The 72,089-nt window shown below is 39.8% G+C and overlaps 1 protein-coding gene, 1 non-coding gene and 1 pseudogene across 2 annotated transcripts; all 3 read left to right on the top strand.

The window, feature by feature from the left end:
- The first annotated feature begins 34,304 nt into the window (after nt 1-34,304).
- LOC110896236 lies at nt 34,305-38,728 on the top strand. The gene is made up of 3 exons (XM_022143700.2): nt 34,305-34,440; nt 37,590-38,053; nt 38,582-38,728. Exons 2-3 carry the CDS (start codon nt 37,616-37,618, stop codon nt 38,726-38,728), a joined length of 585 nt encoding a protein of 194 aa, XP_021999392.1. The 5' UTR covers nt 34,305-34,440; nt 37,590-37,615.
- On the top strand, nt 38,582-41,778 carry LOC110893811 (annotated as a pseudogene).
- Nucleotides 41,779-60,004: 18,226 nt separating this feature from the next.
- LOC118480765 lies at nt 60,005-60,111 on the top strand. Its single transcript, XR_004863742.1, has one exon. It is a non-coding gene; the product is annotated as a small nucleolar RNA R71 (small nucleolar RNA).
- The last annotated feature ends 11,978 nt before the right edge of the window (nt 60,112-72,089 follow it).

Genomic DNA, 72,089 nt, shown 5'->3' with positions numbered 1-72,089 from the left:
CTTGTTTGATAAATGAGCTCAAGCCCTGACTTAATTTATTGAGCTGAGGCTGACTCACGAGCCTAAACGAGCCTTTATTTATATTTGGCCGGCTGGGAGGAGGGGCAGGGTGGGCGACCGTCTAGGGCCCACCCTCCCGGGTGGCCGGATTTTTTAGAAGAAAATTATACATACATACATACATACATACATACATATATGTATTTTAAACTCTTTTTTATATATTTTAAGCTTTACTAAAATAACTTATATTTTATGGGCGCAATTGTCTACTAACTCCGGGCCCAAGAATTTTCAGGGATTCTTAAGGAGAACTGTGTATTTATAGTTTTTATTTAATATATTAAATATATATATATATATAAACTTGTGAAAAACATGGATCCTGAGTTATGAGTCAAGTTCGAGCTTTAGAAACAAAAGCTTGAGCTCTCGTAACTTAAACAAGTCGAGTCTGAATGAACCTGGATTTCTTCAATAGCAGAGCGAAATTCATAACTATCCTTAACAGCTTTAAGATGATTAACAGCTCCCCAAACAACACTCAACCGATCCTTAATCTTCTCCAGTGGCTCCACCAGTTTCGGCCAACTCGGCTCCACACTCTTCTCAAGTTTTACCAGATCACCATCCTGTCATGTTTCACCCAGAGTCAACAATCAAACACACAAATATACACTCAACCAGACACTTACAAGCTTCTTCAGCAACGCACGCATCCCCGGCCGCACGTGGCTGGCTTCTGTTGGGATTCAGTGGTGTCATTTTTCTTATTTTTATCAAAACAGGTTTGATATATTTTATTAACTAAATATATAATTAATAAATACGCAGCCGAATAAATATATTAATCAACACCAAAAGTGAATCGAACAGGATCATGGTTACAAACATGCAAATACAATATATAAAATTAATCTACCGATGAGATTAAATATACCTTGTGGTTAATAATTAACCGTGTGAGACACCAAGATACAACGAACGAATGCTAGAACACAAACACGGTAACCGGATGTACCTCGCAAAACAAGAATCACAAAAGAGAAAAGAGGCAGCACACTTATATTGAAGTGGCGGCTGCTGTCTCTTTGTTTTTCTAATCGTATCACCAAAGAACAAAAACAAAAAGGGAATCACACCCTTTTAAAAGATGACGGCAACCTTTGCTGTTGTTGTTTTTTTCTTTTCAAGATATTAGTGTATATATATTATAAATAGGTGATTAGGTTTTATCTCATAAACCCTAATAACCATCACTAATTATCTTTTGGCCCTACAAAGCCCAATACGACTAGTACAAGTCCAAACGTGATACAAAGCCCGTAAAGACAAAGTTTAATTACATAAGTAATTAAACGTTAAATTATTTATAACGTGTATAAATAATAAATCCCGTTTCTCGTGGATATATAATTATTCTAGATAATTATATATTTCGTCCCGTTAATTGTTCGTGATCACCAGTTAATCGAGTTAAGTGGATTTAATGTTCGTTGCCCAAGGTGTAACTCTTACGGGTCATAGCTCGGTCAGCAACAACAACCATTTTCTTGCCTTTGCTGTTATGAGCCCTTTTCTTGTTGTTGGGCTTCTTAACACCACCAGACTTGACCATCAGAACTTGGTTGGTTTTATGTGGAATGTTCATCTCGGCTGTTTTGAGCATACCATGTAGCTCAAGCACAGTCTTCACCCAAGCATTCATATTATAGTTCATAATGAACTGGTCATATGAGCTAGGGAGAGAGTTCAAGATGAAGTCCGCTGCCATTTCATCTTGCAGGGGATAACCAAGTTTGTTCATCTGGTCAATGTACCCTTTCATCTTAAGCACATGAGTACTGACACACGATCCTTCTTGCATTTTACAGCTTATGAGCTGCTTCATGGTGTCATATCGCTCCTGTCGGGCTTGTTTCTGAAACATGCCTTTCAGTTGCTGGATCATGTCATAAGCATCTTTATCTTCCATGTTCTTCTGAAGTTCAGGAGACATGGTGGCTTGCATAAGGCAGGCTACCTCAACGGCATCCTCGTTATGCTTTTCCAGTGCCTTACGAGCGGCAGTAGTGTTACTTTCAGGCTCGGTAGGGACTGGCCCATCTAAGATATATAGCTTTTTCGCCATCTTGAGAACTATTCTCAGATTGCGGTGCCATTCGAGAAAGTTGGTGTTATTAAGTTTTTCCTTCTCAAGTATAGACTTGAGAACGAAGGAGTTGTTTTCATTAGACATCTGTTACATAAGCAAAGAGATTTTACTTAGTATTTTTGATGTATATTTCCTTATTTAATTAATGACCCATTACAGTAATTAGAACAAGGAATGAGAATCTGGCTATGTCAGCAGTAAAGACAGCTGTGGCATGCACTTTAGTAAGTGACTAGGCAGACTGACAACGAGTGTCAATTGTGAGAATTGCACAACTCTCGAGTATGAGGCCGCTAAGACAACTCTTGTCTATGCATTGATACGTTTAGCCTCATCTATGCCGACTTTCTACTTTCGAGACAGCTGGAGCATGTGGTGAGAAAAGAAAAAGTAATAGTTGTCCTAAAAGAGGTACTTGTGGAAGGGCCGGATGTTTCAACGAAACCCTTGCACCTTGGAAGGATATGCTAGACATCAAGTGTGGTGCTGTGGCTCCAAACACTGATGGTTCGCTTTTACGTTCCAAGTGTAGCTTGTGATAGGATGGCATAGACTATTGATTTTAATTATGGGTTAATTTAATATTTACCAAATAGGGTCGTAAGAGCCAATATTAGTACATATTTAGTCGAGACACTCTTGATGAACCCTTTCATCTCTTAGGACACTTAATTTTAAATAACCTATTAAAACTAAGTTTGTCGCGACTTGTATAACCATTTAAAAGTTAATAGTTTTAAAACTATTAAGTTATGAGTTTTAGAAAGTTAAAAACTTGTTAAATTTCAAAAACTCTAATGGTTATTATTTATTTTAAAATAAACTATTTGTTTTATAACAAATATTTACAAGTTGTAAAAATCAATTTAGAACTTGTTATAATTGATTGTGAACATTTTAAAACACCTTTTAAAAGTTTGGTATTAGGTTGGTTGTAATATAACAATTTATATGATAAAAGCAACCATAATAGCAAAAATAAATATGTAAATCTTTAGGCCATTTTATTTGATCTTGCTAGAGCCAAATAGCAAGACCAAACTGGGTCACGGGGTAACAAACAACCACAAGGATGGACCTAGTGCATCTAGTTGTCTTCAGCAGCTCCTTGATTCCTGTAATGTCTTCTGTTTTGTCTTCGGGTCTTCAACTTTATATTATAATATAAAATATAACAAAATTGAAACCCTAATCTATTACAACTTTGAGCCACAAAGTGGGCCAAAACCATAAAACAAAACAATAACAAAAATACAAGTACAAGGTCGGCCAGATTTACATATTCAACACAATCATATTAAAGTGGGCAATCTTTTGGTCAAATAAAAATAAATAAAACTTTTGACCAAATAACTTTTTGCCCAAGAAATATTTAGATCTGAAACTTTAAACAAGTTAAAGTTTGAGATCTATAACCGGTTAAAAGGACCGGTTCCGATTTGCATGTTGTAAGCGTGGCTCTGATACCACTGTTGGGATTCAGTGGTGTCATTTTTTTATTTTTATCAAAACAGGTTTGATATATTTTATTAACTAAATATATAATTAATAAATACGCAGCGGAATAAATATATTAATCAACACCAAAAGTGAATCGAACAGGATCATGGTTACAAACATGCAAATACAATATATAAAATTAATCTACCGATGAGATTAAATATACCTTGTGGTTAATAATTAACCGTGTGAGACACCAAGATACAACGAACGAATGCTAGAACACAAACACGGTAACCGGATGTACCTCGCAAAACAAGAATCACAAAAGAGAAAAGAGGCAGCACACTTATATTGAAGTGGCGGCTGCTGTCTCTTTGTTTTTTTAATCGTATCACCAAAGAACAAAAACAAAAAGGGAATCACACCCTTTTAAAAGATGACAGCAACCTTTGCTGTTGTTGTTTTTTTTCTTTTCAAGATATTAGTGTATATATATTATAAATAGGTGATTAGGTTTTATCTCATAAACCCTAATAACCATCACTAATTATCTTTTGGCCCTACAAAGCCCAATACGACTAGTACAAGTCCAAACGTGATACAAAGCCCGTAAAGACAAAGTTTAATTACATAAGTAATTAAACGTTAAATTATTTATAACGTGTATAAATAATAAATCCCGTTTCTCGTGGATATATAATTATTCTAGATAATTATATATTTCGTCCCGTTAATTGTTCGTGATCACCAGTTAATCGAGTTAAGTGGATTTAATGTTCGTTGCCCAAGGTGTAACTCTTACGGGTCATAGCTCGGTCAGCAGCGTTGACTTATCGAACCCGTACATATAAATCCAACAATCTCCCACTTGGACGGCCTTCGATAAAATCCTCAACGCAGACTGTCAGCGGCGCTCTAGCTGCACATGGTTGCCCCCAACAAGGTATAACACTTTAAAGTCATTAACCAAAACACCTTGCTATTAGTAACAACTTACTATTGCAAGACAATGGACTTATGGTAATTGTTGTCATTCATCCTTTCTGTAAAAGACATAAATTGAATCAATGAGACATGGATTAAGTTCATTCTTATATGGTGTTCAATTATTATTGTTCTCGATCAAGAGTCAAAGTGGTCCGAACAAACACACAGTAAGTTTGGGTAAGGCCTTACACTTCACCAGTTTGAATCAACGAGGGCGCCACAATGTCTAACTGTTACATATCATGTAAGAGTACAGAATCCCTTATCGACTACATACAACTCCCACTGAACTTCAGAACTATTCCCAATTAAAGCCTTTATGACTGGCAGTTACGCGACAGCGGTTGACAGTAATCAAAGAATAATCCTTGGTAAACGGAAGTTCTAATATGTATCTCAGGTCAAAGGATACTAAATGAGTATACCAATATCAAAGCATCTTATGACTAAGATCCATGAAGATGATTTGATGCGAGTTACATCCAACGTCATTCTCAATGAGGTATGTGAATTTGGAAGTCCACTCCTTGAGTCCAAAGTCAGAATAGTCTTAATTCAGAATCGTTCCCACGAGTCTGACCGACTACGGATAGTTTAGAATGCAAGATTCACGGATTAAACGTATTAAAATCGAACACAGTTATAAGATTCAAAATTGCATTTAACCAGTAAATCAAAATTGAATTCAAAAGTACAACTGTTAAAAGTTCGTACATCCAAATACTAAATCAAAACATACTGCTAGCCAATCTAAGCCCGATAGCACCCATGTGCTGATCATGCTTGTCCTGAGTCATGGGCTTAGTAAACGGGTCTGCTAGGTTTTGATCTGTGTCCACTTTGCTTATCACGATGTCTCCACGTTCCACAATTTCCCGTATGTAGTGGAACTTTATTAGAATGTGCTTGGCCTTGTGATGAGACCTGGGCTCTTTGGCTTGAGCAATAGCACCTGTGTTATCACAGAATATCTCATTGGGTTTCTTAATGCTTGGAACCACATCGAGATCGGTTATGAATTTCTTCATCCAAGCAGCCTCCTTTGCAGCATCTGATGCGGCTATATATTCAGATTCGGTGGTTGAATCTGCCACCACACTCTGCTTGGAACTCTTCCATGAGATAGCTCCTCCATTTAGAGTGAATACGAAACCTGATTGTGAGCGAGAATTATCTCGGTCAGTTTGAAAACTGGCATCAGTGTAACATCTTACAGTGAGCTCTTCTTCTACTCCTCCAAACACTAAGAACATATCTTTAGTTCTTCTCAGATACTTCAGAATGTTCTTGACAGCAGTCCAATGGGCAATGCCAGGAGTTTGCTGATAACGACTAGTCATGCTTAAAGCATGTGAGACGTCAGGTATAGTACATAACATAGCATACATGATAGAACCAATCGCTGAAGCATATGGAACTGCTTCCATTCGCTTAATTTCAATGTCCGTTGAAGGAGATTGCGATTTGTTCAACACAGTCCCTTTAGTCATAGGAACACCTCCTTTCTTGGAGTTTTCCATCTTAAAGCGTGTCATCATTTTGTCTATGTATGTACTTTGACTTAGCCCTAGAAGCCGCTTAGATCTATCCCTATAGATCTTGATTCCTAGAATATAAGCTGCTTCTCCAAGATCTTTCATTGCGAAACAAGTTCCCAAATAGTGTTTAACTTCATTAAGCATAGGGACGCTATTTCCAATGATCAGTATATCATCCACATACAGGATGAGAAATGATATAGTGCTCCCACTAGCCTTTCTGTAAACACAAGGCTCATCTTCATTTTTGACAAAACCAAACTCTTTGATCTTTTGGTCAAAACGAAGATTCCAGCTACGAGACGCCTGCTTGAGTCCATAAATGGACTTATTCAGCTTGCACACCCTATTAGGATATTTTGGATCAACAAAACCGTCTGGCTGAACCATATAGACATCTTCAGAGAGATGGCCATTAAGAAAAGCGGCTTTGACATCCATTTGCCATATCTCGTAGTCATAGTGCGCGGCTATGGCAAGCAATATCCTGATCGATTTGATCATAGCAACGGGCGAGAAGGTTTCATCATAGTCAATACCCTGAGTTTGAGTGAAACCCTGAGTTTGAGTGAAACCCTTCGCAACTAGCCGTGCTTTAAAGGTGTGTACATTTCCATGCATATCGGTTTTTCTCTTGAAAACCCATTTGCTCCCTACTGCCCGAGATTCGGGGGGTAGCTCAACCAAGTCCCAGACTTGATTATCACGCATAGATTGCATCTCAGCGTTCATGGCTTCCAGCCATTTCGCAGATTCAGGATCTGAGATAGCAGATTTGTAGTTAGTAGGTTCGTCATTAGACTCATCTACTACCAAGACTTCAACACCTTCGAGATGCCAAAGGTATCTGTCAGGTTCTTTACGAGTCCTGCTACTTCTAGGGGTGTTCAAAATCATCCGAATCCGAAACCGAATCCGAAATATCCGATTATCCGAATCCGAAATATCCGAAAATTCGGATATCCGAATTTTCGGATATCCGAAATTCGGATAATCCGAATTTTCGGATTCGGATTCGGATAGTGATTCCGAAAATTTTCGGATATTTCGGATATCCGATATCCGAAACATTTTATTTTTATTTATTTATTTTTTAATATAGGTCTATATATATAATAATTTATATCTAATAAAACCCTAATCTTTACACACAGCCGCTCCCCCCAGACCCTTCACGTCCCACCTCTCTCTTACATATCAAAATCACCTCAAGAATTCAACAATCAAGATTGAAGATCTGAGCATCAAAGAATCAAACTTCTATATGAATATCGAAGTTCTTAAGATCTGAACATGGAAGCTTTGTTTCAGTTGAGTCCTCTCTCTTACATCTCAAAATCGCCTAAAGAATTCAACAATCAAGATTGAAGATCTGAGCATCGAAGAATCAAACTTATATATGAATATAGAAGATCTCAAGATCTGAACATGGAAGCTTTGTTTCAGTTGAGTTAATAGAAGATTTGTAAAGATTTGTAAACCCGCAACCTCAACATCGATTCATTCAAATCGGATCTAGTTCTATTCTGATTCGATTCATTCATATAAATTTGTTTCGATGTTTTAGTTTGTATGTGATATGTTCACTGTTTTAGTTTAAATTTCCAATGAGTTTTCTTATATAAACCATAAAGGTTTTTTCCCTTTTTATGTAAACCATAGAGTTTATATGTGCTATGTTCGATGAATTAGTTTTATGTTTCATATTTTGACTTTCTGATGTTGAAAATGGTTGGCTTTGAACCATAGAGTTTATATTTGATATTCTGATGTTGGAAATGGTTTGTTGCTATTTGGTATAAATTTGAAACTTTCATTTTGAAATTTGTTTTTTTAGATTCTGGATATCCGTTTCATTATCCGAATCCGTATCCGAAATTTCGGATATCCGAACTTCGGATATCCGAAATTTCGGATACGGATTCGGATAGTGAAATCTACTATCCGAAATGTTCGGATATCCGAATTTCGGATATCCGAAATTCCGGATATCCGGTTTTGAACACCCCTAGCTACTTCTGCGAACGCCTGTGTTCATGTCTGATTCATCAGCAACAATTTCTTGTTGTTCAGACGTTCCAACTTCATCAGCGGTTGTTGTTGGTTCTCGAATTTCTTCAAGATCAACCACATTATTTCCAGTTCCTCGATTAAGAAGTTCTTCCTCGAGAAGGTGCCCCTTCCTTTTGATGGAAATAACATTTGCATCAGGATGGTAGAAATAATATCCGCTTCTTTTATAGTATCCGACGAAAACAACCTTTTCGCCTCGAGGATCGAGCTTATCATCAGCTTCACTTGTGATGTATGCATCACATCCCCATACTTTTAGGTATTCCAAATTGGGTTTACGCCCATGCCATATCTCATATGGGGTTTTGTTTACCTTTTTAGTCGGAGCCAGATTGACAATGCGGGCGGCAATCATAAGAGCATGACCCCAAAAGGAGTGAGGCAAGTTAGTTCTACACATCATCGATCGAACCATATTAAGTAGGGTTCGATTTCTCCTCTCGCTCACGCCATTAAGTTGGGGTGTGCCAGGTGGAGTGGGTTCTGAAATTATTCCACACTCTATGAGATGATTGAGGAACTCTAAGCTGAGGTATTCGCCACCTCGATCTGATCGAAGTATTTTTTATCTTTCTAGTAAGTTGGTTTTCTACTTCATTTTGAAACTCTTTGAACTTTTCAAAAGTTTCATGCTTATGCTTCATAAGATAGACATAAGCATATCGACTATAATCGTCGATGAAAGTAACGAAGTATCTTTCATGGTTTCTTGTCATGGTTCTGAAAGGGCCACATACATTAGTGTGAATGAGTCCTAGTAGACCATTGGCCCGTTCACCAACACCAGTGAAGGGACGCTTTGTGAGTTTGCCAGCTAAGCAAGATTCGCAATCATTAAAGGAGTCTTGTCCAGTGGATTCAAGAATCCCCTCGGATTGGAGCCATTTTATGCGTGCCTTACTTATGTGGCCAAGTCTACAATGCCATAGAAAGGTTTCATTAATACCAAATTTGTTACGCTTAGTAAGATGATATATGTTATTACATGTTTGAACATCAATCTCATAAATACCATTTCGAGGTTTAGCCTCAAAATAAAAACATCATTCAAGTAGGTAGAAATAGAAATACCATTAAAAACGTACTTGAAACCTTGTTCAAACAAAAGGGAAACTGAAATAATGTTTCTGGTTATACCAGGTGCAAACAAGCAATTGTTTAAATTAACTACAAGGCCAGAAAGACATGAAAAATGAAATGTGCCGGTTGCAAGAACGGGCACTCTTTTCCCATCACCAACGATGAGTTCCATGTCGCCTTGTTTCAGCTTCCTCCACTTTTCAGGCTCCTGAAAAACATTAGTGATGTGGTAACCACACCCGGTATCAAATACCCATGTGTTGCTGGAGACAGTAAAAAGTTCAATAACATAAATGAGAATACTTGAAGAAGTGCCAATGTTATTGGCCTTGTTCGCCTTCAGCTTGGCTAGATGCTATGGGCTGTTCCTTTTCCAGTGCCCCATTTGGTTGCATTCAAAGCACTGACGCTCCTGAGGAGGGGGTGGTTTAGCAACCTGCTTGTTGTTGGTGGCAGATTTGGCAGCAACAACAACCATTTTCTTGCCTTTGCTGTTATGAGCCCTTTTCTTGTTGTTGGGCTTCTTAACACCACCAGACTTGACCATCAGAACTTGGTTGGTTTTATGTGGAATGTTCATCTCGGCCGTTTTGAGCATACCATGTAGCTCAGGCACAGTCTTCACCCAAGCATTCATATTATAGTTCATAATGAACTGGTCATATGAGCTAGGGAGAGAGTTCAAGATGAAGTCCGCTGCCATTTCATCTTGCAGGGGATAACCAAGTTTGTTCATCTGGTCAATGTACCCTTTCATCTTAAGCACATGAGTACTGACACACGATCCTTCTTGCATTTTACAGCTTATGAGCTGCTTCATGGTGTCATATCGCTCCTGTCGGGTTTGTTTCTGAAACATGCCTTTCAGTTGCTGGATCATGTCATAAGCATCTTTATCTTCCATGTTCTTCTGAAGTTCAGGAGACATGGTGGCTTGCATAAGGCAGGCTACCTCAACGGCATCCTCGTTATGCTTTTCCAGTGTCTACCGATGAGATTAAATATACCTTGTGGTTAATAATTAACCGTGTGAGACACCAAGATACAACGAACGAATGCTAGAACACAAACACGGTAACCGGATGTACCTCGCAAAACAAGAATCACAAAAGAGAAAAGAGGCAGCACACTTATATTGAAGTGGCGGCTGCTGTCTCTTTGTTTTTCTAATCGTATCACCAAAGAACAAAAACAAAAAGGGAATCACACCCTTTTAAAAGATGACGGCAACCTTTGCTGTTGTTGTTTTTTTTCTTTTCAAGATATTAGTGTATATATATTATAAATAGGTGATTAGGTTTTATCTCATAAACCCTAATAACCATCACTAATTATCTTTTGGCCCTACAAAGCCCAATACGACTAGTACAAGTCCAAACGTGATACAAAGCCCGTAAAGACAAAGTTTAATTACATAAGTAATTAAACGTTAAATTATTTATAACGTGTATAAATAATAAATCCCGTTTCTCGTGGATATATAATTATTCTAGATAATTATATATTTCGTCCCGTTAATTGTTCGTGATCACCAGTTAATCGAGTTAAGTGGATTTAATGTTCGTTGCCCAAGGTGTAACTCTTACGGGTCATAGCTCGGTCAGCAACAACAACCATTTTCTTTCCTTTGCTGTTATGAGCCCTTTTCTTGATGTTGGGCTTCTTAACACCACCAGACTTGACCATCAGAACTTGGTTGGTTTTATGTGGAATGTTCATCTCGGCCGTTTTGAGCATACCATGTAGCTCAGGCACAGTCTTCACCCAAGCATTCATATTATAGTTCATAATGAACTGGTCATATGAGCTAGGGAGAGAGTTCAAGATGAAGTCCGCTGCCATTTCATCTTGCAGGGGATAACCAAGTTTGTTCATCTGGTCAATGTACCCTTTCATCTTAAGCACATGAGTACTGACACACGATCCTTCTTGCATTTTACAGCTTATGAGCTGCTTCATGGTGTCATATCGCTCCTGTCGGGCTTGTTTCTGAGACATGCCTTTCAGTTGCTGGATCGTGTCATAAGCATCTTTATCTTCCATGTTCTTCTGAAGTTCAGGAGACATGGTGGCTTGCATAAGGCAGGCTACCTCAACGGCATCCTCGTTATGCTTTTCCAGTGCCTTACGAGCGGCAGTAGTGTTACTTTCAGGCTCGGTAGGGACTGGCCCATCTAAGATATATAGCTTTTTCGCCATCTTGAGAACTATTCTCAGATTGCGGTGCCATTCGAGAAAGTTGGTGTTATTAAGTTTTTCCTTCTCAAGTATAGACTTGAGAACGAAGGAGTTGTTTTCATTAGACATCTGTTACATAAGCAAAGAGATTTTACTTAGTATTTTTGATGTATATTTCCTTATTTAATTAATGACCCATTACAGTAATTAGAACAAGGAATGAGAATCTGGCTATGTCAGCAGTAAAGACAGCTGTGGCATGCACTTTAGTAAGTGACTAGGCAGACTGACAACGAGTGTCAATTGTGAGAATTGCACAACTCTCGAGTATGAGGCCGCTAAGACAACTCTTGTCTATGCATTGATACGTTTAGCCTCATCTATGCCGACTTTCTACTTTCGAGACAGCTGGAGCATGTGGTGAGAAAAGAAAAAGTAATAGTTGTCCTAAAAGAGGTACTTGTGGAAGGGCCGGATGTTTCAACGAAACCCTTGCACCTTGGAAGGATATGCTAGACATCAAGTGTGGTGCTGTGGCTCCAAACACTGATGGTTCGCTTTTACGTTCCAAGTGTAGCTTGTGATAGGATGGCATAGACTATTGATTTTAATTATGGGTTAATTTAATATTTACCAAATAGGGTCGTAAGAGCCAATATTAGTACATATTTAGTCGTGACACTCTTGATGAACCCTTTCATCTCTTAGGACACTTAATTTTAAATAACCTATTAAAACTAAGTTTGTCGCGACTTGTATAACCATTTAAAAGTTAATAGTTTTAAAACTATTAAGTTATGAGTTTTAGAAAGTTAAAAACTTGTTAAATTTCAAAAACTCTAATGGTTATTATTTATTTTAAAATAAACTATTTGTTTTATAACAAATATTTACAAGTTGTAAAAATCAATTTAGAACTTGTTATAATTGATTGTGAACATTTTAAAACACCTTTTAAAAGTTTGGTATTAGGTTGGTTGTAATATAACAATTTATATGATAAAAGCAACCATAATAGCAAAAATAAATATGTAAATCTTTAGGCCATTTTATTTGATCTTGCTAGAGCTAAATAGCAAGACCAAACTGGGTCACGGGGTAACAAACAACCACAAGGATGGACCTAGTGCATCTAGTTGTCTTCAGCAGCTCCTTGATTCCTGTAATGTCTTCTGTTTTGTCTTCGGGTCTTCAACTTTATATTATAATATAAAATATAACAAAATTGAAACCCTAATCTATTACAACTTTGAGCCACAAAGTGGGCCAAAACCATAAAACAAAACAATAACAAAAATACAAGTACAAGGTCGGCCAGATTTACATATTCAACACAATCATATTAAAGTGGGCAATCTTTTGGTCAAATAAAAATAAATAAAACTTTTGACCAAATAACTTTTTGCCCAAGAAATATTTAGATCTGAAACTTTAAACAAGTTAAAGTTTGAGATCTATAACCGGTTAAAAGGACCGGTTCCGATTTGCATGTTGTAAGCGTGGCTCTGATACCACTGTTGGGATTCAGTGGTGTCATTTTTTTTATTTTTATCAAAACAGGTTTGATATATTTTATTAACTAAATATATAATTAATAAATACGCAGCGGAATAAATATATTAATCAACACCAAAAGTGAATCGAACAGGATCATGGTTACAAACATGCAAATACAATATATAAAATTAATCTACCGATGAGATTAAATATACCTTGTGGTTAATAATTAACCGTGTGAGACACCAAGATACAACGAACGAATGCTAGAACACAAACACGGTAACCGGATGTACCTCGCAAAACAAGAATCACAAAAGAGAAAAGAGGCAGCACATTTATATTGAAGTGGCGGTTGCTGTCTCTTTGTTTTTCTAATCGTATCACCAAAGAACAAAAACAAAAATGGAATCACACCCTTTTAAAAGATGACGGCAACCTTTGCTGTTGTTGTTTTTTTTCTTTTCAAGATATTAGTGTATATATATTATAAATAGGTGATTAGGTTTTATCTCATAAACCCTAATAACCATCACTAATTATCTTTTGGCCCTACAAAGCCCAATACGACTAGTACAAGTCCAAACGTGATACAAAGCCCGTAAAGACAAAGTTTAATTACATAAGTAATTAAACGTTAAATTATTTATCACGTGTATAAATAATAAATCCCGTTTCTCGTGGATATATAATTATTCTAGATAATTATATATTTCGTCCCGTTAATTGTTCGTGATCACCAGTTAATCGAGTTAAGTGGATTTAATGTTCGTTGCCCAAGGTGTAACTCTTACGGGTCATAGCTCGGTCAGCAGCGTTGACTTATCGAACCCGTACATATAAATCCAACAATCTCCCACTTGGACAGCCTTCGATAAAATCCTCAACGCAGACTGTCAGCGGCGCTCTAGCTGCACATGGCTGCCCCCAACAAGGTATAACACTTTAAAGTCATTAACCAAAACACCTTACTATTAGTAACAACTTACTATTGCAAGACAATGGACTTATGGTAATTGTTGTCATTCATCCTTTCTGTAAAAGACATAAATTGAATCAATGAGACATGGATTAAGTTCATTCTCATATGGTGTTCAATTATTATTGTTCTCAATCAAGAGTCAAAGTGGTCCGAACAAACACACAGTAAGTTTGGGTAAGGCCTTACACTTCACCAGTTTGAATCAACGAGGGCGCCACAATGTCTAACTGTTACATATCATGTAAGAGTACAGAATCCCTTATCGACTACATACAACTCCCACTGAACTTCAGAACTATTCCCAATTAAAGCCTTTATGACTGGCAGTTACGCGACAGCGGTTGACAGTAATCAAAGAATAATCCTTGGTAAACGGAAGTTCTAATATGTATCTAAGGTCAAAGGATACTAAATGAGTATACCAATATCAAAGCATCTTATGACTAAGATCCATGAAGATGATTTGATGCGAGTTACATCCAACGTCATTCTCAATGAGGTATGTGAATTTGGAAGTCCACTCCTTGAGTCCAAAGTCAGAATAGTCTTAATTCAGAATCGTTCCCACGAGTCTGACCGACTACGGATAGTTTAGAATGCAAGATTCACGGATTAAACGTATTAAAATCGAACACAGTTATAAGATTCAAAATTGCATTTAACTAGTAAATCAAAATTGAATTCAAAAGTACAACTGTTAAAAGTTCGTACATCCAAATACTAAATCAAAACATACTGCTAGCCAATCTAAGCCCGATAGCACCCATGTGCTGATCATGCTTGTCCTGAGTCATGGGCTTAGTAAACGGGTCTGCTAGGTTTTGATCTGTGTCCACTTTGCTTATCACGATGTCTCCACGTTCCACAATTTCCCGTATGTAGTGGAACTTTCTTAGAATGTGCTTGGCCTTGTGATGAGACCTGGGCTCTTTGGCTTGAGCAATAGCACCTGTGTTATCACAGAATATCTCATTGGGTTTCTTAATGCTTGGAACCACATCGAGATCGGTTATGAATTTCTTCATCCAAGCAGCCTCCTTTGCAGCATCTGATACGGCTATATATTCAGATTCGGTGGTTGAATCTGCCACCACACTCTGCTTGGAACTCTTCCATGAGATAGCTCCTCCATTTAGAGTGAATACGAAACCTGATTGTGAGCGAGAATTATCTCGGTCAGTTTGAAAACTGGCATCAGTGTAACATCTTACAGTGAGCTCTTCTTCTACTCCTCCAAACACTAAGAACATATCTTTAGTTCTTCTCAGATACTTCAGAATGTTCTTGACAGCAGTCCAATGGGCAATGCCAGGAGTTTGCTGATAACGACTAGTCATGCTTAAAGCATGTGAGACGTCAGGTATAGTACATAACATAGCATACATGATAGAACCAATCGCTGAAGCATATGGAACTGCTTCCATTCGCTTAATTTCAATGTCCGTTGAAGGAGATTGCGATTTGTTCAACACAGTCCCTTTAGTCATAGGAACACCTCCTTTCTTGGAGTTTTCCATCTTAAAGCATGTCATCATTTTGTCAATGTATGTACTTTGACTTAGCCCTAGAAGCCGCTTAGATCTATCCCTATAGATCTTGATTCCTAGAATATAAGCTGCTTCTCCAAGATCTTTCATTGCGAAACAAGTTCCCAAATAGTGTTTAACTTCATTAAGCATAGGGACGCTATTTCCAATGATCAGTATATCATCCACATACAGGATGAGAAATGATATAGTGCTCCCACTAGCCTTTCTGTAAACACAAGGCTCATCTTCATTTTTGACAAAACCAAACTCTTTGATCTTTTGGTCAAAACGAAGATTCCAGCTACGAGACGCCTGCTTGAGTCCATAAATGGACTTATTCAGCTTGCACACCCTATTAGGATATTTTGGATCAACAAAACCATCTGGCTGAACCATATAGACATCTTCAGAGAGATGGCCATTAAGAAAAGCGGCTTTGACATCCATTTGCCATATCTCGTAGTCATAGTGCGCGGCTATGGCAAGCAATATCCTGATCGATTTGATCATAGCAACGGGCGAGAAGGTTTCATCATAGTCAATACCCTGAGTTTGAGTGAAACCCTTTGCAACTAGCCGTGCTTTAAAGGTGTGTACATTTCCATGCATATCGGTTTTTCTCTTGAAAACCCATTTGCTCCCTACTGCCCGAGATTCGGGGGGTAGCTCAACCAAGTCCCAGACTTGATTATCACGCATAGATTGCATCTCAGCGTTCATGGCTTCCAGCCATTTCTCAGATTCAGGATCTGAGATAGCAGATTTGTAGTTAGTAGGTTCGTCATTAGACTCATCTACTACCAAGACTTCAACACCTTCGAGATGCCAAAGGTATCTGTCAGGTTCTTTACGAGTCCTGCTACTTCTGCGAACGCCTGTGTTCATGTCTGATTCATCAGCAACAATTTCTTGTTGTTCAGACGTTCCAACTTCATCAGCGGTTGTTGTTGGTTCTCGAATTTCTTCAAGATCAACCACATTATTTCCAGTTCCTCGATTAAGAAGTTCTTCCTCGAGAAGGTGCCCCTTCCTTTTGATGGAAATAACATTTGCATCAGGATGGTAGAAATAATATCCGCTTCTTTTATAGTGTCCGACGAAAACAACCTTTTCGCCTCGAGGATCGAGCTTATCATCAGCTTCACTTGTGATGTATGCATCACATCCCCATACTTTTAGGTATTCCAAATTGGGTTTACGCCCATGCCATATCTCATATGGGGTTTTGTTTACCTTTTTAGTCGGAGCCAGATTGACAATGCGGGCGGCAGTCATAAGAGCATGACCCCAAAAGGAGTGAGGCAAGTTAGTTCTATACATCATCGATCGAACCATATTAAGTAGGGTTCGATTTCTCCTCTCGCTCACGCCATTAAGTTGGGGTGTGCCAGGTGGAGTGGGTTCTGAAATTATTCCACACTCTATGAGATGATTGAGGAACTCTAAGCTGAGGTATTCGCCACCTCGATCTGATCGAAGTATTTTTTATCTTTCTAGTAAGTTGGTTTTCTACTTCATTTTGAAACTCTTTGAACTTTTCAAAAGTTTCATGCTTATGCTTCATAAGATAGACATAAGCATATCGACTATAATCGTCGATGAAAGTAACGAAGTATCTTTCATGGTTTCTTGTCATGGTTCTGAAAGGGCCACATACATTAGTGTGAATGAGTCCTAGTAGACCATTGGCCCGTTCACCAACACCAGTGAAGGGACGCTTTGTGAGTTTGCCAGCTAAGCAAGATTCGCAATCATTAAAGGAGTCTTGTCCAGTGGATTCAAGAATCCCCTCGGATTGGAGCCATTTTATGCGTGCCTTACTTATGTGGCCAAGTCTACAATGCCATAGAAAGGTTTCATTAATACCAAATTTGTTACGCGTAGTAAGATGATATATGTTATTACATGTTTGAACATCAATCTCATAAATACCATTTCGAGGTTTAGCCTCAAAATAAAAACATCATTCAAGTAGGTAGAAATAGAAATACCATTAAAAACGTACTTGAAACCTTGTTCAAACAAAAGGGAAACTGAAATAATGTTTCTGGTTATACCAGGTGCAAACAAGCAATTGTTTAAATTAACTACAAGGCCAGAAGGACATGAAAAATGAAATGTGCCGGTTGCAAGAACGGGCACTCTTTTCCCATCACCAACGATGAGTTCCATGTCGCCTTGTTTCAGCTTCCTCCACTTTTCAGGCTCCTGAAAAACATTAGTGATGTGGCACCCGGTATCAAATACCCATGTGTTGCTGGAGACAGTAAAAAGTTCAATAACATAAATGAGAATACTTGAAGAAGTGCCAATGTTATTGGCCTTGTTCGCCTTCAGCTTGGCTAGATGCTATGGGCAGTTCCTTTTCCAGTGCCCCATTTGGTTGCATTCAAAGCACTGACGCTCCTGAGGAGGGGGTGGTTTAGCAACCTGCTTGTTGTTGGTGGCAGATTTGGCAGCAACAACAACCATTTTCTTGCCTTTGCTGTTATGAGCCCTTTTCTTGTTGTTGGGCTTCTTAACACCACCAGACTTGACCATCAGAACTTGGTTGGTTTTATGTGGAATGTTCATCTCGGCCGTTTTGAGCATACCATGTAGCTCAGGCACAGTCTTCACCCAAGCATTCATATTATAGTTCATAATGAACTGGTCATATGAGCTAGGGAGAGAGTTCAAGATGAAGTCCGCTGCCATTTCATCTTGCAGGGGATAACCAAGTTTGTTCATCTGGTCAATGCACCCTTTCATCTTAAGCACATGAGTACTGACACATGATCCTTCTTGCATTTTACAGCTTATGAGCTGCTTCATGGTGTCATATCGCTCCTGTCGGGCTTGTTTCTGAAACATGCCTTTCAGTTGCTGGATCATGTCATAAGCATCTTTATCTTCCATGTTCTTCTGAAGTTCAGGAGACATGGTGGCTTGCATAAGGCAGGCTACCTCAACGGCATCCTCGTTATGCTTTTCCAGTGCCTTACGAGCGGCAGTAGTGTTACTTTCAGGCTCGGTAGGGACTGGCCCATCTAAGATATATAGCTTTTTCGCCATCTTGAGAACTATTCTCAGATTGCGGTGCCATTCGAGACAGTTGGTGTTATTAAGTTTTTCCTTCTCAAGTATAGACTTGAGAACGAAGGAGTTGTTTTCATTAGACATCTGTTACATAAGCAAAGAGATTTTACTTAGTATTTTTGATGTATATTTCCTTATTTAATTAATGACCCATTACAGTAATTAGAACAAGGAATGAGAATCTGGCTATGTCAGCAGTAAAGACAGCTGTGGCATGCACTTTAGTAAGTGACTAGGCAGACTGACAACGAGTGTCAATTGTGAGAATTGCACAACTCTCGAGTATGAGGCCGCTAAGACAACTCTTGTCTATGCATTGATACGTTTAGCCTCATCTATGCCGACTTTCTACTTTCGAGACAGCTGGAGCATGTGGTGAGAAAAGAAAAAGTAATAGTTGTCCTAAAAGAGGTACTTGTGGAAGGGCCGGATGTTTCAACGAAACCCTTGCACCTTGGAAGGATATGCTAGACATCAAGTGTGGTGCTGTGGCTCCAAACACTGATGGTTCGCTTTTACGTTCCAAGTGTAGCTTGTGATAGGATGGCATAGACTATTGATTTTAATTATGGGTTAATTTAATATTTACCAAATAGGGTCGTAAGAGCCAATATTAGTACATATTTAGTCGTGACACTCTTGATGAACCCTTTCATCTCTTAGGACACTTAATTTTAAATAACCTATTAAAACTAAGTTTGTCGCGACTTGTATAACCATTTAAAAGTTAATAGTTTTAAAACTATTAAGTTATGAGTTTTAGAAAGTAAAAAACTTGTTAAATTTCAAAAACTCTAATGGTTATTATTTATTTTCAAATAAACTATTTGTTTTATAACAAATATTTACAAGTTGTAAAAATCAATTTAGAACTTGTTATAATTGATTGTGAACATTTTAAAACACCTTTTAAAAGTTTGGTATTAGGTTGGTTGTAATATAACAATTTATATGATAAAAGCAACCATAATAGCAAAAATAAATATGTAAATCTTTAGGCCATTTTATTTGATCTTGCTAGAGCCAAATAGCAAGACCAAACTGGGTCACGGGGTAACAAACAACCACAAGGATGGACCTAGTGCATCTAGTTGTCTTCAGCAGCTCCTTGATTCCTGTAATGTCTTCTGTTTTGTCTTCGGGTCTTCAACTTTATATTATAATATAAAATATAACAAAATTGAAACCCTAATCTATTACAACTTTGAGCCACAAAGTGGGCCAAAACCATAAAACAAAACAATAACAAAAATACAAGTACAAGGTCGGCCAGATTTACATATTCAACACAATCATATTAAAGTGGGCAATCTTTTGGTCAAATAAAAATAAATAAAACTTTTGACCAAATAACTTTTTGCCCAAGAAATATTTAGATCTGAAACTTTAAACAAGTTAAAGTTTGAGATCTATAACCGGTTAAAAGGACCGGTTCCGATTTGCATGTTGTAAGCGTGGCTCTGATACCACTGTTGGGATTCAGTGGTGTCATTTTTTTTATTTTTATCAAAACAGGTTTGATATATTTTATTAACTAAATATATAATTAATAAATACGCAGCGGAATAAATATATTAATCAACACCAAAAGTGAATCGAATAGGATCATGGTTACAAACATGCAAATACAATATATAAAATTAATCTACCGATGAGATTAAATATACCTTGTGGTTAATAATTAACCGTGTGAGACACCAAGATACAACGAACGAATGCTAGAACACAAACACGGTAACCGGATGTACCTCGCAAAACAAGAATCACAAAAGAGAAAAGAGGCAGCACACTTATATTGAAGTGGCGGCTGTTGTCTCTTTGTTTTTCTAATCTTATCACCAAAGAACAAAAACAAAAAGGGAATCAGACCCTTTTAAAAGATGACGGCAACCTTTGTTGTTGTTGTTGTTTTTCTTTTCAAGATATTAGTGTATATATATTATAAATAGGTGATTATGTTTTATCTCATAAACCCTAATAACCATCACTAATTATCTTTTGGCCCTACAAAGCCCAATACGACTAGTACAAGTCCAAACGTGATACAAAGCCCGTAAAGACAAAGTTTAATTACATAAGTAATTAAACGTTAAATTATTTATAACGTGTATAAATAATAAATCCCGTTTCTCGTGGATATATAATTATTCTAGATAATTATATATTTCGTCCCGTTAATTGTTCGTGATCACAAGTTAATCGAGTTAAGTGGATTTAATGTTCGTTGCCCAAGGTGTAACTCTTACGGGTCATAGCTCGGTCAGCAGCGTTGACTTATCGAACCCGTACATATAAATCCAACAGCTTCAATCACGTCGAACGGAGGAAACTCGAAGTTGTTTAATAAAGGATTGTGAGTGGAAGAGAAGGAAGCAGAGTGGAAGAAGGGAGGATGTTGATGTGTAAAGATAAAGTTTAGGAAGTTCAGGGGGTCATTGTGTATAATGTAATAGTGTGTGTGTATGGGTATTGTAATAAGGACTGAAAGTGTAATAAAATCATAGTATAGGGACTTATAGGATAGGCGGGCAATAGTTTGGTAGGGCAATAGTTTGGTAGTTTGTTATTGTCTGTTATTCGGTTATATAACCGATGGTAATGAAAAGGGTAGCTTGATTTTGGATTTCCTTTCTCTCTTGTTATATAACCGAATAACAGACAATAACAAACTACCAAACTATTGCCCTACCAAACTATTGCCCGCCTATCCTATAAGTCCCTATACTATGACTTTATTACACTTTCAGTCCTTATTACAATACCCATACACACACACTATTACATTTTACACAATGACCCCCTGAACTTCCTAAACTTTATCTTTACACATCAGATGTATGTGAGACTGAAGAAAATGTTTAGAGATTGATGAAGAAGGAAGAGATCGAGCAAAAGAGATGATGATTGTTGTAGCCATTGCAATGAAGTTGGAGGAGTCGTGACGGATGGAATAATCTTTCTTGTTTTGGAGTCGTTGTTTGAAAAACAGTTGCAACTACAGTCAAAGGCACGTGTTTCATAATTATACCATTGGAAGGGGAATTTTAATTTATGGGGAAATTACAAAAATGTCTACCAAAATGTTACCCACAAGCGTTCATTGAGTGGCGCCTCAACCATGGGAGGCATCCGTGTATCAGATATTACGTCCGTTTAAAGGGGTGGTGACACGTGTCCGACAAACCTCTTGCGTTGACGGCCAACGCATCAAAGCCAAAAAGGTGGCTGATGCGTCTGGCTTATGGCATGGTTGACTCCTCCCTGCGGCTTGGTTGACTCCTCGTTGCGGCTTAGCTGACCCCTCGTGGTTTGGCTGACTACTCACAGTGGCTCGGCTGACTCCTCAAATTTTATTTTAATTTCCACATTTGTTTTTAAGTCTATTTAACATAGATACCATATTATTTAAATACCACATTTGTTTACCGGCCCGGAAAGTGACCCAGCCCATATACAAACCTCACGGGGCTCTTTTAAGGTGAACAAGAAAACGGGCCGTTTGCACGTTTTACCGGTCAGTTTTGGCCCGTTAAAGTTGGCCGATCATGCAATTTATTAGACAAAACCGTGTGACGCAGCCACTTTACATGGCGACAACTCATTACCAATTGGCCCGACCCAGAAACTGGCCCGGGCCATATAACAACATCACAGGGCTCTTTTAAGGCGAAGAAGAAAACGGATCATTTGCACGTTTTACGGGTCAGTTTTGGCCCGTTAAAGTTGGCCGATCATGCAATTTATTAGACAAAAACGTGCGAGGCAGCCACTTTACATGGCGACAACTCATTACCAATTGGCCAAGCCCGGAAACTGACCAGGGCCGTATAACAACCTCACGGGGCTCTTTTAAGGCGAAAAATAAACGGGCCGTTTGCACGTTTTATGGGTCAGTTTTGGCCCGTTAAAGTTGGCTGATCATACAAGTTTTTAGACACAAACGTGCGAGGCAGCCACTTTACATGGCGACAACTCATTACCAATTGGCCCGGCCCAGAAACTGACCCGGGCCATATAACAACCTCATGGGGCTCTTTTAGGGTGAAAAAATAAATGGACCGTTTGCACGTTTTACAGGTCGGATTTGGCCCGTTAAATTTGGCTGATCATGCAATTTTTTAGACACAAACGTGCGAGGCAGCCACTTTACATGGTGAAAACTCATTACCTGGAGAAGAACCAGGTCCAAGACTGACCATCCTCAGATTTACCAATACCGTAGCCGATAGGCAAAATCTGATTGTTTCCATCCACGCCAACTGCCATGAACATGGTCCCTTTAAACTCACCTTTCAAGTGCGTCGCGTCTATGATTATCACCGGTCTTAAATTGTTAATAAAACTACGAACCTGAAAGAAAATAAATATTAAATATTTAACAGAAATTTAACAAAATTATATCAAAAAAATATTACGTACAGACAAAATCACACTTACCACAGCACCGATGGCGACAAATATCATTTCAAAGCGACTATCATCGTTGGTCAATATGTGTGTCCCAGTTCCTAGATTTGCCCTCTCCAAATTGTAGCAATAGAGTGGAAGTTTGGCAAAAGATTTTTTTGAAGTTCGTTGCAATATTTGTAACGCGTTACATTTACCACGCCAAGCTTGCATGTAGAATAGATTGACCTGTAAATTTTGTCTAAAATCTTTAACGATATCAGTAGCTCGGTAAACGCGCCCGCCATCCTTTAATTGTTCTTTTACATAACTTCCCACCACCTTCGGGTATGCTTGATGCACACGTGGATGTGTCCACGTCTTCGAACATATATGATTATGGTTAAAATATTTTACGTAAAACACGTTAGTAGATCTGCGACTACATGCTCTAAAAAGCCACTCGCAGTTGTCAATTACACATGATGCCAAAAACTAGTTTTTGATAATCTATCTACTTTATACTCAAAACTTTCTTCAAGACATAATTTTCCTAATTCGATTTTCATCTGTTCTTTGTTTCTAAAAATATAGCCTTCTTTAAAGCGACCTGATTAACAAGATTTTTCTTTACCTGTTAAAGAAACAAGTAAAGGGTTTTCAAAAGAATTGTCAAGATTTGCTTTCTGACAATCATTAAAGTCATCAGTTTCAAAAATATGACCATTTAAATCGAGACATTTGAAATTAGTGCGTATACAACCAGTAGATGAACCGATACCAATTTCTTGTACAACATATAATTTAAAAAGTTCATGAGGATTGTTTTTAGCCATCTTGAAAAAAAATATCATAATCAATCCTTATATCAATGGGGTCAGTAAAAGTTGACATCTTGTATGATAATCGTGTGATATTTTGAACCCCACACGTATAAAAAAGATAACTCAAAAAAACTTTGATTTGAAATATTATTGTTTGGAATTTCTAAAAGATGTCTCATTTAATCAGATTCTACAACATATTCCATGTTGTTATTACTAACTTTCCAGTTTCCACCAACGTAAACAACAAATCTGACACCCATAATAATTGAAAGAAATTTAACAAAGACCTGAGAATTATATTGGGTGTAAAAAATATAACAATTGAAACGTAAATTTTATTGGGTCCCAACTCTTCTAAAACGTGATAAAGAATGTACGGAATGTTAATGAGTCAATATGGACAATTAGTGCGTCAACGTGGCCTTTAGATGCGTCGGTCTACAATTGTACGGTATAAAAGTAGGCAGACCATTTCCATGCGTCAGCCAAACATCTTCATTGCGTCAGCCAGGCCATTCGAAGGCGTCGGCCCTTACTCTCTAATGCGTCGGGCGGACCACTAGAAACTCTAGTGCGTCGGGCTGACAGTTTGTTGTGTCGGCTTGGCCTTAGATCCATGACGTCGGCCAGACCACTCCAATGCATCGGCCTGACATCTCTATTGCGTCAGCCATAACATAAGAGAGACGCAAGCCACATAACTTATCTTTTATTGACGCAAGCCGTGTAGGAGACGTCGATATTATGCGTCAATCCACGCAAGAAGTTTGTCAGGACACGTGTCACCACCTCCTTAAGGGACACAATATCTGATATATGGACGTCTCCCATGGTTGAGGCGCCACTCCATGGACGTTTAAGGATGACATTTTGATAATATGAGTTGGTCATGACATTTTTGTAATTTCTCCTTTTATTTTTTTTACTATGATATAACTGAATTACCTGAAAAGAAAAAGAAAAAAACAAATATTTCACACACCACATTGAAACTTTTTTATCCGATTATTTCTGGTTGATACCCCTAAAATGCTAGCTCAGCCAATAGCTTAAGAAAGTAAACTTTATGTTAATTAACCTGGTCCATATAGTTCAACTTTTTTATGGAGGTTAAACTATGTGTAGTGGGAGGGGAAGATAATCCTCTCACCTTGGCTGTTATGCGCCATATGATGGTCCAGTCAGCAATGCGGCTTTATGAGGTGTTTTTTCTAAAAATAGGTGTAGTGGTATAATTAGGGCTGTAAACGAACCGAACGTTTAGCGAACAGTTCGTGAACCGTGCGGCGGGAAGTTCGTTTATGTTGTTCGATTAGCTTAACGAACGAACACGAACAAAAAAACTCGTTCGGTTAGCTTAGCGAACGAACACGAAGGTCTCGTTCGTTCGACTGCGTTCGTGAACGTTCGGTAATATGTTCGTTTGATTATATTAAAAAAATAATAAATAATAAACCTTTTATCTAAACATATTGAAAACTTGAAACCCTATTTTTTTCTAAGTTAGCTAAAATTTGGACATTCTAAGACATTTTTGGGTATAATTATGTCTAATTTAGTTAAACTTTATTCACCGTTTGGTGGTGTGGTAAACTTCTTATGTTTTGATTTATCATTTAATGGTTGTATTTTAACTACTTATATCCAATATTTAAGGATAACAATGTTTTCATTTTTTTATTTTCAAGTTAAATGTTCGTTTACATTCATTTTTATTTGATTGCCTTCGTTTGCGTTCGAGACCAGTGTTTACGAACTGTTCGTGAACAATTGAATTTCCTTAACTACCGAACACGAACATAAACTTATGTTCGGTATGCGTTCATGAACAATTCGCGAACATGTTAATTTACTTAATAAACGAACACGAACATGGCCTTGTTCGTGTTCGTTCGGTTCGTTTACAGCCCTAGGTATAATGCCCAATAATGTCTCATCAATGATTACATAATTATTAATTTTTTTTTCAAATTAAAAATAATAAAATTTCATTAAATAAAAAAAATTACATTGCAAAAAATAAAAATAAAAAACCGAAAAAAAAAACAAATAAAAAAATTACATTGCTAAATAAAAAAAACTAATAATCTAAAGTCCGTATTTTTCACGGATTTGTTGACGACGCATTTGCGCTAGGATCAACGCGTCGCCTACGAGATGATCGATCAGTTTAGACAAAAATTCTATGTTTTTCTCCATTTGCCTCGATTCTTGTATCGCGACAAATTTTCTGTTTTCGGCGTTTCTTTCTTGGATAGTCTCTAAATTCCTATGACCGAGGTCTCGAATGTCTTGTAAGTGTCAGTTCATCTCTTTGAAATCTTCCTTCATTTCGGAATTAGTCGAAGACGACTCCACCTTTTCCCCATTTTTCCCACTTCTTCTACCGGGCGGTCGTTCCAACTCCAAATCCTCGTCGTCCTCCAAATTAATGTTTAAGTCGACGTTACGAGCATCGGAAGCTGTTGTCTCTGGGTCAACCGACGATGATGTTTTGGACGACTTTGCTTTACGTCTACCACTAGATGTCATGGTCGGTATGTTAGACCATTTGGGACTTCCGCGTAAAAGCTCCCAACATCTCAAGTATGTGAAAACGTCTCTCGTTTGGTTGTACTCTTCCAACGCTCTTGTTAAAATACCCGCATCGTTTTATCCGCTACCCTAGTTGTCCCTCGTGCATTGGAAGACTTCTTGGAATGGATGAAATTTTTGGTGTATATCGATCCATTTGCTAGATATCGAATCTTTGTCTCGATACTCATCTTTACTCATCATTTTAAAAAAAGTTTCACGAATTTTGTTCCAAAAAATTGGTGAAGTTTGATAGTTTGCTACAAAAATACAAAAAAAATATAATGTTATATACTTAAAAAAATAAAAATAAACGCTTACGAATTATTTAAAAAAATAAAACAAATATACTTTTTTAAACGCTCACCAACTTCGGGGTCCTCCGATATGTCGAACCACGCCCGTGCTAACGCGTGTTCCTTGTCTTTTGTCCAAGCTAGGTAGGTTCCCTTTCGACAAGGAACGTTTGGTTCCTTCTTTTTATGAGACCATTTACCACGTTGAGATGCCTCGGTAACGGGCTCGGGTTGTGTCTCCGGTACTGAAGGGGTAAGGTCCCAAAAACCTCATATCAAGTACTTGGGACCATACCACAACCTCATCTCTTAGCCCTCTTTTGACCTTGCGCGGCCGCGCAACCGGTCCCACAGAGAGCTTAAGAGAAAAATAACAAGCAACATTTGCGCAATACAAGGGAAAACATGAATCCTTGCGCCTTCATAACAAACAGAGGATGAGAATCCTAAGTTAGACATTTTCGCTTAGTAATACCCGGACTTGGATATTATTTACTAACACCACACGGTAAAAGAGTCACACTAGATTATGGCCTTGAGCTTCTAGAAGACTCAACCATGCACCACCAGACGGTTATAACCGTCTTGACACGTGTCATCACCCCAGGCCATCTTGGGATCACGATGATGGCATGGAATTGAGGAAAAACCTCCATTTGCCCACTTTCCACGTGGCACCTCCCTAGCCTTTGATTGAGATCGCGATCCGTGTGCTCCCACGATCCGATCAAAAGAGATAACGGGAGAAAAATAACCGCTTACGGGGTTAGCATCTTCCGTTAACTTTTCACCAACGGGTTTTCCCGCCTAAACTCCCGGCTATAAATATGAGGATAATTCAGGTATGAAATTCAAGTTACACACACTTCTTCAATACTTCTTCTTCTTCTCCATAAACACATACTTATTCTCACGCCGGAGTCGGGTCAAGGAGAGAACCTCCGTCCTCCCCTTGACGAGACTAACGGTGCTCTGTTTTGCAGTAATCACCGGAGAAGAGGATCTGTCCATCCGAGTCGAGCGAGAGAGAACCTCCCTTTTATGCAGAATCAAACCCCCTAATTAATCTGATTCCGGTCGATTAATTAGTGTTTCTTCATTGGCGCCCACCGATCCCTCTGTTTCATCCATCTTTTCTGGTTTTCGATTCACTTTGTTGATTCCATTTGCAAATGGAAAAAACTGCAGCTCATCAACAGCACGGCCCTCAGCCAAATTTTGTGAACAACAGTCAGGTTGACGGTCTCGTCGAAGAAGCATCAGACGATAACGAAATATAATTTGCTGATAATCACCCAAACGAGTCTGTCACCCCAGGGGTACAACCGGAAATTCCTATGAGTTCAATTTTACCTCCAGGAGAAACCCCAATCTCCTGGTATGTCAGATCTCAGGGAGCATTAAATGTTGTGTATACACAACTGTGTGCACAAGCTGCCCCCCAAACACAACCACGGAGACCTATATCCCGTACCAGGACACCGTCGGCTATTCATGTTTCACAACATGCTGGTCCATCCAGAGTTCAGGTCGAAGACACTAAGGTTTACTCTAGATCTCCTTCGAGATACGAGTACACTCAATCAGAAAATCACCGAAGAGAATACCGAGACGAGGTGCACCCTCGTAGAAGAGCATCGGTTCATACTAGGTTGGGCTCTCAACAAAATACCCACACCAGTGAGTATGACTCGACTTACCGTGTAAGCGAAAATACTAGCATGTTTAGTCGACTCCAGCCAAATTACAACAAGTGTAGACCACGTGCAGTCTACAATCCAGAGGCTGAGCACAACTATGACCTGATATATCGTCCTGCTAAAGCAGCGGAGAATTCAAAGTTTATAAGTGAAATTGCTCTGGCTCCGTTAGAGAAGGAGAAGCTCCCATCCACTGTAGGAAAGTTCAACGGAATGATGGACCCTGACGACCATTTGCGAGTTTTTACGAGCGCAGGGTTGGTAGGAGGCTGGACCCTACCCATGTGGTGCCACCTTTTCGTACAGACCCTTACTGGCGCTGCGAGAATATGGTTTGACAACTTACCCACTTGAAAAATCACGTCGTGGAAGGATTTGCGTGACAAATTTCTAGTTCATTTCAGCCAACAAAGGCGGTCAATTCGAGACACTTCAGATGTAATGAACATTTGGCACCACGATGATGAAAGTCTGGAGGATTTCATCACACGCTACAATAAGGAGGTACTCGAGATAGGGGACGTACATGAGCAGCTAATTCACGCTCAATTCAAGTACGCAGTTAGGTGCGATGATATGATAAAGGTCTTATCTGGCACATAAGGACTTCCGAAGAGTTGGGAGAAAGTGATGGCGGCGGCCAAGGTTTATGCGCAAATAGAAAAAAATCTCACTACCAATAGGCCTCCATCACCGCATAACCGTCCCTCAGATCTGGGCTCAAGCGGTGGAAGAAAGTTTAAGAAGAATTGGCATGATTCTGGCTCAGGGAACTATTCGTCCGAGGATGCTCGGACCACAATCAACAAACTTACCGCGCAAAGGGAGGCAAACAGGAGAATAGGGAGAGACAATGGACTCCCTTAACTAAAACCCCTGCGGAAGTCCTGAGCACAGAAGATTATCAGTTCAAACCTTCGCCTCCCATGAAAAACAAGCGTGGACAAGACCCTAGTCAATATTGTGAATACCACAAGGACAATGGGCATACCACAAACAACTGCATCTCTCTGCGCACCGAGATAGAAAAAGCGCTTAAGAGTGGTGAGCTTACTCACCTTCTACAAAACGTGCGTAAAGAGATTAAGCAAATCACTCGAGGCGAGGAGGGCCCGAGCAAAAAAGCAAAGAACTGATCGGCAACTCAAGGCTTTTCCTGCGGAACAAAACGGATCCTACAGTTATCAAATTTAAGCAGGAGATAGTTTGTAAGTTATGAAACATGTAATTATTTTCCAATAGATTCTGTAAACGGCCTCTGCGCCTTATCCCGAAATAAACAAACAGTTTCTATTGTTCTTATGTTGTTATTACAAAATGCATGCAATTTCTTTTGGTAAGCGCAAAAACAATATGGTAAAAATAATACAGTCTCATGAACGGCCAGTGATTACATCACTCAAGGCCATACGTTCATACATGAACCTCATACCACTTTCATTCACCTTACCTGATCAAAGTCATTGTATACATGCAAGATATTGTAAAAACAAGCAAAACAAACATATCAAATTACACGGCAGTGTATCATCGTTACTAGCACGGCAACGCATTAACAAAAAAGGGAAACACACCCCCTTAAAAATACACAAATTGTTCAAATACAAGTAATCGCAGGAAGGAAATCTATGCTACATCTTCATTCTCATCTGGAAAGATCTCCTTTAGTTGCGCCACATGGTCTTCAGACTGTAAGGCGACGTTTATAAGGTCCATTACGGGAAGCTGTAAGTTATTAAATTCTGCCTTTAAAGCTGCAAGGGCAGCACCAGTGTTGGCACCATAAGTGGCGGACTTACTAGTATCCCAGATAACTTTCAAAGCACTATTTACATATTGTGAACATTCAACATAACCTTGGGCATACCCTTCATTGCGCACAGCAACTATCAACTGCGCAACACTCTTATCCAGCTCTTCAGAATTCAACACTGACTCAGCAACCTACAAAAAAGAAAAAAAGACGAAAATAAGGGAAAAAAGCGCAAAGCATCCTCGCAAAGGAAGCAAAGGAAAGAAAACTCACACAAGCAATCCTGCGCTCCTTCAACCATAACATATCACCTTTCAAGGGTTCCAGTTCACTCTCTGCTGTAACCCGCGCCGTTTCAGAATTTTCTAGTTTTTCCTCAGTTTCGGTTAAACGGCGAGAGGTTTCAGTTTTTTCAGAAAGCGCAAGCTCCAAGTCTTTCTTGAGTTGTTCATGGTTAGAAAGCAGAGAAGTTCTTCCAACTCTTTATCTCTAAGAGCAAGGGAAGCGCAAGCTCGTACCTCTCGTTGTTCACTTCGCTCCCTGTGTGAACGCACCTCATCAAGCGCTGCTTCAGCGTCAGCTTTCTCCTTCTTCAACTTTTCAACTTCCGCATTCTGCTTTTTCAACTTTTCAATCTCAGCTTTGAGGTTATTGATAACATTGCGGAGCTTAGCTTGTTCAGCATTATCTTTTTCATAGATTTTCTTCCAGTTCTTGCGCTCCTCGGATAGGAGAGCAGCTTCCGCTTTCGCTTTTCTTTTCCAGCCTGCAACGGACCATTCTTCAGTCTTCTGATCAGCCTCAAACTTAGCCTGATCAGCCTCCAGCTTAGTTTTCAACCGGGCGATTCGGTTTTCCTCTTCAGCAACCTTCTTCTGGGATATCATGAAAGCAGCACAATCTTTGTGCATATTATACCATTCGCGCACTATGCGGTGCGTAGTAGACACATGAGAGGCAGCTTCCTCAAGATAGGCATGATAGGTCTGCTCATAAGGTTGGTTCTCTTGGAACTTAATCTCCCCAGACGAAAGTTGCCTGCACTAAAAAAATCCTAAAACAAGGTCAAATACCCGGCCGGAGCATCCGCTGCAGTTTGACCTTCTTCAGGATAAATGGCACCCCAGCTCTCCGGGAACCGAAGATTCTGAATCAAACCATCAAAGGTTGCCCTAGGCCACTTTAATGGTGGAAGTTCGACAGACATTTCTTCTGAGTCTTCGTAATGATCGCCGGTTGACATAAGGAAGACGAAATCACAATTATTTCTAAAAACAGAGAAAGAAGATGAGAAGAAACGGATTTTTCAACAAAAGTAATGATTGCTAAGAAATGGGAAATCCGAAACGTTTATATACCTACCGCCATAAATAGCTTCGGTAACTGCACAACACCTTTTTTGGGATAGCACGATTACCCAAGCGACAGGGGCGAGTGGGAAATGACACAAACACGAGTCCACGCACGCGTGTAAAACACGAACAGTAATGTACATCTGACAGTGACAGCCTGTATTACAGTCCTCACTGTACCCTTCTCACCCAAAGTCAAAAGATTTTCGAAATCTCCATAATAAGCAAAGTAAATCTTCTTGCAGAAGATTTCCTACTTTCGTGCCCAAAGCATTTCTCTCACATAGTCCAGTGCTCCACTTATTTGCATAAGAGCAACACTAGACTAGGGGGGACTTGAAGGGGTAAGGTCCCAAAAACCTCATATCAAGTACTTAGGACCATACCACAACCTCATCTTTTAGCCCTCTTTTGACCTTGCGTGGCCGCGCAACCGGTCCCACAAAGAGCTTAAGAGAAAAATAACAAGCAACATTTGCGCGATACAAGGGAAAACATGAATCCTTGCGCCTTCATAACAAACAGATGATGAGAATCCTAAGTTAGACATTTCCGCTTAGTAATACCCAGATTTGGATATTATTTACTAACACCACACGGTAAAAGAGTCACACTAGATTATGGCCTTGAGCTTCTAGAAGACTCAACCATGCACCACCAGACGGTTATAACCGTCTTGACACGTGTCATCACCCCAGGCCATCTTGGGATCACGATGATGGCATGGAATTGAGGAAAAACCTCCATTTGCCCACTTTCCACGTGGCACCTCCCTAGCCTTTGATTGAGATCGCGATCCGTGTGCTCCCACGATCCGATCAAAAGAGATAACGGGAGAAAAATAACCGCTTACGGGGTTAGCATCTTCCGTTAACTTTTCACCAACGGGTTTTCCCGCCTAAACTCCCGGCTATAAATATGAGGATAATTCAGGTATGAAATTCAAGTTACACACATTTCTTCAATACTTCTTCTTCTTCTCCATAAACACATACTTATTCTCACGCCGGAGTCGGGTCAAGGAGAGAACCTCCGTCCTCCCCTTGACGAGACTAACGGTGCTCTGTTTTGCAGTAATCACTGGAGAAGATGATTTGTCCATCCGAGTCGAGCGAGAGAGAACCACCCTTTTATGCAGAATCAAACCCCCTAATTAATCTGATTCCGGTCGATTGATTAGTGTTTCTTCAGGTACCGTTTCTATCTCGGGTTCGGTTTCTTGGGTGGACGGTTACAAACCGCCCATGGATACCGTGAAAGAACGGTTGCGAACCGCCCATGCCTAGTGTTTGTGCGTACACAAACATATTCGAGTCCATCTCTTGAAAATTGAAGTTTGGTTGCGATTGGGTGGTGTTCGGGCGATATGTAGTGTGGTTACCGGATTTAGACGGAACACCAAAAGGGGGTCGGAAGGGATTCATGATGTAATTTTTTTTTATAAAATATGAAGTAGTATAGAAAAGAAAAGGGTAAAGTTTATAAAAAAATAAGTGAAAAGTGGGGTGTTGTACAGGTAAAAAAGTGGAATAACAAAATTAAAATTTATTGTTTGTTACCGTTGAAGAACGGTCGAATTTTGAAAGGTGTGCGAAGTTTTGGCGTTTTAAAAACGACGCCTCTCAATTTTTTGGAAAAAATACCCACGGGAGCGGTTGGTCGACGTGATGGGGCGTTTGATTGGAGAAAAACGGTAAAAACCCTCGCTATGAATGATCTAACCCACCTCTAGACATGAAGCATAAACCCACCACTATACAGACAAGCATAAAATGATCGACCATCTTTGGCCCAATGGGCTGAAATTTCTAGAACTTCAGATTCCCCCAAATACATCAATCAAATTAAATATATAAAATTAAAACCTATATAAAGAAGTAACTTTTTCATGCATATAGAGTTGTAACATGTGCATTGGGGATTTTTCAAAAAAAAAAAAACTTGATTTTATAGTTTTAACCCAAAGGTTTTACCTTTTGTAATTTTAACCCTATAAAATTTGTTTTTTTAACTTTAACTCAAAACTTTTCATTATTTGCAATTTAACTTCACAACTTTTGTCAATTATACTTCTCGTCTTTGGTTTAACGTTTTTACGTTTCGTTACGTATAGTTCTAAATTTTTCGAGTTCATAGGACGCAACGTACGGGTGTGGTTCAACTTTTTATGCTTTGTTTCAAATTTTGAAAGTTAACATGGCGCAACGTGCATATGTGGTTCAACGTTTTTACCTCTATTTTTTCATGTTTGACAGGTTCGTCGCAACACGCAGATCCTAGGTCGACTCAGTGTTTGTGGTCGATCACGGTTGTGTGACATTAATACTATTTGAAGCCGTTTTACGCCCCGCCGCAAAGCGGGTTGTGTTTTGGGGGTTTTCTAAAGAAAAAATGGTTATGCATATGGTTGTCGTAACCTTGGCTTTAGAGGTTTTCCAAAAAAAAAATTGATTTTTTTTTTACTTTTCACCCAAAAGTATTTCATAAATTACTTTTAACCCAAAACTATTTGTTTTTTTTTGCTTTTAACCTAAAACTTTTTATCTTTTGCAATCTATTCTCATAACTTTTTTTACTTTCAACTTTGATCCTTTATAGTTTTCATTTTCCGCAAATTTTCCGCTTTATGCTTGGTTCTAAATTTTGTGACTTAACACATCGCAACGTGCGTCTTTGGTTTAACTTTTTTTACGTTTCGTTCTAAATTTTGCGAGTTAACACGACGCAACGTGCGTGTATGGGTGAACGTTTTTACATCGTCTTTTTTTTTTTTCGTTTGACAGGTTTAACATAACGTGCGGGTCTTAAGTCAACTTAGTTATAACTAAAGAATCCCCGCCAATGCGGCGGGTCTCAGTTTTACATAATTTCTCAGTTCTTTAAAATTTGTTCGTCACATAGTTCACTGAGCAGTTTGAAACCTTTCACGACGGTTCTCAACCATCTCGCCGGAAAATCATTGCCGGTATCTCCGCTGCTGACGTCACACCATCACCGATCGAACTTCCACAGGTACGATTTTCATCTATCGAATCGTTTAATTTGTTCCGATTGTTTGCGGTTTTCTAGGGTTAGGGTTTCGGTTTCGGTTTTATTTAGGTATTTTTCAATGATTATAGGTTGCATTTGTAGTCTGTTCAGTTCTCATGCGTTATTTTAAATGAACTGGTAAGAGAATATAATGGAAAGAATGCATTATAGGTTCTTAGTTCTAACATTAGGGTTTAGATGTTCGTACATGTGTTATTATCAATGGTGGTGACTGGTGAGAGTTGGATTTTTGCACATTGTTTTGTTTTACAATCATTTGAGAACAAAAATCTGGCAGTAAACTTTAATTTTAGGGTTGAGATTTATAGATTCATGTTAAATTAGGGTTCATTCTAGTATTCAACCTTAGTGATCAAGAAATGAATAAATGGTGAATAGATTAAATACATTGTAGTTAGGGTTTTCATGGTGCCTTTAATGCCTCACATAGTCACATCTTAAGTGATAAGCAACTCGGTATGTTTTTAGGACTTGATTACATGATCACTGTAGTTTTTTTAATAATATGTGATCTATCTGGAAAACTGTTTTTGTACTCACCGACGTTGGTTGCTTTTACATTTACGTGCAAATTTGGTTTCTGTATGAACTAGATGCTCTTTGTCTAAATCGAGTTGACGCAATCCGTGTGTTGCGCGGGATGTCGAAAATGTAAGATAAAATAGGTTTTAATTAAAAGAATCTATTTGTGTTTTATTTTTTTATACATGTTAACTCATACAAATACTATATATATGGCATTGGCATACAACAAAACGTTATAACAAACAACCGACTTCAAAATTTAAATAATATCACTTTTCTTTTAAGATCATAAATTTGGAGATTTTTTTAAGGTTATGCTAAAGTTTTGAAAAAAAATTCATCAGAGCAAAAATAATAGAAGTAAAAAAACATTATTCCATGGTTTAAGCAGTGATGATAATAGGCATAATTATGAAGTCATAGACATCTAACCAAAGTACTTCTAATCATAGTCACATGGATTGCGGTTCGCTCCGGTACCCGGAACGAAAACGGGTACGCGGTCCGTGCATTTCTAAAATTCAGTACGAAGCGGGGTAGGTTCATTCGGAACGCCAATTCGGTACGCGGTATGGTGTACCATATACTTTGGTACGTTGTATCGTATACAAAACAGTTAATAATTTTTTTCAAAAAAAAATCCAATTTAAAATAACACATTGTATAATAAATATCTATACATACCCAGGTGTGAATTGGCACCATTAAAAAACAACGGGAAAGAAGAGCATGTAACGACATAATTGAATTGTCAGATTTTAATTCGCATTCCAAAAGTCTAATTACTAGTTTGAATCAACCTGTTCATTTCCGGTACGCGTATTGGAGTGTTCCGAAACGCAGAATTAGTCAATTGGAAACACGTTTTTATATGATTCGGAACGAATTTAGTGACAATCGGGTACAAAAATTTTTCCGATCCGGATCGCGAACCTGTATTGTTCAGTTCGATTATGTACCCGATTTTGGTACGGGCGATCTGGTTCGCGGTACGTGGGGGAGGCCTGCGAATCCTGTGACTATGCTTCTAATTATAAGAAACTTTTTTTTAATCTTTTTTCTTTTCTTTTTCACTATCTTATCTTTTTTCCAAAATAGACAATGAACACTGGTATAGATTTCTATTTTCCAAAACTATCTCAGTTCTAAACATGTATATAGTCGGTGAGATACAATGTTAATTTTCTCATAAATGCACAATATATATTGGATTAATGATCATTTTAGTCCTTGGGGTATGTCTTGCAATATTAAAAAGGATAATTTAATTCAAAAACCTAATGTTGAAAATATTTTGCAGAGCAAAAATCTTTGTACACTTTATGCCTTTTGACACCAACAATCAAAACAACAAACAATCTGGTAATTTTTATATACAAAAATCATAGGAAACATCACAGATTACAAATGATAACAGAATATGGTATGAATTCCTAAGGGTGCAGAAGGCATGTTCAATAATAAATAATCTAAAACAAAACAAAGTGCAAATTCTGGTATATGTTCTTCAGGACGTTCGAGCGCATGCTCAAGAATTAATATTGATGTCATGGTGGTTGTGATGCGAGTAGGAAATTAAAAAAAATCATTTGAACAAACCATATTGAATCGAAGGAACATAAGTTCAATTGTTACCTTTGATGGGATGATTGGTTCTTCTTAGTTTACAAGAGATTGAGGGTTGTGAGTGGTGGTGTGAGAATTTGGGGGTATGAAGAGATTGCTAAAACGGAGGCGTGGAAGCGGTCCGTAAGAATTTAATATTTTTTGTTATGTTAACATTAATTAAATAATTTGATATGGGTAATTGAAAATGTGATGCTGGGGTAATATTAATTAAATAATTCTTGATTTAAAATTGTGAGGCGGAATGCAGTAAGTTGTTTGGGGTGTAATATTAGTTAAGTAATTTGATTTGGCATGGGTAATTGAAAATGTGACAATGGGTTAGTATTAATTAAATAATTCTTGATTTAAAACGTGAAGCGGAATGCAGTTAAGTCGTTTTGGGTGCGGCATTGTTAATGCTTTGTGCTATCTTTTTGTATTATGAATAATGTAAGTATATATGTATTTTCTAACCAAGTCGACTTTTTAACGAAGGGGTACAAATATAATTAGGGTTTAGATGTTGTTAAATGTATTATTATCAACGGTAGACTTGTGAGAGTTGGATTCTTGCACATTGTTTTGTTTTACAATTATGCGAGAACAGAAATTTGGCGGTAAACTTTGATTTTACGGTTGAAAATTTATAGATTCATGTTAAATTAGGGTTTATTCTAAAGTAGGAGCTTTATATTCAACCTCAGGAATCAATATATGGTGTAAAGATTAAATACATTTGTAGTTGGGGTTTTCGTGTGGTCTTTAAAGCCTCACATCTTAGGTGATAAGTAACTTGTTATGTTTTCAGGACTTGATTACATGATCACTGTTTCAATTATGGTGTTTTTTTTAAACAATATATGATTCTGTGAATATTGTTATCTATCTGGAAACCTGTTTTTGTACTCATCGAATTTGGTTGCTTTTACATCCATTTGCAAATTTGGTTTCTAATACTATAATATCTTTTACATTAGATAATGTCTGGCACTATAACTACCTAATGGAGCCATCGACTGAATACGTGGCGTTTGAAGAGAAGGTGAAGAAGGAGATTTACATCGACAATTTATCCCCTCAGGTTACGAAAGCCGTTTTAGAGAACGCAATCAATCAGTTTGGGAATGTGAAAGACGTTCAGTTTGTTCCCACGTCTTTCGCGTCTTACAGTGTTTGTGCTGCTCTGGTGGAGATGGAATCAGCCAAACAGGCTGAAGAAATCATCTGTGAGATGGGTGATTCTCCTCTTATGATATCCGGAATGCCCAGGCCCGTGAGAGCCCAAAAAGCCCAAGTTGAAATGTTCGAGGACCGGCCCAAAAAGCATCAGAGAAGGATTGTGTGCCGTTGGTTGGATCCAAGTCATCAAAACTTTGAGCTGGCTGAGAAGATTAAGGATCTGACGAAGAAACATGCTGTTGAGGCTCAATATATAATGGAGGTAAAGACTAGACTACTAGAGTAAAATGCCATTTTCGTCCCTGAGGTTTGGCCAGTTTCGCGATTTTCGTCCAAATGTTTGTTTTTTAGGGTCCGGATCCAAAAGGTTTAAATCTTGCCATTTTCATCCGGCTCGTTAACTCCATCCATTTTTCTCCGTTAAGTTAGGGATATTTCTGTCTTTTTTGCTAACTTAAAGGGCAATTTGGTCTTTTTCACTTAATGTAAAAAGACTGAATACCCTTGAAAAGGGCCAAATTGCCCTTTAAGTTAGCGGAAAAGACGGAAAGACTCCTGACTTAATGGAGAAAAATGGATGGAGTTAACGAACCGGATGAAAATGGCAAGATTTCAAACCTTTTGGATCCAGATGCGAAACAAACCTTTGAACGAAAGTCGCAAAACTGGTCAAACCTTAGGGGCGAAAATGACATCTTACCCTAAGTACTAATTGGTATTTTGGTTTAAACTGTGAAATATTGTATTGTATAAATGTCAAGTAAATGAAGTTTATTATCTTTTTGTGCAGCTACAACTTGAAGAAGAAGAGAAGCTGCATAAACAGCAAAGTGAGACCCTGAAAACAAACTACAAGAAGTATGAGCTGATTGATGATGCAGATGGAAATGTGAAGCGTTTGAAAGCTGAATATGGGATTACGCTCAACGACCACTGATCTGATGCTTCTAATTTTCATGAGCTTCATAGAGTTAATGTTCAAACCAAACCTTAGAAAATTGGTAACGGGTATAATAACCTATTAATATTATAATACCATTTCATGAGCTTCGTATGTAACATATATATAACTATTATAATACCTACATGGTCTGTTTTTTAAGCCACACACAGCCATTCACCATTTCCCATCACACTCACTCCACCACACGATCTCTTGATTTTAATCTTCAAACCAAACCTTGCAACTAGACCCTTCATTGTCAGACTGCGGGGAGTGGGGTCGTTGGTTGGGCGGGGAAAGCCCTTCAACGCCAGCTGCTCCACTCCGTGTTGGGCTTGGGTATGGCGTTGCCCCTTTGGCGTGGGTTTTCACGCCACACCACACCCCTCATTTTTCACCATAAGCTTGTGGATCCCACCCTCGCCACGTGTCGAGCAATGCAAGCCCCTCCACTCCCCGCAGTCTCAGTCTCACAAAAACCCCATTTCACTAATTCCCTTTTTCACCTTTAAAATATCTCATTTTCTATTTCTTGATCCTTGTATACGCACCAACTTTATTGATAATCTCCAAGAACTCCCCTTGTTTTAATCAAGATTCTTTCAGTAGACTTCTTTTTTTATAACTTATCTGGGTATCATTCATTGTGATGTAGATTTGGGTAATGGATTTGAAACTATTTGATCCCTCAGTTTTTATGTCAAATTTGATTGGTCAAAAGGAGATGTTGTCTTTCTCCACTTTTAACTTCAAGGCTGGCTCTCTTAAGCTCTCCCCCTTCATCTGTTCTTACAAAGGTATTATTATTATTACTATTATTTTGCTGAAAGAGTTAGGATCTTCGAACACAAATAAATATCAATCAAGATGGTTAATTTTGGACTTAATTTGCAAAAGATATGAAAGATTATAAGCTAAAGTTGTTGTAGTAGCATTTTTCCAACTCATGTGTTGAAAAGTTGAACTGCGCATTGATTATTTGCATGTTTATCTTGTTTTAAAGGTGCTTCTCATGAGGCTGCTTGTTTAAGTACTTCTTCACAAGATGCTGTTAGTTTAGTTGGGAAAGAACAATATGGTGTGGAAACTTCTTATACATATCGATATGATGGCTCAAGCACAAACTTTGGTAGTAGCATTTTGTTTAGGGAAAACCGGAAAAGCGAGTTCTCGATGCATTTGATGATGAGTATGGTGATGGTGTTGCATATCTAGAGAAACTACCATCTGATACGAATGTTTTCGTCTCTATTCTTCGATCATCTCTTTCGCTTTGGAGGACAGAGGTAAAACAACACTCAGGTAGGATATACCCTCAAACATGTACCTAAAATACGCCTGCTCTTACAATGTGTTTTCATCATACTCGGTAAATCCCACCAATAGCAAAGCTAAGGTAGGGTCTGAGGGGGGTAAGATGTAGACAACCTTACCTCTACCCCGTAGGAATAGAGAGGCTGCTTCCAGTGAGACCCCCGGCTCGTTCTTACAGTGTGTTTATTCAATCTAATTGCAGGGTAAGAAAGGAATTTGGCTAAAGTTGCCCCGTGGAAAAATGTGATCTTGTTCCGATAGCAGTAAGGGTATGTTCCTTTTGGGCTTTTTTATTCATCTTGATGATTTAAAATTTGGATAAACATATTCAAGATTTTAGCTTTTCCTATTCGTTATAGGAATGCTTTCAGTACCATCACGCGGAAAAAGGATACATTATGATGACGTATTGGATTCCCGAAGAACCATGTATGCTACCTGCCAATGCTTCCCATCAAGTAGGGGTCGGGGGTTTCGTGATGAATGACAAGAATGAGGTAAGTGTTTCATGTTTCATGAATCTAATTTGACATGTTATTTATGAATTTGCAAAAGTTAAGAAAAATGTTGTTGGGTGCAGGTTCTTGTGGTCCAAGAGAAACACCGTGCACCTGAGCTTGCTGGGCTTTGGAAGTTACCAACTGGATTCATTCTTGAGGTGTGCATTGTTACCACTTAATCTTACACTTGCTGTCTACATAACTCACATTTACATTTTTTTTTTTAAATTTATTTATCCTTTTGATGTTAAACAGTCAGAGGAGATATTCAGTGGAGCGGTGAGAGAAGTGAAAGAGGAAACCGGGGTAAGAATCCATAAAAATAAAATGGTAACTTTTATTAGTGTGTTAACTGAAGTCTAAAGTTTTATGCTTCATTTTTCTTTTGCAGATTGATACCGAGTTTTTGGAAGTTATAGCTTTCAGGCATGCGCACAATGTGGCTTTTGAAAAATCAGATTTGTTCTTCATCTGTATGCTGAGACCAGTTTCAAGTGAGATCAAGATTGATGATCTTGAAGTTCAAGCAGCCAAGGTAAAAGGCTTAGTTCTGTGATATGCGTCGGTTTTCAAATAAAAAGTTAGAAAATATCTGTACAAACATAAAAATGACAAAAATCAAATATCTTGCTCCATTTTTTTTATTTTCTGTACAAACATAAAAATGACAAAAATCAAATATCTTGCTCCATTTTTTTGTATTTTGTTGCTCTACACATGATATTAATTATCAAAGGATTGACGGTCATTTGGGTTAATTATGATATTTGTAGTGGATGGCACTTAGGGAGTTTGTTGAACAACTGTTAATCAAAGGAGACAATATGTTCAAGAAGATCATTGACATGTGCATTGCTAGGATCGGGAAGCGCTACTGTGGATTATCTGTCCATAAAGTCGTCTCTAAGTTCAACAACAGATTATCTTCCTTGTATTATAACGTTGTTGATGATCAAAGGCTTGGTTGTTCTTCCCATGATTCTTGCTCCACTTCCTGCACCTCAATTTGATCCTAACTCGTGTTTACAATGTATCTGTTAAAAGGATAACTATATGCTGCTGTATATATGTGTATACTAGGAAGGGAGGAGGTTTGTGAAATGTATATTTGGTCATAAATGTATAGATGCTTATTCCATATCTACACACGGTTGTAGACCTTAATATGCTAGTAATGTGTGACGGGTTCGACACACATCTTATAAAAGTAGCATAAATAGTTTAATATCACTCTAATATGTGTGTTAGCGTGTTGTTTTTATTCCAACACTTGTTAAATATTCCTTATTGCACAACTTTAGCTTCCGAGTATTCCATGATCTCATATATTCGATTTGTTATGTTGAGAAATTTTAATATATGAATATTTTTATAAGTGGTACGTCGTGATGGAAAGACACGGGGAAAATGGTGAATGAGTGTGATTGATGGATGATATCACCATCTAATGCCCTTTAAAAATGTGTAATGGTTAATGTCTCTATTTTATTCCTTACTTTCCACTATTTTTATTCTTTTTGGGCATTGCTATAGAAATGCGCCACCCTCTTCATGCCCCTATAATGCCCAAGGGGGCGGTGTTGAGGGCATTATCAAACCTTTTTATGCCCCTATAATGTCCTAAATCTTGCGCCGACCATACGGGTCAAACTCAGGTCACACGCGAGACCATACCCAACATAAACCAAATTGATAACTTTCACGACCTTGCACCGACTACACAGATGTTTCCAAGTCGCGCGCGTGATCAGGACTAAAACGAAATCAATTCTGACACTTAACTCCTTTGACAAAAGGCCTGCCTTCCTCGAAATTTTAATGGGTCGGTTTTCATTCGCCATATGATAATTTTTTGTTTGTTCCGGTTCGGGTCGGATTGGATAGAGTTCATACAGATCCGGCAAGTACTATATAGATATAGCGAGTTCACACTGATCCGACGAGTTCAAGAGGCGGTGACAGAACCATAACTTTTTTTTATCTAGAGGGCCGTTAAAGAATTGTAATGTGTAGCGAAATAAGAACTTTTAACCTTTCGGTCGAAAATGTTCTTTCTTCATGTATTGTCTGTTTACATCCTCTAGAACATTAATGGATATTTGGCAACTTCTGAATAGTTAAGTGCTGAACTAGTAAGAGAGGTCTGAACCATTAAGAGCCAGTATAATGCTTAACCATTCAGAGACAAATGTCTGACCAATTCAGATTAGAGGTCTTAACCATTCAGACTTTATATAATTCTTAGCCATTCAAAGGCAAATGTCTGAATCATTAAGACATTTACTCGTGAAACAAATAATCTGAACTATTAAGTGTTGAACCAGTAAAAGATATAAACCATTAAAAGCCCTATTAATTTATCTAAGGATATGATGAAAGCTTCTTTTGTTATTATTTTACTTAGTATTGAACGAATATTTTAAAGCCAGGTGTCTGGTTTTTAGATGTTTGGATAAAGTATGTATATGAATATGAATAAAAAACTATAGAAAAAGTAATAAAGCAATAATCCTAAATTATATAAAAATAAAATGCTATAGAAATTCAAAAATTCAAATAATTAATATAAGATAGTATAAAATATAATGAAAAACAAAAATAACAATCAATCTTTTATATTAAAGCAAAATAATGTTGACTATTTGACCATGAGGCAATAGTCTTTGGCCAGATAATTGGTGTTTGAGCGGCAAAATGCTTTATATGGAAACCACTCAATTCTCAATCAATCAGTTAGAAATCTTCTCGAATACGTCGTCTCTTCAATCAATCCTTAAAACCCTAATTTCAATCTCATATATCTTGGCATATATCTTGGAGTTGGTTTGAAGATCCATCCAATTCTTGCGATTTCATACTTCTTCAATTGTCTCAAACACAAAAACTATCTAGGTATGTTTTCTTGATCTTTCATGATGTAATTCAGATGATCGAGTGTGATGTAGGGTTATATGATGAGTATTGGCGACGGTGGCTATGGAGCTTTGAAGGTATGCGATTGGAAGAAAGAGAGTCGTTGTATGGTTGATTGAGGTAAGATTATAATTTTTTGATTCATTAATTTTGATTGTATGGTTTATTTACATCCCACCCTCTTCTTTTTCCCCTTTTCTTTCATCCCCTTCACATCAACAAACCTTAATAATCATCTAGGGTATCTATGGCCGCCAGAGCCTTTGCCAGAATCTTCTTTTGTAAATCCCTGTATTGCTCATTCATCTTCACTATTTTTATCTATTTTCTGACATCTTTTCATTCATAGCGATTCAATTTTTTAGGGTTTTTATTGTGAAGAGGTTTTGATGATGAGGATATCAGATAGCCTAGCCGAAGCCATGGGAGATGGACAATCTGAAATTGATTTCAATCCTTGCTAATCTACTGAATCTCGTGGAGGTTTTTTATTTATTTCTTTTACTATTTCAATCAAAACAGTGTTCTATAGATTGATGAAAATTGAGGACACTGATATTAATGGTCTCTTAAATATTTTCATATGTAATACTTATCTTGATTGTTGTATCTTATTGAGTAGAAGTTGTGCCTTTCAATGAAAATAAATCTTTATTTGAAATTTTGAATCTTTCTCTGGGTGTAGCTTGATAATGCATATCAAGCTACCGTGCTTAGGTTTTGTTCAAATCAATAGTAACATAGCAACGGATACAAGCATATCCTTTGTATATCCACTTAGGAATTCACATTATCATATCAGTATTCTTCTTTGGAAGGTGATTTCCAAATTCAGTTTATTTATATTTTTATGTGCTTAATTAGGCATTAATTTCTTTATTTGAAATTTTGAATTTTTTTACCTGTTAGGGAATAGGAAACTCGTGATAGCATGTATTCATGTTGTTTTCAAAGTTGATCTTTGTTTCTAACATGAAAAATATGTAACAGAGTTGGTACATATGAGTAATAGAGATTAACATTAATATTCATAATCTTATTGATGTCCTAATATGAGAGCTTTTGCAGGCCAGTTCTTTGTGAGAATTTCTAGCCAATTTTTATAAGGTATTCATATTTTTTTCCATTTTTTAATTCTAATACAAGTGGAGTCTTCCCAATTGGAGTCGTATGTAGGCGAGTTCTTTGTAAGATTTCAAAATATCATTCCTTTTTTCAAGTATTTGTCTTTAATACCTTGAAGATCTTCTATCATCTCAATTTGAGCAAACAAGTGGAGTCTTCTCAATCAGAGTCGTATGTATGTTTCCTTCACCGAATCTATCCCATTGTTAGATTTATATAATGGTTTTTGGTATTCTTATAGATTTATTAGAATTTTACTTTGATAATCAGTGTATCATCAAAGTTATATTACATCTGTGGGATGGGCCAACTTTCAATAAAATTTGTTAAGCATTTGGTAAGATATTATTATTACTAAATCTTCTTGGTAAGAAAAGGGTTTATGTGGGATTCAATTATGTAAACCGATTAAAAAGTGCTTTCGTTTTCCCCCATGTGTATTTGTTGCAAGTGTTATTGATTTATACTTTGGTGATGTGATTTGAAACCTAATGTGGTTGGGGATTATGGTTTTCTATCATTGACTTTGCATGAGAAATATGAAAGAGTGGTGCGGCGGCGGCGTGTTGAGATTGGGTTGTACAATGTAGAAGGAAATCATGGGATGGGGAGATAGAGAGAGAAATGGATGGGTAAATAATTCCTGCAACAAGCATTTGATGATTTTTCATTTGGAATTGCTTGAGGTACTTTGATTTGTATATATTTTTACGTTTTTTATTTGTTTTTCTTCGTTTTATGGATGCGGATGGGTTGCGAGACATGTAAATCTCTGTGTTATTTTTATGTCCGATTTGCAATCAGGTTGTTGATGGTCTGAGATGATGACTTTTTGTTGTTTGTGAGGTTAAATCCTTCAATATTTTAATATGATAACAATTTAGTGTTTGGATTATTCTTTAACAGGTGCCGCAAACAGAATATCTAGACAAAGCGGATCTGACTAGATATTAGTCGTTCTCATGTATCTGATGCTTCTTCTTCTTCAGGTGTGAAAAGGGGCAAGGTTTGAACACGTTGACTGGCCACAGGAACCTAAGAGGAATGAATTTTGGATACGGGAAAGACTGCACACTTACTTTCTACAAGGAGAAACCAAGAAGAGGCCGGTATGGGTATATATTTCACAAAGTTCTAATTTGTGCTTCTAATCTGGCTTATGCTTTGTATTTTGTATGTTGTTGTGTATTAATAGGTTAAGTTCTATCAGTTTCTAAAAGCAATTTTTGAATAGAAATCTGGAAGAGAAATCTGAGTTGTTTTCATAATTTGATTTGATTTTTCCGGTTCGCAATCAGGATTTTTTCAGTATCAATAAAAAGTTTCAATTTTTACTTTTTAATTTCATTTGATTCAGCTGGGATCTGCGGTTCACGCTTAGTGGCTTTTGCAGTCAATTAACGAAACCTGCGAATTATGGATGTTGAGAATGAAAATTGCTGGGAAAAATCTAAGGTCTGCCCATTAAAGTTATAATTTTTCTTCATTTTCTACTTAGTTTTGTTATTTACTTATCTTAAGTTGTCGAAATTTGTTTGTTATACGCGTTTAGAAGGATTCATGGAGGATGACACGCCTATTAGCTTATCAAAGTCTCGGTGTAGTCTACGGTGACCTCAACACGTCTCCCCTTTACGTTTATCAAAGCACATTTGCCGAAGATATTCAGCTCTCACAAACAAATGAAGAGATTTTCTGCGTACTTTCATTCATTTTCTGGACTTTGACACTCGTGCCGCTTTACAAATACGTGTTCATAGTTCTGAGAGACGGAGACAACGGTGAAGGTAATTAGTTTCTTATCTTTATTTATGATTTTTTCAGTTAATTCACAGTTAGAATTATCTAACTGTTTAGTTGATGTTTAGGTGGTACATTTGCACTTTATTCCTCAATATGACGGCATGCTAAAGTAAGCCTGTTATCAAACAGACAGGTTCCTATAGACTGGTTGCTGATGAATCGTTATCTATGTATAAGTTGGAGCAATTGCCCCAATAGGGAATATAATTCGAAAGTGAGAATGTTTCTTGAAAAGTATAATTTTTTGCATACAACCTTACTTATCTTGGTTCTTCCTGGCACTTGTATGGTAATCGGAGACGGAGTTCTAACTCCCGTCATATCGGGTAAATATTGATGGTTCAGTTTTTTTAAGGTCAAACTGAGAATTGATGTGGGAATTAATATGACTTGAAAAGTCAATGTGGTTTGATTGATCAACCGCACTTACAGGCTCCGAACAATGTTTGCGGATCCTTGGCCACTTCTCTTACGCTGCAATCCACGTACATCTAATGGAAATTTAAAACGATACTTTTTGACACTCGGGTGTATGTTATTTAATATATCTTGCATTTTCCCATTTTGCGCTCGCAGATTGCGTTCACATTTCTGGTTTATCCAACACTCATACTTGCTTACATGGGTCAAGCAGCTTACTTATCGAAAAATCACCAGAATGTCGATCATATTAGCTATTACGTCTCTGTATCGGCTATACATTATGTCTGACTTTTACATGATCAAAATGTGAATAAAAAGCGGTTTGACTTTGACCCGAGCCCATGTTATTACAGAAAGCTTGAGGTGGCCAGTGCTTGCAATAGCCATTGTCGCTTCGGTTGTCAGAAGCCAAGCAATCATCAGCGGAACGTTCTCGATCATAAACCAAAGTCAATCGCTCGGTTATTTTCCGAGAGTAAAAGTCTTGCATACTTCCGACAAGATTCACGGTCAAATCTACATACTCGAGATCAACTGGATACTCATGATCCTATGCATTGCTATCACTATCGGTTTTCGAGACATCAAGCACATGGGAAATGCATCAGGTAGGTCCCACAAACACATAGTTACTAATAGCGCTCATAGCGAATATCGTAGCACTCGTGTCTCGCTATTTGATTTTGGCGCCTCCATAGCGGACAAATTGCGGGATTTTATAGATATAAAATAGCAGGATTTTAGGTTTTTTTGTTAAGCATAGATATAAAATATTTCTAAAATTTTCTCGTAGTGTGTCGCTAAACATAAAATAGCGCCCGTTATTTCATCACTATCGCTACGTAGCGTATAGGTAGCGTGTCGCTATCATCTGCTATTCACTATAAATAACTATGCACAAACCATAACCCATTACATTATTTCTCAACCCGATTTGAATTTGACTCATCTTTCGTGTTCATTTTCATTGCAGGATTGGTAGAAATGGCGGTAATGCTGGTGACGACTAGGGCTGTTCATTTTTATCCAAAACCGGAAACCCGACCCGAATTCAAAGCCACTCGAACCCGAATTAGCGAATACCCGAAAAACCCGAACCCGAGAAACCCGAACCCGAGAAACCCGAACCCGACCAACCCGAACTTTAAATGGTTCGGTTATAGGGTCACTTTTTCCAGGCCAAAAACCCGAACAACCCGAAACACGAAACCCGAAAAAAACCCGAACATTTATTGTTTTTTTCTTATAAAAGTGTTTAGATTTTGAGTTTTTAATAGATGGAACACTAAGTTTTGGGTTTTTTTAAATATTATAATAGCATATTGTCAATTAATCTTTGAACTTTGATGATATTTATAAAGTATCAATATGAATTTTGATGATATTTTGTAAAAAAACATTTATTTTCAATTTACATCTAAACCCGAAAACCGAACAACCCGACCCGAACTAACCCGAACCCGAATAACCCTGTGACAACCCTCACCAAATCAGGTTTCTGTACGAATTAATTAATATTGAATTAATGCTTAATTACTGTGCTTGCTTACAATTATGGTTAAACTGCTACGTGATTTCTGATACATACATTTACAGGCATCCTACTTTATTTTCTGTCACTCCATTATTTACACAGAACTATAATGACAAACTTGACACACAAGAGCACAGTAGCACAATGAACGGATAACCCAGTAAACGTGCTGGCATAGTCAGCACCAGACAGACACTGTCTCTAAGGCCAGTATGAGCCGGGAATAGTTTACTACACTAGTAGAAAGTGTAGGGAGATGAGGATTGTAGAACTGCGTCTCTATGTGATAATTATAGTGACCGGATGTGCCTAAAACGTACTTTATGTACAAAATTCAGCACTTCACACATATCATTGGCTTTGCAACCCAATGGTGATCTCTTTTTCCTTATTTGCTACATACCAGGGATTTTTATACAGACATTTTTACAACGGTTTATACATACCCACTTACACATGAACTCGCTCAACTTTATGTTGACTTTTCAAACTACATGTATTTCAGGAAACTAACGGATCTGGCACGGTATGCACGTATTTTCAAGCTGCGTTTGAATAAAGAAGTCATCCAGGGTTTAGAAGGTGTAACCTCTTCCTGGACGGGTTACATATCCCTAAACCTAGTATTGTTTTAAAGTCTTTTGAAAAGTTTTTATGAACTCATTTAAATCAAGTCAAGGTTTGTAACTTATTTTGTGATTGTTGAAAATGGGATTTTTCTAAACTTTATTATTGGATGAATATCACATGTTTTCATCATATAGCATTGTTATGATTGATGCTATGGTATTAAGAAGTCACACCAATTAACCCACGCTTCCGCAAAGCCAGGGTGTGACAGCTTGGTATCAGAGCCTCGATCATAGCGAACTAGGATTCTTTCTCGAGTCTAGACTACGATCATCAGGGCTCTCACGAAAACATTTTTACATTGCATACCACTTAAGTCCAGAATCCAAAACGTTTTTACAAACAGAAGTTGAGCACATTTTATTTATTAGTTATGGCTCAGTCTGGGAGGCTGAGGCTCGGTCTGGGAGGCTGAGGCTCGGTCTGAGAGGCTGAGGTAGTAGGCTAGTGGGACTAGGAGGCTCAGTCTGAGAGACTGAGGAAGTAGGCTAGTGGGACTAGGAGGCTCAGTCTGAGAGGCTGAGGAAGTAGGCTAGTGGGACTAGGAGGCTTAGTCTGAGAGGCTGAGGAAGTAGGCTAGTGGGACTAGGAAGGACAGTCCGAGAGGCTGGGAGATCAGGCTTGTAACACCCCGTGTTTTCGAATGTTAAAGTCAAAGTCAAAGTCCAAGTCAACTTTGACTCTCTTTAACTGTAGATAGTCGATTTTTGTGTTTTAGTTGTATTATGTGGAGTAAGTGTTGTAATCAGCAAGAATCGAGGTAATCGAATGTGTTTTAATGTGAACCGATCTGCGACTGTGAATGATAGGAAGTAACAATGCGATAAAGCTAACCTAATCAGCAATCAAACCGATCTAACAATCAATCGAACCCAAGACTCGAATTATGCGAATTGTGGTATTGTTATACGTGTGTGTGTGCCTTATGTGTTACTTGTGCGTGTTTACTTTATGTTTGGTGTGGTATTCAAGTGAACCAATCGAAAATCGAATCGAAACTCGAAAGGCAATCAAACTCAAATCGAAACCGGCATCGAAACGTGACTTAACGAAGATTGTATGTTAGATATAGTGGTTGGGATTAAAAGTAATTTGACTAGGAACCCTATCGAAATCATAACATCATACGTCGGAATCGAAACATCGAAAATCGTCGCAAAATACTCGAAGTGCGTGGCGGATCGAACAGGAAGCATCCTGATCGAACAGGCCAGCCGATCGGCTAGCACCCTGCCAGCCGATCGAGCTGCCCACTCGATCGGAGTTCCCAGTCGATCGGCTGCCACTTTCCTCTTTTGGAAGCCTATAAATAGGGCTGTCATTGTCATACTTTCCATTTTTGGAAAGCTCTGACCGAACCTGCTATCTTCTTCACCTTTTCTCAGATTTCTCTCAATCCCGGTAAGTTTTCACTCTAATTATTGTACGATCTTGAACATTACTTGATTCTACACCTTTCTATCTTTCAAAACTTGGATTCTAACCGTGAAAACACCAAGATCTAAGTGTTCTTGGGTGATGTCATCATGGTGTTCTTGAAGAACATCATGTTTTGGCCTCATTCCACTATGACTAGCTTAGATCTAACCGATTTCCACATAAACAAGTTAAGATCCATCATAGATCTAAACATTTTCATGATGTGAAGGATTGAAAGAGGGATTTCCAACTTTCTTTCAACTCTTTTACACTCAATGCTTTCAAATCAATAGAAACGGAGCTTGAACCGGCTAAACAACCATTCTAACAGTTAAGAGGTTCAAGATTCGGATTCTATATACAAGGTTAACCCGATATCGGTTAAACTCTAAACCAACATTCCGAACAATTCACCGGCCGGACTTGGGTGATTCCTGTTCGAGCCAAGGAAACAAGTAGGAACGAAGGTTATCATAGTTCAACACGTTGTCAAGAGACCTTGAAAGAATGACAAATAAACAAACAACCAAGTGTTAGACGAAAGGCCGACCAGGTCAGAAAATGCTGGCCGAACGGCTAGGCTGTCGAACAGCCCAGCCGATCGGACATGCCAGCCGATCGACCGGGCCAGCCGATCGGCTAGCACATGGTCCCACACTCCCAAACTTTTGAAGTATAGTATTGACGAAGTAATGTTCAATCGAATGGGTCACTCGATGGGTAAACATTACTGTTCGGATCATGAGATACTGTGCTTCAACACTTAATCGTTTTCACAACTCGTTCGTAGTAGGGAATGCCAGCCGATCGAACAGACTATTCGATCGAGTGACATTCAGTTGAGGACTAACCCTGAAGCTCCTAGCCGATCGAGTGAGCTAGCCAATCGAGTGAGCTAGCCGATCGAGCGAACCGCTCGATCGACCGACTTGAAAGGTAGGAACACTTCAGTGTTCTCAAATACTGCAACAAAAACTTCCAAAGTTCAAATCCTCTAACACAAACACACCAGAGGAAGAAACAATCCACTCGAATGGTCCAGCCGATCGAGCCAACCGGCCGATCGAACAGGACTGTCCAATCGGATATACCAGCCGATCGAACAGGCCGTTCGATCGAACCTGCCGTTCGATCGACCAGCCCATTCGATCCACTCATGCTTGTTTACTTTCCCGCGTTACTTATCGTTATGCTATCGAACTATTCAGGCTAATCTTACTCTCAGCGCTCCCTTCAATCCACAATCAATCACTGTGAGTATACTCGAACCCTTTTTGCTTTAGCACTTTTGGGTGTTACATACGTTACTTATCGAAATCACAATCGAACACACTATTCAAATTATTTGAACGCTAACCGATTGCATGTATTACGTGATTAAATGTAATCTTGTTATTATGTTTACACGTGGAAAGCTGTCTACCTGCCTTAGCAACGTAGTTCTATAGTTTGGACTTAGCACCCGTTCACACGGGGGTTGTTAAGGACAATCTACTTGCATGATTTACGGTGGTGATCATGTATTGCGAACTGTCTCGGACAGTCAACCCGCAGTCACTGGTATTGATAGGTCCATGTCGATAATTTACATGCATCATTGCCCTCTGTGTACGTGCTGGTTATGCGTAAACTATTCAAACTCTATATGCTATTATCAAACTTGTATGCTCACCTTTACATTTTATGTATTGAATTTATTTTAACGTATGTGACAGGTGTTTAGGATGCTTACTTGCTTTCTCGCTCTGCTGTGAAATCAAGGCTAGGAAAGAGTCTAGAAACCAAGACAATTTATATTTATATGTTTAAATCTGAGTTGACGGAACATGTTTTGTTTGAAGAATATCTATGTCTGTAATAACTAAATTTATCTTATGGGTCACGGTATGGGACGTGACATTTAAACTATTCGGTAATATTAGTTGTTATGGAATTTCTTTGAACAATCTGTCTCGCTCAGTGCCGCGCCCCGATGATTCCGCTATCGGTTAGGGTATGACAGATTGGTATCAGAGCCATAACTATAGGGAATTAGGCAGACACGACCTAGTCCGGGTCGCTGTCTTAGAGACCTAGACTATAGTTAGGAACCATCAGACCGAGTTTATGTGCTTATTCTGCAATCCTTCACTATCACTGCACTCGAATTTTCACATAAAGTCGATAGATTTAGTTAGGAATAGGTGTGAAAGCCGCAAACTCCTGGCCAAACTGCCTGACTTATGCTAATATTATTCATTTATTCACGCTTATCTCATTATTTTTACCAACAAACAAGGGGGATTATACCAAATCAGGAGTGAAATCCATATTTTGATGCATAATTTCCTCTATTTTTATTAAAAACAAGGAAGAAATTGCTAAGCCAAGGGGTGAAACCCTGACCTTGGCAGTTTGTTCTGGGTTTTATTTATCTCACCAAGGCTTCGGTGGACTCCAATGACCTGAACTCACAAGTACGACCTAGGAGGCGCGTGTGGAATGCCCGAGAATCGAGGCAGAAACACGACCTCTAGAGTCGAAAGTAACGACAAGTCTACTGCGAATAGTCGAATTGCCTTGGGTAGTCGATGTCTAGTAGCCGCAGACAATCTACCTCTCGAATTTATGTGTTTCGATTCTGAGAACTGTAACCACGTACTCCGATGACTCGTTAATTTTATGTGTTTATGTGTGCTTTCTCTGTTTTGTGTTTATATTTTGGGATGTTATTCGATTTTGCTATCATTTCAATCGACACACACGACTCGTACTGTTATTCTATCCCTAATCGACACCCAGCTATCGCGAATCTAGACGTTATCATATTGTGCTATGCGACTAAGTTAGGTTATTCGATGCAATATTCGAACGACACGCAAGCTTTGAATGATAGGATCTTGAGGCAGTCAGAAAACTATATGTGCTTATAGGGGAATTACGTGATATTAACTGCTTCTGTGATTAAATGATTACGTATTTTCGTGTTTATGTGCCTCTGTGTTTATGTGCTTCTGTGCTTACGTGCATCTGTGGTTTTGTGTATATGTGTTTACGTGCTTATGAGTCTCGACGTGATTCTAAGCTTTAGATAGTGGTAGACATGTGAGGTGAGATTTGATTACGTTGTGTTGAGTCCTGTGATGATGTCTGTTGCAGACCATGTCATCATCTGGATCCCGTCAACGTCTGACCCGCCAAGAAAAGAGAGACCGACGTCTCGCTGCTATCATCTCCAAAACCATGGCGAAAGCTGTGAGTGAGGTGTATGAAAACGCTAGCATGTCGTCAGAAGAATCCCGAACTGAGATCTCCAAGGATTCAAGAAAGGCTGCTTTCAGCTTCAAGCAGTTCAAAGCATGCGGACCAAAAGAGTTCACTGGCGAAGATGGTCCAACAGCCATGTTTCACTGGTTTGACTCGGTCGAAGTCACTCTGCGTCAGAGCGGATGTCCTAAGCATCTCCGTACTCTCAATGCTATAGGCGTCTTCCAGTCCCGTGCTCTAGACTGGTGGACGACCGAACGAAACAAGCGCGGAAATGATGCAGCTTACGGGCTATCATGGAAGGAGTTGAAAGCTATCATGATCGAAGAATTCTGCCCTCCTCATGAACGCCAAAAGCTGGAGGACGAGTTCTGGGGAATCAAGCAGAAGGATGGAGACAACGCTGCTCTCACTGCTCGCTTCAAGCAGCTTAGCATTATCTGTCCTGACCAAGTCAAGACCTCAGATCAAGCCATCAAGAAGTATATCCGAGCCCTACCCGACTGTGTAGCCGATTTTGTTCACGCAGCCAAGCCAGCAACGATCGAGGAAACCTACCTACTCGCCGCTGAGATCAACGATAAGCGAGTCAAGTCAGGTTTTTGGGATAAGCAAACCAAGTCTCTGCATCAAGCCACTGCAACACCCACCGACTCATCTGCTCAATCCTCCAAGTCCTCAAGAAGGAAGAAGAAGAACCACAACAACAGCTCCAGCAACAAGAGCTGTGCTGCCGCAACCAACACTGCTCCCCTGCAATCTGTACCAGTTCAACAGCAGCAACACCAGCGTTCAGCTCCAGTGATCAATGCACCGCCAGCAAAGCGTGCTTACACAGGCCCTCACCCACTCTGCCCGACGTGTTCGTATCATCATCCAGTGGGTCTAGCTTGTCGTTTTTGCGCTCACTGCAACCTCTACGGTCATTTCACTGCGAACTGTCGCTATGGTCCTCGTCAAGCCCCAGCTCAAGCTACTGTCAACCAAGCTCTACTCCCTGCTCCTCAAAGTCAACCAGCAGCTCCAGCACCAGCAGTCAATGCTAGAGTCTGCTTTGCATGTGGTGACCCTAACCACTTTGCCAACAGATGCCCGAACAGGGTAGTCAAGCAAGAGCCACAGCAACAACAGCAACAACAGCAGCCTCAGCAGCAGCAACAAGCAGCCCATGCTCAAACTTTCAACATCAATGCCCGCCAGGCTCAGGCAGATAACAACGTGGTTAATGGTACGTGATGTGCGTGAAGTGTAATATATTTTAGATGTATATTTAAGCCCCTTTTTACACTTTTAGCCAAGTTTTAAATTTATAAAACACGATATTTACTAACACTAAACACACATATGGGCAAGTGCACCCATCGTGGACGTAGTATAGTGTTGGTAAGATACCGAGGTCGTCCAAGGACACAAGAGCTTTTAATATCGGTTTATCCTCAACGTCTAACCAAATCAAAAAAGTGAGAAAAATGTTTAAACTAAGAAAAATAAAAACTAACTAAATGCTGAAAAATAAAATAAAATAAAAACAGATAGACAAGATGAATCACTTGGATCCGACACGTGTATTAGTATAACCTTTGATTATTTTCGCACTTTTGCACTTGTTTAAGAGATTATCTTAGTTATTGTAGTAGGCCCCTCTTTTGAAGGCGACGTTACCCTCAACCCAGTAGTTTGAGTCAGCAAGGATACAATCCTAAAGGGTCGGATTATTGAAAGATAATGAATTAAGTTATTAATGCAAATTGTGGTAGGCCCCGCTTTTGGCGGTGACGTTACCCTCGGCTAAGTAGTCTGAGTCAGCAGGGATACAGTCCTAAATAGTCGGGTTATAGTATTAATAGTAGTTAACTTATGAGGGGGTCAAAGAGTTTGGATCCCCGCCATCCAATACCTATGGGCATTGAAGGAGATCCTACTAAATTTGACCCAGGTCCCAAGCAGGACCTCTAAACGCTGAACAAGGGCAAGACCCTTACCAAACCGTTCCCTTAACCCCCGACCAGGTAGCCAACATACCTCCATATAGACCGTGCAGATATGAATGGTGAAAATCTTTTATTTTATATAGATAGTAAAATAATGCCAAGACACCACGGACAAACGATAAGGAAAGATCACCTTCAACATAAGTAACTAGTTATTAAAGTCATTAATACAAAACCAAATAAAAAGTGCAAAAGATTAAAAATAAAAAGTATTATACTAAACACTTGTCTTCACCAAGTGATGTAAGAGACTTAGGCAAACATGGCCTTGATTGTCAAGAACTCTTACGATCAATCTTGGATCCCAAGACGACTCACACACTCTACGATGGACAATGGATGATGGTGGTGGATGATGGTGTTATGGTGGTGGTGGGTGGTGGATGAGGTGTGAGAGAGGTGGTGTGCCAAGGGATGAGAGAGAATGAAGCCAAGCTCCTCTATTTATAGGATGAACAGAAGGCTGGACACGGCCCCGTGTCCGCTGGACACGGCCCCGTGCCCGTCTGACATTCTCTCACTTCATTAATTGTAATTGCGAATTACAATTAATGCGCCTGCTGTACTTTCACCACGCCCCCGTGCTCGCTGGACACGGCCCCGTGGTGGGCAATGGAAGCTTCTACTGGTTTGTCTTTTCTACTGCTTCCTGGGCACGCCCCCGTGTTCGCTGGACACGGGGCGTGTTCAGACTCTGTTTCTTCTCCTTTGCCTTGGGAGGTGCCGTTGAGGGTCCGAGCAGTCCACTTTTGTTCCTTTTCTTGTATTTTATGGTAGAATTAGTTGTCTTTTTGCTTCTTTTGTGATTTTGAGCTCATTTCATCCTGAAAATACAAAAGGAAGACAAAAACACTCTTTTTCCAACATTAGTACTTAAAAAGGGTTAGTTTTATGCCTTAATTGATGTGATTTATATGTTGCATTTTACACACATCAAATACCCCCACACTTGAACTTTTGCTTGTCCTCAAGCAAAACTCTTTAAATGTGGCTTACACTCCCAAATGGAATAGGTAGAAGAGAAGTTTTTTTATCTTGTCCTAGAGTGTCGGGAATCCAAGGTTTTTATAGGTTTTATTTTTATTTATTTACAATCCTATTCGTTATGATTTATTTTGAACGTTTCATAAGATGAATTACTTATTTGGGCATAGCATGCCTTATTAAAATTCCATTTATATACAAGTTCACATACCTCACGGGGGATTACTCAACACTCGGCCGAAGGTGTATATTTTTAGTGAATCACTCGAGAGCGGCACGGAACTCACGTCTTCCATAGGCTTGCCAAGCAATCAATCCTCCTCCTTTTTAACTTTTTTACCTTTGTAAATATCAAGAGGACTTTTTGGGTGAAGGCTTGGGTTTAAAGGTGGGTGGTTGGTTAGTGGTTAGTAAAAAGGGCGAAAATCGTAACAAGCGTCGGTTTTCGTGAAATACCTTGTTTTTAGTGACTTTTTATTTTGAAGTATTTCTCCAAACAAGCTTTTATAGCTTTTGTTTGTTTTTGACTTCATCATCATCATTTTTTTTATTTTTTATTTTTTATTTTTTTTTCAATCGTCACATAAAAAGGTGAGTTTACGAAAAAGCGAACTTGTTACTAAAAAAAAATAAATAAAAAGGTTTTTGGTGGGTAAGAAGGGTTTTGGGGTAATGAAATGAAAGGTTTAGGCTCAAAGGGGCTATCTAGGGGGATTTTGGGTAGGTAAAAAAATGAAAAATAATGGTTTTGAAAAAAAAATGGTTAGTCCTAATGCCTCCATCATTTACTTACTTGGGTTTAAGTTGGTAAGGACCGGGAATGTATCGTCGTGGCAAGTTCTAGATTGTAAGAACCGAGCGGCTATTCACACAAGAAACGAAAAATGAGCATTTAATCTAAATATGTGTATTTTTGTGCTCAATAAAGGCTCAAAACTCACTTTTGTGGGAATGGGTTTTTAATGTGACCAAGCATGTATAATCGAATTTTTAACTCGACTTGTTATACCGTTTCATAATTTTCTTATGTTGGTTCTTTTTTTATCACGACGCTATCGGTTGTAAACTTGTAAAAATATAACCTTTTTAGAACTTGTTATTCCCAACTTAAACTAAGACAAGTAAATAAATAAAAAAAATGAAAAGGTTTTTGAAAAAATTTGGGGTGTTTAGCGGTTCCAATAGAGTTTTGTGTAAGGCTTGTGTTTAGGATTTTGCAAAATTTCAAGGGTTTTAGCATCCCCCCCACACTTAAATTACACATTGTCCTCAATGTGTCCAAAAATAATGTTTTTGGTTGATTAGAATGTATAAAAGTGGGTTAAAAAGCAAAGATTTATGTTACTGGCATCCTGGACACGGCCCCGTGTTGACCGGGCACGGCCCCGTGGTCAAGTGCCAGTAACAAAAATTACAGAATTGAAATAGAAGCCTGGACACGGGGGCATGTCCGCTGAACACGGCCCGTGTCCAGTTACCTGAACTAGGTGATTTTCTGCAGGGGCTCAGCACGGGGCCGTGTTGGTTGGGCACGGCCCGTGTTGAGCCTTCTGTGATGGAGATTTTTGTCGGGTTGCTCTGTTCTTCGTGCATGGTTCCATTTTTCTCGTTCCCTTTTTCATCCATTACCACCATGAGTGTGTTTTATTCTGCAAAAACTAAAAGATTAAACTAAACTAAACTAAGGATAGATCCGCGGAATGCCTCCGTGGTGCGCCACGTTTATAAGGGTCCTTGGCTAGACCCGATTCCTGGTTATATATCTTCTGAGTGGAGTGCCTTGCTTCCCAAGTTACACCGTCAGAGAGCGGCATCCAAGCTTGAATCAATAACCTTCATGTAATTGACTGGGTCGTCGTCCTCTATTTTCTTCCCAACTCCGAACTTCACCTCATCGTCCCCATACCTCAAAGTCAGTGTCCCGTCATTCATGTCTACCACTGCTTGTGCTGTGGCAAGGAAGGGTCTCCCTAGGATAAGGGGGACCTCGGTGTCTTCCTCCATGTCGAGTATGACAAAGTCAACTGGATAAACGAATCTGCTTACCCTTACCAAGACATTCTCGATGACACCTTGTGGGAACTTGACTGATCGATCAGCGAGTTGTATGCTTATTTTTGTAGGGCTCGTGGTTCCCAAGCCAAGCCTTTTGAACATCGATGAGGGCATGAGGTTAATGCTAGCCCCTAAGTCGGCCAAGGCATTGCGAACGGGTGACTCCCCTATAGAGCATGGAATCGTGAAACTTCCGGGATCGATTTTCTTTTGGGGTAGTTTATTGAGTACGAGGGCAGAGCATTCTTCGCCTAAATTAACTAATTGCAAATTTTCAATTTTCTTTTTATGTGTAAGGAAGTCCCTCATAAATTTAGAATATTTGGGCATTTGGGTTAGGACTTCGATAAAAGGAATATTGACATGCAATTGTTTTAACAGACTTTCGAATTTTGCGAACTGCTCATTGGTCTTTTGACGAATTAACCTACCGGGGTACGGAACTCGAGGAGCCTTAGTAGGCTCTGGTGATGGGGGAGAGTTCTTTTCCTGCAGATGTGTTGGCATTGTTTCTTCCGTTGGTGGAGGTACTTCTGCAGGTCCTACGGTGCGGTTTCGTAGTGTGATGAGGTGAACTTGCGCCTTTGGGTTTGTTTCGGTATTGCTAGGTAATGCGCCTTGCGGTCTCTCGGAAAAATTTTGTGCTAGTTGATTTATTTGTTTTTCTATGTTTTGAATGCTAGCTTGTTGATTCCTAAAATTAGATTCTAATTGTAGAAATCTTTCCGAGTTTTTCTTATCAGTGTCAGAGACGAGGCGAGATATAGTATCTTCGAGCCTTTCTCGTCCACCTTGTTGTTGAGTGAAATTTTGTGACTCATTTCTTGATTGCTGAAAGTTTGTTCGTTGGGTTTGTTGGTTACTACTATTGCCGGTTTCCCTCCAACCAAGGTTTGGGTGATTTCTCCATCCTTGGTTGTAAGTTCCCGTTGGAGGACCCGACGGCCTAGGTCTATTATCAATGTAGTTTACCATTTCTTGTTGATCGTCCGTTTCTTTCATGCAACTCCAATTTTCATGTGACCCACCACACCCTTCACAAGCCATAACCGAGACTATTTTTGTCATTTCTAATTTTTTTATTTTTGAAGAAAGGGCCTCAATTTGGGCTTGTAAAGAGGTGCTTTCGTCGACCTTATGGGCGCCCGGGGCAATAGACTTATTTCCCCGGGGAGTGTGCCATTGAAAATTGGTTTGAGCAATTTCCTCAATCTGATTATATATTTCGTGTGGGCGTCGATTACCTAAAAGTCCCCCGGAGCTAGAATCAAGTGTCTGCCTAGTGTGTGGCAACAATCCATTGTAGAAAGTGGATACTTGTTGCCATATTGCGAGGCCGTGATGGGGACACTTGCGTAATAGCTCCTTGAACCTTTCCCAAGTTTCATATAAGGATTCCCCGTCCTCTTGTGAGTATGTATTAATTTCAGCCATTAATTTAGCAGTTTTAGAAGGAGGAAAATACTTATATAGAAACTTTTGGGCTAGTTCATCCCAGGTGTTTACCGATCCAGCTGGGAGGGTGTTGAGCCAAGCTTTTGCTCGGTCTTTTAGTGAGAATGGAAACATACGGAGGCGGATGGCGTCGTTTGATGCTCCATTGATCCGAAAGGTATCACATATTTCTAAGAAATTAGTTATATGTAGATGAGGATCCTCGTCCGCAAGCCCGTGGAAGGTTGCGGAGTTTTGGAGCATTTGTATCAAATGCGGTCGAAGTTCGAAGTTATTGGCTTCGACATTCGGAGCATTGATAGCGGCGCCTAGATTACCTACGGTGGGCTGTAGATAATCCATAAGGGTACGTTGGTCCGCCATTGGGGGTGGATCACCCGAAACCTTCTCTTGGTTTTTGGCTTTTAACCTTTTTCTGAGAAAGCGTTCGGGTTCTTCTAGCGGTTCCTTTATGTCTTTATTGGAACTGGAGCTCATACACTACGTGAGGATGGCGTTGGGTTCCAAGTCCTGCAATAAAAACAGGAAAGAATGTTGGTCAGAAGGTTCACCACGGCCCCGTGTTGAGTGAACACGGCCCCGTGGTCGGAATTACAGTGATTGTTTTTCAGATCCCAGTTACTGGAAGTTGGACACGGCCCCGTGTTGCACCGGCACGGCCCCGTGGTCAGCCTTCTGTAACTTGAAAAACAAAAATTGCCAGTAACGTTGCTGAGCACGGCCCGTGTCCGACCAGGCACGGCCTCGTGCTGAGCTCTGCAGAAGCTAAAAATCTAAGAAAAATCCTAAAAAAAATCAAAGAAAAATAAAAATATGATTAGGCCGTTGATTCCTAACTTTCTTAAAATCCTTGTGTCCCCGGCAATGGCGCCAAAAACTTGATGTGCGTGAAGTGTAATATATTTTAGATGTATATTTAAGCCCCTTTTTACACTTTTAGCCAAGTTTTAAATTTATAAAACACGATATTTACTAACACTAAACACACATATGGGCAAGTGCACCCATCGTGGACGTAGTATAGTGTTGGTAAGATACCGAGGTCGTCCAAGGACACAAGAGCTTTTAATATCGGTTTATCCTCAACGTCTAACCAAATCAAAAAAGTGAGAAAAATGTTTAAACTAAGAAAAATAAAAACTAACTAAATGCTGAAAAATAAAATAAAATAAAAACAGATAGACAAGATGAATCACTTGGATCCGACACGTGTATTAGTATAACCTTTGATTATTTTCGCACTTTTGCACTTGTTTAAGAGATTATCTTAGTTATTGTAGTAGGCCCCTCTTTTGAAGGCGACGTTACCCTCAACCCAGTAGTTTGAGTCAGCAAGGATACAATCCTAAAGGGTCGGATTATTGAAAGATAATGAATTAAGTTATTAATGCAAATTGTGGTAGGCCCCGCTTTTGGCGGTGACGTTACCCACGGCTAAGTAGTCTGAGTCAGCAGGGATACAGTCCTAAATAGCCGGGTTATAGTATTAATAGTAGTTAACTTATGAGGGGGTCAAAGAGTTTGGATCCCTGCCATCCAATACCTATGGGCATTGAAGGAGATCCTACTAAATTTGACCCAGGTCCCAAGCAGGACCTCTAAACGCTGAACAAGGGCAAGACCCTTACCAAACCGTTCCCTTAACCCCCGACCAGGTAGCCAACATACCTCCATATAGACCGTGGAGATATGAATGGTGAAAATCTTTTATTTTATATAGATAGTAAAATAATGCCAAGACACCACGGACAAACGATAAGGAAAGATCACCTTCAACATAAGTAACTAGTTATTAAAGTCATTAATACAAAACCAAATAAAAAGTGAAAAAGATTAAAAACAAAAAGTATTATACTAAACACTTGTCTTCACCAAGTGATGTAAGAGACTTAGGCAAACATGGCCTTGATTGTCAAGAACTCTTACGATCAATCTTGGATCCCGAGACGACTCACACACTCTACGATGGACAATGGATGATGGTGGTGGATGATGGTGTTATGGTGGTGGTGGGTGGTGGATGAGGTGTGAGAGAGGTGGTGTGCCAAGGGATGAGAGAGAATGAAGCCAAGCTCCTCTATTTATAGGCTGAACAGAAGGCTGGACACGGCCCCGTGTCCGCTGGACACGGCCCCGTGCCCGTCTGACATTCTCTCACTTCATTAATTGTAATTGCGAATTACAATTAATGCGCCTGCTGTACTTTCACCACGCCCCCGTGCTCGCTGGACACGGCCCCGTGGTGGGAAATGGAAGCTTCTACTGGTTTGTCTTTTCTACTGCTTCCTGGGCACGCCCCCGTGTTCGCTGGACACGGGGCGTGTTCAGACTCTGTTTCTTCTCCTTTGCCTTGGGAGGTGCCGTTGAGGGTCCGGGCAGTCCACTTTTGTTCCTTTTCTTGTATTTTATGGTAGAATTAGTTGTCTTTTTGCTTCTTTTGTGATTTTGAGCTCATTTCATCCTGAAAATACAAAAGGAAGACAAAAACACTCTTTTTCCAACATTAGTACTTAAAAAGGGTTAGTTTTATGCCTTAATTGATGTGATTTATATGTTGCATTTTACACACATCAGTACGTTCCTTGTGAATGGTATTTACGCATCATGTTTGTTTGATACTGGAGCCGATAACTGCTTTGTGTCACTTGAATTCGAGAAGCTCCTTAGTCGTAAGCGCTCTTATCTAACCTCGTCATTCGAAGTCGAAGTTGCTACAGGGAGAACTATTGTTGTTAACTCAGTACTCCGTGATTGTACCCTCGAACTCAACACTCATCTTTCCGATCGACCTTATTCTGATGCAACTCGGAAGTTTTGATGTCATAATAGGCATGGACTTTCTTCGTGAAAACCATGCTGAAGTTGTGTGCTTTGAGAAGATGATTCGATTCTCACTCGCGAATGGTGATCTCCTATGTGTATACGGCGAAACAACGTCGAAAGGTCTCAAGCTTATGTCGTGTATTCAAGCCAACAAGTACCTCCGCAAGGAATACCGAGCCTTCTTGGCCAACATCGTAGTAGCGGAGAGGGGAAAGAAAAACAAAGTTGAAGTTGAGGATGTTCCAGTGGTTCGTGAATTTCCTCAGGTGTTCCCTGATGATCTTCCCGGACTACCCCCAAGTCGTGATATCGACTTTCGTATCGACCTCATTCCTGGAGCTAACCCCGTTGCCAAAGCCCCTTATCGACTCGCTCCATCCGAAATGCGGGAACTCTCGAACCAACTCCAGGAATTACTCGAAAAAGGATTTATTCGCCCGAGCACCTCCCCTTGGGGCGCGCCAGTCCTTTTCGTCAAAAAGAAGGACGGGTCGTTCCGGATGTGCATCGACTATCGGGAATTGAATAAACTAACCATCAAGAACCGATACCCTTTGCCCCGAATTGACGATTTGTTTGATCAGCTACAAGGTGCAGCGTGCTTCTCTAAGATCGATCTACGTTCAGGATATCATCAGCTACGGATTCAGGAGGAAGACATTCCTAAAACCGCTTTTCGAACCCGTTATGGCCATTACGAATTTGTTGTCATGCCCTTTGGTTTAACCAACGCACCCGCGGTTTTCATGGATCTGATGAATCGCGTGTGTAAGCCATACCTTGACCGTTTCGTCATCGTGTTCATCGACGATGTCTTGATTTATTCCAAATCGAAAGCCGAACACGCGCAACATCTACGTTTGGTTTTCGAGTTACTCCAGGGGAACCAACTCTATGCCAAGTTCTCCAAGTGCGAATTCTGGTTGGAGGAGGTTCAGTTTCTGGGTCACATAGTGAATAATCGGGGTATCCATGTCGATCCTGCGAAGATTGAAGCTGTCAAAAGCTGGATTACGCCTAAGAACCCGTCAGAAGTTCATTCTTTCCTCGGACTAGCGGGCTATTATCGACGATTCATCGAAGGATTCTCCAAGATCGCTGTGCCGCTTACCGCTCTTACCCATAAGGACAAGCCTTTTGTGTGGGGAAACGCATAAGAGACTGCCTTTCAAACCCTCAAACATATGCTGTGCAACGCACCGATTCTTACACTGCCCGACGGAAGCGACAACTTCATTGTCTACTATGATGCTTCTAACCTTGGTCTCGGCTGTGTTCTCATGCAGCGAGACAAGGATATAGCCTACGCATCTCGTCAGCTCAAGATCCAAGAGAAGAACTATACAACCCATGACCTCGAGCTAGGCGCGGTTGTCTTTGCATTGAAGATTTGGCGACACTACCTGTATGGCACTAAGTGTACAATCTACACTGATCACAGGAGTTTACAACACATCTTTAATCAGAGAGAGCTTAATATGCGTCAACGCCGATGGGTAGAACTTCTCAATGATTACGACTGTGAGATTCGTTATCACCCAGGCAAGGCGAACGTGGTTGCTGACGCTCTCAGCAGAAAGAGTTACGTGCTCAGTACTCGAAACATCCAAGCACAACAGAACCTCGAAACCCTCATCCGGGAAGCTCAACATGCTTGCTTTAACGAGCGTACATTGAAGAGAGAAAGGATGTATCACGATGGAGCTCAGTTAGTAAGCAAACCAGATGGGATATTCTATTATCTGGACCGAATCTGGATCCCCAAGCGGACCGATTTGCGAAGGATTATCATGAACGAAGCCCACAAATCCCGATATTCTATTCATCCCGGTGCAGACAAGATGTACCAGGACCTGCGTTATAAGTACTGGTGGCCGGGTATGAAAAGGGATATCGCTCTGTACGTTGGAAGCTGTTTAACGTGTGCAAGAGTCAAAGCTGAACATCAAAGACCTTCTGGTTTACTCGAACAACCGCCGATACCTATATGGAAGTGGGAGAGTATAGCTATGGATTTCATAACGAAGCTTCCGCCCACGCCATCAGGTCACGACAGTATTTGGGTCATAGTTGATCGTCACACGAAGTCAGCCCACTTTTTGCCGATACGAGAAGACTAAAAGGTGGAACGACTAGCCCAAATCTACACCGATGAGATCATTCGTAATCATGGTACGCCTCGTGATATCATTTCAGATCGCGACGCTCGGTTCACTTCGCGATTGTGGGAAACGTTTCAAGCGGCCCTTGGTACGTCGCTTAATCTGAGTACCGCATTCCACCCCAAACCGACAGACAGACTGAAAGAACGATCCGTACTCTTGAAGACATGCTCCGAGCGTGTGTTATAGATTTTGGTGGTAGTTGGAACAAACACCTGCCGTTGGTGGAATTCTCGTACAATAACAGCTATCATGCCAGCATCCAAATGGCACCTTTTGAGGCTTTGTATGGTAGAAGATGTCGATCGCCTACTGTGTGGCACGAGATCGGTCACTCGCAACTAACCGGTCCCTCGATTCTACAAGAAACGACTGACAAAATCCACCAGATAAGAGACAACTTGGTAAAAGCTCGGAACAGACAGAAAAGTTACGCCGATAAAAGACGTAAGCCCCTTGAATTTGAAGTTGGTGACTACGTACTCCTAAAGGTATCACCTTGGAAGGGTGTAGTCCGATTCGGCAAGAAAGGGAAACTCGCGCCTCGATATGTTGGACCTTTTAGGATTCTGGAAAGAATCGGAAAAGTCGCCTACAGACTCGAATTACCGGAGGAACTCAGTAACGTCCACCCGACTTTCCATGTCTCTAACCTCTGAAAATGCCTTGCTGATCATGATCTAATCGTACCACTCGACGATCTTCAGGTCAACGAAATGTTACACTTCGTGGAAAAGCCTGTCGAAATCATGGATCGCCAAACCAAGCAACTCAGGCGCTCTCGCATCCCAATCGTGAAGGTCCGGTGGGAAGGCAAACGAGGCGCGGAGTTCACTTGGGAACTCGAAAGCGACATGAAGGCCAAGTACCCGCAGTTGTTTAAATAAATAGATCTGAAGCATCAAATTGGTAAATCACGGTGTCGTGTAGCCTTCGAGCCTAATTTCGGGACGAAATTCCCTAAACAAGGGGAGGCTGTAACACCCCGTGTTTTCGAATGTCAAAGTCAAAGTCAAAGTCCAAGTCAACTTTGACTCTCTTTAACTGTAGATAGTCGATTTTTTTGTTTTAGTTGTATTATGTGGAGTAAGTGTTGTAATCAGCAAGAATCGAGGTAATCGAATGTGTTTTAATGTGAACCGAACTGCAACTGTGAATGATAGGAAGTAACAATGCGATAAAGCTAACCTAATCAACAATCAAACCGATCTAACAATCAATCGAACCCGAGACTCGAATTATGCGAATTGTGGTATTGTTATACGTGTGTGTGTGCCTTATGTGTTACTTGGCGTGTTTACTTTATGTTTGGTGTGGTATTCAAGCGAACCAATCGAAAATCGAATCGAAACTCGAAAGGCAATCAAACTCAAATCGAAACCGGCATCGAAACGTGACTTAACGAAGATTGTATGTTAGATATAGTGGTTGGGATTAAAAGTAATTTGACTAGGAACCCTATCGAAATCATAACATCATACGTCGGAATCGAAACATCGAAAATCGTCGCAAAATACTCGAAGTGCGTGGCGGATCGAACAGGAAGCATCCTGATCGAACAGGCCAGCCGATCGGCTAGCACCCTGCCAGCCGATCGAGCTGCCCACTCGATCGGAGTTCCCAGCCGATCGGCTGCCACTTTCCTCTTTTGGAAGCCTATAAATAGGGCTGTCATGTCATACTTTCCATTTTTGGAAAGCTCTGACCGAACCTGCTATCTTCTTCACCTTTTCTCAGATTTCTCTCAATCCCGGTAAGTTTTCACTCTAATTCTTGTACGATCTTGAACATTACTTGATTCTACACCTTTCTATCTTTCAAAACTTGGATTCTAACCGAGAAAACACCAAGATCTAAGTGTTCTTGGGTGATGTCATCATGGTGTTCTTGAAGAACATCATGTTTTGGCCTCATTCCACTATGACTAGCTTAGATCTAACCGATTTCCACATAAACAAGTTAAGATCCATCATCGATCTAAACATTTTCATGATGTGAAGGATTGAAAGAGGGATTTCCAACTTTCTTTCAACTCTTTTACACTCAATGCTTTCAAATCAATAGAAACGGAGCTTGAACTGGCTAAACAACCATTCTAACAGTTAAGAGGTTCAAGATTCAGATTCTATATACAAGGTTAACCCGATATCGGTTAAACTCTAAACCAACATTCCGAACCGTTCACCGGCCGGACTTGGGTGATTCCTGTTCGAGCCAAGGAAACAAGTAGGAACGAAGGTTATCATAGTTCAACACGTTGTCAAGACACCTTGAAAGAATGACAAATAAACAAACAACCAAGTGTTAGACGAAAGGCCGACCAGGTCAGAAAATGCTGGCCGGACGGCTAGGCTGTCGAACAGCCCAGCCGATCGGACATGCCAGCCGATCGACCGGGCCAGCCGATCAGCTAGCACATGGTCCCACACTCCCAAACTTTTGAAGTATAGTATTGATGAAGTAATGTTCAATCGAATGGGTCACTCAATGGGTAAACATTACTGTTCGGATCATGAGATACTGTGCTTCAACACTTAGTCGTTTTCACAACTCGTTCGTAGTAGGGAATGCCAGCCGATCGAACAGACTATTCGATCGAGTGACATTCAGTTGAGGACTAACCCTGAAGCTCCTAGCCGATGGAGTGAGCTAGCCGATCGAGCGAACCGCTCGATCGACCGACTTGAAAGGTAGGAACACTTCAGTGTTCTCAAATACTGCAACAAAAACTTCCAAAGTTCAAATCCTCTAACACAAACACACCAGAGGAAGAAACAATCCACTCGAATGGTCCAGCCCATCGAGCCAACCGGCCGATCGAACAGGACTGTCCAATCGGATATAGCAGCCGATCGAACAAGCTGTTCGATCGAACCTGCCGTTCAATCGACCTGCCCATTCGATCCACTCATGCTTGTTTACTTTCCCGCGTTACTTATCGTTATGCTATCGAACTATTCAGGCTAATCTTACTCTCAGCGCTCCCTTCAATCCATAATCAATCACTGTGAGTATACTCGAACCCTTTTTGCTTTAGCACTTTTGGGTGTTACATACGTTACTTATCAAAATCACAATCGAACACACTATTCAAACTATTTGAACGCTAACCGATTGCATGTATTACGTGATTAAATGTATGCTTGTTATTATGTTTACACGTGGAAAGCTGTCTACCTGCCTTAGCAACGTAGTACTATAGTTTGGACTCAGCACCCGTTCACACGGGAGTTGTTAAGGACAATCTACTTGCATGATTTACGGTGGTGATCATGTATTGCGAACTATCTCGGACAGTCAACCCGCAGTCACTGGTATTGATAGGTCCATGTCGATAATTTACATGCATCATTGCCCTCTGTGTACGTGCTTGTTATGCGTAAACTATTCAAACTCTATATGCTATTATCAAACTTGTATGCTCACCTTTACATTTTATGTATTGACTTTATTTTAACGTATGTGACAGGTGTTTAGGATGCTTACTTGCTTTCTCACTCTGCTGTGAAATCGAGGCTAGGAAAGAGTCTAGAAACCAAGACAATTTATATTTATATGTTTAAATCTGAGTTGATGGAACATGTTTTTGTTTGAATAATATCTATATCTGTAATAACTAAATTTATCTTATGGGTCACGGTATGGGACGTGACATTTAAACTATTCGCTAATATTAGTTGTTATGGAATTTCTTTGAACAATCTGTTTCGCACAGTGTCGCGCCCCGATGATTCCGCCATCGGTTGGGGCGTGACAAGGCTAGTGGAACTAGGAGGACTATTTGATTGCTTATTGGACTAATGAGCTTATTTGACCATATGATTGATTATTTGTGCATGCGTGTGTTTGTGTCACGGATGATATGTCTTCATCCGGCACCGGAGAGTCGGACGCCACGGACCCTATACCCATAGTATCGGACGACATAGTGTCATCAGAGCACGAGGTGCATACTTCAGATACTACCAGCACGGACGACGATGATTTCCCGTCATTTGCGCTGCCCGATGTTGTTGCTGAGACTGCTGATGCCCCTATCGTTGGGGATTTGCCGCTCGCAGGTGATCCCTGCTCCTATACCCCTTGCATCTTACCCTGTTCTTAATATGCTCCTTGATGTAGTCGCTGACGATGACGTCGACTTGTTTGATGAGGATCCACTAGAGGACGACGTTGAGGGCGAGGCCCACATAGCTGCTGGCGATCTCTTGCTACTCGCGGATGCTCCTGCTGAGGAGTCACCTGTTCATTCACCAGTCCCAGACTCCTTTGAGTCTGTGACATCTGAACCATCACACGCGCAGGGCGCGCAACACTATTCGCATGATACAGATCCCGTTTTCCCATCTGGTTTCGATCCAGACCGGGACATTGAGTTTATACACCTAGATTAGCCCATGGAGGACCATGTTGACCCTGTTGATCCTTTGATTGACGATTTACCTGTCGATGATCATCCTATTGTAGCTCCACTGTTGGAGGATGACCATGTTGTTGCTGATATACCTGCTGACCCTGTTATTTGTTGCCCCTCTTCCTGATCCTGTGCCTATAGAGCCCGATCATGCACTCTTTGCGACCCATGTTGACCCTCGATACGCGCACACCCGAAATGGGTGGATAGATGATGATGATGACTACCCGCCTTTTGGGGTACCTGTAGCACCTGCTTCAGTTCCTATCGATGCACTCCTGTTTCCTGCGAACATGTCTACTGAAGGTTGGCCACTCGACAACCATTATATGACTACGTTGGCATGCTTATCGATGGTCCTTCTACCGACGCCCATAACGATGGAAAATCAGACGAGAACACCGTCGCTAACTTCACTTCTTAAGACCCCTGTCAACAAGCCATCCTCTGATTCTAGCATGCATTCAGACTCCTTTGTGCCTGTGATACCTGCAACCTTACAAACAACTGGAATACAGCACACTACTACTAAGACGACGGTGACATGGCTGCTGCTCTATCACCTGCTCGAGACACCACACCGTTACACAACTCAGAGCCTGCTCTTGAGCTAGCTTCTACACCTTTTGGGTCAGCCTGATGCTGCGTCTGCCGAACCTACACCTTTATGTGGTCACGATCCTGTTTCTTTTAGACCGACCAGACATTGCACCCCTGCTATCTAACCCAGCACCAACACCTGACAATTTCCCTACTGGTTGAAACGTTTGTTTTTGCACCCGCAACCGACGACACTGCTATTTTCCCCTATGAAGACCGACTTCCATTGCGTCAAGGTGCCTATAGCTTTCTTTCAGAATATAACCGTACCACGGGAAAGTACTTCAGGCCAGCACCCGCATAACGATTCATCCGCTACAACAGCATTTTCCCAACTGCACAGGTTGCACCATTTGCTACATTCTCCGCTACAACGCCGGACGAGCCACTTTAATGGATCTTAAAACACGCTATACTGACTTTAGACCCTTGCCATCCCTCTCACTATGGAGGCTGTACACAGGATGAGTGCTCCTGTAACATCAACTACAGTTTAAGGATATGAGCCGCGGAATGTTGGAGCTTGAGCTGACACCACGATCGGCAACTTCAGATACAAAACATAACATAACTGAAAACAGGAGTTAAGTGTATACATCACAAGACAACATATTGTCTAAAAAGTTTCTGTGAAACACCACGTCCTCCACCCTGTCTTTCACCAGCGTGCATTGATCCGCCACGTACATCAAGATCCCTTTTGCGCACTTGACCGTTACTATTACATCGTTGCCAGGATGCTGACGCTCATTTCTTTACTATCAAGCAACAGATCAGCTAGTTACTTCAACGTATATCCTAGCTCGAGGAGGGATTCACGCATGTCGACAGTTTACTTTTCTTTCCTCCTCCGCCTCAGTAACCAGTATAGTTGGTTTCTGGATTATGCGGAGTGCATTACGCTTGGGTAAATACGCTAATGATAAGCCGGGATTTCGGAGACTTTTGAGTACCACTTCTGACTACGTAATTTTGATGCAACAAAATACTTGTTGGACAAGGGTAGGGTGACCCTGTGTCCCTTCTGACGCGACGCGTTTTGTAAGACACCGTGATTGTTGCCGGGGGATAATGAAAGCCCAATCAGCTTTAAACACACGACAATACTTACGACCAATGACTAACGAAAAACTCCGCCGCTATGTCCTCACTAAGCACGCTGTTGATCTACGTATTTGTGCGATAACTATAATGCTACATGCTTACTTGCTACATTCCTATTTACAAGATATGCAATACATGAGATAATATGTGATTGAATGTATAACTACTGCGTATATACGTATATGTGATACACCTCTGAGGTCTTATTCGTTGAAAATAGACTTGTGTGCTCGCGTCCTTCACAAGACCTGACCTAACCGACTTTCTTCTAGGAAGATGTCGACTCAAGGGAACACCAATATCAACCACCCTCTACCTACAACAGAGGCGGAAATGCGAGAGCACCTCTTATAGGCCATCGCACGGTACGAGGCCCATCGCTCCGATTGCAGTGGAGGTACCTCAGGAAATAACCCCCCCAACGGCTGCACCTACAAGCAGTTCTTGGACCACAAACCTCGAGAGTTCGACGGCACCGGGGGTGCCTTAGCCTTCATGCGCTGGGTTGAAAAGACAGATTCGGTTTTACGATTAAGCAAGTGTGACCACGAACATCAAGTCAAGTACATAACTGGACTATTGGTGGATGAGGCTCTGTCATGGTGGAACCATCAAATTCGGACAATGGGCGAGACCGCTGCGTATGCTATGACGTGGGACGAACTGAAAAATCTGATGCGTGAAAGATATTGCTCAAGGGCAGAAGTCCAGAGATTGGAGACAGAACTGTGGAACTTGAAAATGGAAGGACCAAAGATAGCGGAGTATGTGCAGAGATTTAACGAATTATCACAAGTTGCCTTACTCCTGGGGGCACCAGAGTTTAAGAGAATTGAACAGTTCATAAGGGGATTGGCACC

Source organism: Helianthus annuus, chromosome 7 (genome assembly GCF_002127325.2).
Source record: "Helianthus annuus cultivar XRQ/B chromosome 7, HanXRQr2.0-SUNRISE, whole genome shotgun sequence".
Classification (NCBI taxonomy): Eukaryota; Viridiplantae; Streptophyta; class Magnoliopsida; order Asterales; family Asteraceae; genus Helianthus; species Helianthus annuus.
Note: the sequence above shows the minus strand (reverse complement) of the source record. Positions and strands in the feature narration are given on the sequence as shown.

Coding starts and splice junctions, on each gene's coding strand:
- LOC110896236 (XM_022143700.2), top strand. CDS start 37,616: ATGGAGCCATCGACTGAATACGTGGCGTTTGAAGAGAAGGTGAAGAAG. Junction 38,054..38,581: donor AGGCTCAATATATAATGGAG/GTAAAGACTAGA, acceptor CTTTTTGTGCAG/CTACAACTTGAAGAAGAAGA.